The sequence below is a fragment of the Nylanderia fulva genome, unplaced genomic scaffold (genome assembly GCF_048542155.1).
Source record: "Nylanderia fulva isolate GAGA-0341 unplaced genomic scaffold, ASM4854215v1 Scaffold243, whole genome shotgun sequence".
Taxonomy (NCBI): domain Eukaryota; kingdom Metazoa; phylum Arthropoda; class Insecta; order Hymenoptera; family Formicidae; genus Nylanderia; species Nylanderia fulva.
The window spans coordinates 1-72,089 of record NW_028190308.1 but is presented as its reverse complement, the minus strand read 5'-3'; the positions used below and the strand labels follow the sequence as shown (position 1 = coordinate 72,089).

Genomic DNA, 72,089 nt, shown 5'->3' with positions numbered 1-72,089 from the left:
AGTCATACCCAGTATACCCAGATATTGTGTCGCATAGATTCAACATAGCATTATTTCTAGTAATGATTGCGCTATAAGTAAAAAAGATTGATTAAAAATTTTAAGGCTTGTTGCATATATACATACTCTTGCATTAAAAACTATAAATATACAACAAAAGTTATTCGTTTTTAATTATAATGCATCTTATTACATTTACATATTTAAGAATTTGTTACGTTACTAAATGATTTTTCCTCAGCGAAAATATCGAGAAAGGTCATCATTTTTTTATTGTTCCCAACTTTTGAAATCATGTATCTTTGTAACTAACAATAAGCTTTAAATTAAAATTCTATTAAAGTAAACTTTACCTAAAATTAACTAAAAAATGTAGTTTTGTTAATAATTTATTTTTTACATTTATTTTTTAATTTACAAAAAATCTTCTATTTTCAATCGTTTATAACACAAAAATTATTAGTGCCTGGGACATTTTCGCTGAGGAAAAATCGTTTCCAAATCGCCTCAGGAATCTCCTATTAACGTGTGATACGGTAGGTCTGGGACACCCTGTATATACACCCACATATATATAATATATTGTACAATATATATATATATTTGTCTAAAGGTAGTTTTGACGACATCTTGAAGTATAAGTTGGCAGTTTTGACGACTATTGGCAGTTTTCACGACTGTCGTCAAAGACATCGCGGTATATATAAAGGCATTCTTAATGATCATATGCACTTTTTTAAATATGCATGTAGCTGCATTTAATTTAAAAAATAGTAATATTTTTTTTTCTATTATAAATATATATAGAGAGGAGTAAAAATATTTATATTACCATTCAAAGCTTTAATATTTATTTCAATGCTTTTCCTTACAAAAGATTAATTTAAAGCTTAGTCTACAATAGAGTCGTAAATCATAATGGCTCCTGCATACCAGCGCGATGACGCGACACGCGATGCGCGATATCCAATGAGCGTGCAGCTTTTCCGCATGTCTAGTCTATATCGTCTATATACGATTTCCGCAAACTCGTTTAGAACATCAATAATATCATGTAGATGAGCAATACATATATTGCAATCGAGTTATTTTATATTAATAGATCGTATTTTTATGTAAGTGTATAATTGATTATGATTATGTAAGTGTATAGCCATTATCTTTTGATATTCGCATTCACACTCTTTTTGTGATATATCATTAGGTTAAAAATAAAATAATATGTTAACCTCATAACCTAACCATACGGATGGCTCGATGACGGAATAAATATTATATTCTCGATTTTGTTTCTGCGCATATTTGCATTTGTTGCAGTTGTTTATACACACACACAAAATGTTTATATTAATATTTGCTAAAGGACGTTATACTGTGTGTTCAAAAAAGAAAAAAGTAAAAAAATCTCACATTATCGCAGTTCATAGTGAGTATATGTATTAATATATAATATCTATAATAACCCTTTCCAGAATTATAAAAAAATTATTCAGAGAATATGATTTGATATTGTCTTGCATATCTTTTGCATTTTTTATATACATTTGTGTACATTTTTATAAACAGATTTTTTTTATTTTGCAATATTTATGTACAGTATTGTGGTATCTAAAATTTTATAAAATTATATTTATTTTTAAATATATTTATACACATGTATGTTATTCACTGTCATTCTACAGATATATTGTAATATTATTTATGCAAAAATAATATTGAAAAATATCTATGCAATAATATTGCATAGCAATATATGTGTATAATGTGTCCATTTTTTATTTTCTTTTTTATGTATAAATTTCAGCAAATAAATCTGTTTTACAAGAAATTGCAGACAATTTGAATAAAGCAATTCCAGCTATAGAATTATTAAATATTTCATCAGGTAATGTTAGAATATATGCATTATTTATATATATACATATATATTAATTTAAAAAATTTATTCAAAATTATACTTATTTAATATATGTATAATAAAATATTATTCAAATTTCATTTCTTAGATGTATCGCTAACTTCTGATACTAATAACACATCAAATGATATATCAAATATGCCAAATTCGAATAAGAGTGAAGATATTTGCGCATCATCGAATGATTCCAATAATATTGAACAATGCACTAAAAGTGACAAAATTGGTAACAGTTTACCGCTGTTTGATATAACACACAGCAATGATAAAAATCCTACATTTTCGTCTAAAAATGTTCCTACTCTCTCTAGTGATGGCAGTCCCAATAAAGTAGTTAATAATAAAATAGCTAATGATAACATGATAAATGGTAAGTCTTTGATATGTTTAATCTATTTGTATACATAATATGTATTGTGCAATTATGTAAATATTTTTTAAATTATAGTTATATTTATTTTTTATAAATTACAAAACTAAATTAAAAATTAATAAAAATAATCTAGTAAATTTTGTTTTTCTATAAATTATGTTTGCGATACAATATTTTATATACATATTTTTTAACTTATTTAATTATTTTTCAAATGCATTATTAACTGCAGATACAAATGCCACATTAAATATTAATACATCGGATATGAATACATTGGATATGAATACAAAAAATATTTGTACATTAGTTGATAAAAACTGTGATATATAATGCAACGTGTGTGATAAAAGTGAATAATACAATGCTTTGTGATGATGCAAGTGCGAATAATGAAATTAAAGATCGTGCATATTTGCATAACGATAATCCTATTACCAATAAAAATTCTAATGAATTAACTAATAATATCAATATAATGAATGGTAAGATTTCTGCATATATCTAATTGTATATGTAAGACATTTTAAATACATTCAATGTATAGTTATTAGACATTTTCTTTTTTATGATAATTGTACGCATTACTTTTTATAAAATATTTACAAAATGAGTATTATGTACGTACTTTTAATAAATTGTTATCAGAATAAATAATAAATTGTTATCAAAAACAGATAAAGGGGTTAAGGATATGGAATCTTAATTGTGAAAAGAATAGATATTTTTAAATGTTGGTGTATGATTTTGAAGAATTTATTTATTTATAACCAAAACGCCAAACGTTTTGATTCGATTCTGATTCTTTTCTTTATCAATAGCAGTACAAGAAACTAAAATACACAAATATCATAAAGCAGATTAAATGTACAAATATTAAAGTTGCAGTGGATACAGCATGTCAGAGATATAAAAAGGTGTCATAAAATCAAATCAGCAATGATTTATGCAATAGCAGATATAAAATGGCTGTAAAAATATATAATAACTAAAAAGGTTAATTATTTTAAAATTAATAAAGATGAACTATTTTAAAACTAATAAAGAGAGCAAACAAAGTCAACATGTGCAGGTATTCAAGCAAGAAAAATCAGCTCTTAGTCGTTTCATTTTACAAGTTATTAGTTTGATATTACAATCTTTTTTTAGCTTTCTAATTTGCATATTGCATAGACTTAATTATTACGTAACTGCTTTTAGTATTAATTCTCTATTGTGCTCTTTGTTATTAATAACTTAGTTATATGAGATATTGATTTTATGGATCTGTGTGTGAATTGCACAGAGTTGAAATATTTGGCATTTTATTTATAAATAAAAGTAAATTATATACAATTGATACCAATATCTGCATTAGTCTTTTTTTTTAATTATACATTTTTCTTTTCAGATTCATCATTCATTGATACTGATGCTATATTAGATATTAATACAATATTAAACATTGATACATTAAATGTAAATTCGAATATAGAAAATGTTTGCACGTTTTTTGATATGGAGCAATGCAGCATGGATGATAAAAATGATAATATAAGATCTTGCGATGCAAATAAAATTAAAGACCTTGCGCATTTACCTAAAGATATTTCTACTATTGACAAAAATTGCAATAAATTACTTAATACTAACAACATAATAAATGGTAAGATTTCAGCATATGTATACTGAATATGACTATATACTATTTAAAACAACATTTTAAATATATTTTGCATATTACTTATATTTACAATAAAAATATACATACTCTATAAATTTTTATCAAAAATGAATATAAAAAAAATTCAAAGATGTAGTATCTAAATAAAGTAAAAATATCAATTGGAATCAATAGTTATTGGTACATTAAGTTTTGAAAATCTTATTTTTATTTTTATTTCTAGATTCATCATTAATTAATGCTGCTGTATTACCCATTGATACTACATTAAATGTTAATGCATCAAATATAAATTCGAATATAGATGATATTTGTTCATTATATGACAAAACGATATTGAACAATGCAACATATGTGATAGAAATGATATTTTATATGACAAAAACGCCTGTGATATTGAGCAATGCAATATAACTGATAGAAATGATATTCTATATGACAAAAATGCCTGTGATATTAAGATATGCAACATAAGTGATAAAAATGATATTAATATAACGCTTTGTGATGCAAATATAAAGGCAATCGATAAGATTAAGACTATAAAAATTATATCCAATGTAGAATTTAATAATACTTATAAAATTATTGACGAAGGAAATATTTTAAATAAGCTAAGAGTTTTAACAAGGCTCTGTAATATAAATATAAATTTAAAGGTATAAGACAGGCAGTAAGAGCCAACTCGCGGATGACAGTGCGTTATCCTAACGAAACTAAATTTTTTCGTTAGGATTAAGTATCTGTGCACAAGGCACCAAATTTTACTTGGTCACGGCCAAGATTTAAAATATGAAATAATCTCATATTTGAGATTTAATTTCAATAACCCTTTCACCCCCCTACGGAAATAAGTAAATGCAAGAGAAAAATATAGATCCGAAAGTCGCTGAATCGGGAATCGAACCCGAGACCTTTCGCTTGCCGGGCGACTGCTCTTCAACTGAGCTATTCAGATCTTTTCGATTCTATACTTTTCTCTGCTATATGTAATAATGTTGATAAACAAACGCGTTTAAGCCCGCGTGTATAAACTAAGAGTTTTAACAAGGCTCTGTAATATAAATATAAATTTAAAGGTATAAGACAGGCAGTAAGAGCCAACTCGCGGATGACAGTGCGTTATCCTAACGAAACTAAATTTTTTCGTTAGGATTAAGTATCTGTGCACAAGGCACCAAATTTTACTTGGTCACGGCCAAGATTTAAAATATGAAATAATCTCATATTTGAGATTAATTTCAATAACCCTTTCACCCCCCTACGGAAATAAGTAAATGCCAAAAAAAAATTTAAAACCTCCCCCCCTCCTTCCCCGATTTTTCCCTTTGGTCCCTCTTTTTATTTTCCTTGGGGGGGAAAAGGTTATTGAATTTTTAACCTTAATTTTTTTTTTTTCCCCCTTTTTTCTTTTTTTTTTAAGAATAAATTTTTTTTTTTGAAACCCGCTTTTTCGGTTGGCCCACTCCCTTTCAACTTTTTTTTTTTTTAACCCCTTTTTAAAAAAACCTTTTTCACGGGAAACCTTTTTTTTTTTCCTTATTCCAGGGTTTTTTCGGTCTCTCTTAAAACCCTCCCCCAAACTCTTTTATTCCTTTTTCCTTCCAATTTTTTTTTGCAATTATTCCAGGGGGGGGGGGTTTTTTTTTTTCTCAAAAAATTTTAGATTATTTTTATTTTAAAACCCCTCCTTAAAATTTCCCTTTTCCGTCTTTTACCAAAAAAATTTATTTCTTTTTTTCCCTTCCCCTCTCATCCTCTTTCCAAATTTTTTTTTCCCCCTTTCTTTTCTTTTTTTTTTTCCCCTTTAAAACCAAAAAAAGAAAAAAACTCAAAATTTCAAATTTATTGGTCTATAAACTCTAACCTTTGGTCCCCTTTTTCCCACTTTTTCTTTTCTTTCAATTTAAAAATCTTACCCTTCTCTACCCCTTAAATGTAAAAAAAAAAAAAAACTTCTTTTTTTTTTTGTGCTTTTCTTCCTTTTTCCTTTTTTGTCCTCTTTAAAAAACCCTTTCCTTTAAAACCCCCTCAAAAAAGTTTTTTTTTTTTAAAATAAATTTTTAATTTTAATTTCCCCTTTTATTTATTTTTTTTAAAATTTTCCCCTTTTTCTTTTAGGAAAAAGGACCCCCTTTTTTTACCAAAATTTTTTAAAAACTTTCCCGTTTTTAGTTCTTTTTTTACTTTTTTCCCCCAACTTTTTTTTTTTACATTTAAAACCCCTTTGTTTCCTAAATTTTTTTCTTTTTTTTTTTTCCCCCCTTTTTGGTAACCCCCCTTTTTTTCCCTTTAACGAAAAATTTTTAAAAAAGTCCGGAAAAAGGGTTTTTTGGGGCCCCAAAAAAAAAAAAGCGGGCGATTTTTTTTTTCCCGGAAATTTTGGATCTTTTTTTTTTCTTGCCCCTTTTTATTAAACCAAAAAAAGGGTTTGGTGAAAAGTTTTTTGGGAAAGATTCCAAATTTTGGAATTTCATATTGAAATTTTTCCGTGAAAAAGTTTTAAAATTTTTTGTTTTTGAAGGTTTTTAATTCTTTGGGAAAAAAAATTTTTTAAAATTCGTTTTAAAAAAGGGTTAGGGGACTTAAAAACGCGATTTTTTGGGTCTATGGGTTTTATTTCCCTTTAAATTTTTTTAAATTTTATTACCAAAAAGGTTTTTTTTAAAACTCTTTTTTGACTTTAAAAAAGCCCGGGCTTTTAAACGTTGGTTTTTGGAAAATTTAAAACTTCTAAAAAGAAAAAAAGGGGAAAAGTTTTTTGGAAAAATTTTTTAAATTATTTGAAGAAGATTATCCTATCAGCGTAACAAAGTTGTACATGAATACTCAAGGCCGTCGAATGAGAGCAAAGAAACATAGTTTTAACCGTCTATAGATGATATTAAAATATTGAATTCTTATTTGAAAGATGAACGTACGAATGCTCTAAAATTATTACAAAACGATGGATTTTCAATTCAAACTGTGGCGAAGACTAGCTGAAACGACATTAGTGTCTACCATGATGTTCAATAGAAGACGTGCTGGCCAAATTAGAACGCATTTTAATAGAAGATTTAAAAAATCCTGCGGCAATTTCAAAGACGAAGCACCTGAGTTACAAAAATCCTTATCGAAATATGTGCGTGTAACAATACGTGGAAAATTAAGCAAGAACAGTTCCCGTTTTACTTCATGAGGATTATTGTCATGTATACAAATGATCGTCAGTATCGTAAACAAGCTAGTGTTCCCGTAGAAAATCCTTATGTGTTTGGTATAAACTCAACTGATAAAAGAAGACACAAATATTTAAGAGCATGTGTCCTAATGCGCAAATTTTCTGTAGCCTCTGGAGCAGAGATACCAACTTCTCTACGAGGTACAACATTACGAAAACACATTGCTACAATGTGCATTACAGTAGATGTATCTGATAATCAAGTTAGTGATTTGGGCAAAACTTCATGGGCCATCATGAAAAAATACATAGATCACATTATAGGCAATCTGTTATCACAAAAGATTTGGCTATATCACGATTGTTAAAATACGCTCAAGGAGAAAGAGACATCCGATGAAAGCAATGAAAGTCAGAAGATGATAACATAGAATCAGAATTAATGACTTAACACAAATATATGATTAAAAACTACTAATCGTTCCTATATCAAAAAATATAAAAAAATTTCAACAATTTAGAAATGGCGATCAAATGAATAATATATTAGAAAAAAAGAGAGGAAAAGGTATGTTTAAATATATATTTACATTTAATACAAATTCCAAATGTATGTATACATATATATAACCTTTGAAATATATTTATACTGCTTATTTAATACAAGTATATAATGAGATAAAATATAATATGGTATCTATAATTAACATAAAAAGCATTGGATAATATGCATATGTTATAATATTGATATTTATAGTGCATTCCTTCGATTCTACAAAGAAATTAAAAAAAATCAAAAAAGGAAAAAGTTTATGATAATAAAAATGTGATAGAAATCTAACGATGAATATGAAGATGACGATGAATATACAGATTTTAAGTAAAATAGTTCAAGTAATCAATCTACAAGAATATTAAAAAAACCGGAAAATGCTTAGCAGGAAAGATAGTATAAATAGTAGTACAGAAAAAAGAAAGAAGAGAAGTATGTTTAAATAATGTTTATATATAATACATTGGTATAATTTATTCTTGATATAATTGTATATAAAATTTGCTTATAAGTATATTAGTACTTATAAGCCAAATTTACTAACATAATCTTCATATTTCAGTATCTCCTTTTGGTCCTAAAGAAGACAAGCTAATAAAATCCGATGGACTGATAATGAACACGAAGCGGTCTTATCCTCATTTTCAGTTCAATATAAAAAATAATAAATTGCCATCTTTTAGTCAAATAAATGAAATAAAAAGTCAAGTACCTATATTGAAAAACCGCACAAACGCTCAAATAAAATCTTGGATTAGTAATCAAATAAAAACAAAAAGTTAATTATTTTAAAGGTATTATTATATATATTAAAAGTATAACTATTCTAAAAATTTATACGTTCAATACAAAAGACAAAACATTGAATGTTTTGTTTTTTTTTTATTTTCTTATTTGAAGAAGAAATTACTATATTTAGTTCTGATATATTTTTACTTAGATACAAATTTAATAAACACAGGGAAGGGAGCAGTTAGAATCTGTGTACGAGGACTGTGGCCTATCCTTCCCTTCCACTTCTTTTTCACCATTCTTCACTCTTCACTCTTCTCTCTAACCTCCCATATGTATTTAGTTAAAAAGAAAAAAATTATATAGAATTAAGATTTCAGTAATATATAAATATATTTGGATTGGATGTTTCGTTTTGTGTCTTTAATTTTTTTAATATTCAGGAAGAGAATTACTATATTTGAGTTTTGGTTTTGCTTAGATACATTTTATTTATATTCAAGAAGAAACTTACTATAATTTTGTTATATTTTGCTTTAGCTGGGATAGGAGAGATATTGAAAGAGATGGGGAGGGAATGGAAGGAGGAGATAATTCAGGAGATGAGAGAGATAAGAAGAGAAATTAGAGAAGAGATTAAGGAGGGAGTAAGAGGGCAGGAGGAATTAAGGGAGGAGGTAAGGGGGCTAAAAAAGGAAATGGAGGAGAGGGAGAAAAGGTGGGAGAGAGAAAGGGAGGAATTTATGGAAAGGATTAAGGAGATGGGGAAGAAAATGGAAGAATTAGAGATAGGAAAAAAGGGGGAGAGAGAGAAAGGGGAGAAGGGAAAGGAGATTGAGGAGATGGAAGATAGGATTAAGAGGATGGAATGGAAATGGGAGAGAAAGGAAAGAGAAGAAAAGAGAAAGAATGTGATAATAAAAGGAATTAAGGGAGGAGAAGGGGGGGTGAAAGGGGAGGTGGAGAAATTATTGAAAGAGATAGGGGTAGGGGGGCAGGTAGAGGAAGTGAGAAGAATAGGGAAAGGGAGAAGGGACGGGACAAGTATAGCATTAGTAAGGGTGGGAGAGATGGAGGTTAAAAGGGAGATAATGGAAAAGAAAAGGAGGTTGAGAGGAAGGGAGGAGAGGATTGAAGAGGATCTAACGTGGAAAGAAAGAAGGATGATGTGGAGATTAGGAGAGTTGGCGAGAGGGGAAGAAAGAGAGGGAAGGAGGGCATGGGTAAGGTATGAGAGAATTTGGATGAGAGGTAAATGGTGGAGATGGGACGAGGTGAAAGAGGAACTAAAGAAGGAAAGAGCAGGGATGAGAGGAGGGAAGAGAGGAGAGAGGAGGGAATAGAAGGAAAGGGGATGGAAATAATACAGAGGACGGGAAAGGAGGGGAGGGAAAGAGTGGGGAAGGAAGGGTGAAAAAGAGAAAGAGAGGAGGGAAGTGGGAGGTAAAGGGCAAGGGAGAGGAGGGGAAGAAGGAAAGGAGGAAGGAGAATGGGAGAAAGGATGGAAGGTGGCATTCTGGAATGTGGCGGGATTAAGAAATAAGGACGCGGACTTCTGGGAAGCGGTAGGAGAATGGGATGTAATGTTTTTTCTAGAGACATGGGTAGATGAAAAAGGGTGGGAAAGGATAAAAGGAAGGATGCCGGGAGGATATAAATGGGAGGTGCAATATGCGAGGAGGAAGAGTAAAAAAAGAAGGGCTATGGGTGGAATTATAGTGGGGGTGAGAAAAGGGGTAGGAATAGAAGAAAAGTGTAAGGCGGATAAAGAGGGAATGGTGGAGGTGGTGATAGGAAAAGGAGGGGAGAGATGGAGGTTGGTGGGAGTGTACATAAATGGGGAGATGGAGAAGAAGCTAGGGGAGATGAATGAGTGGATGGAGGAGGAGGGAGACAGAGTAAGAACGATAATAGGGGGGGATTTTAATGCAAGAACGGGAAATTTAGGAGGAAGAGTGGAGATAGGAGAGGAGGAAGGAGGGGAAGGGAAGGGAAGAAAATCAAGAGATACAAAAGTAAATGGGGAAGGGAGAAGGTTGGTAAAGAAGTTGGAGGAAAAGGGGTGGGCGATAATGAATGGAGGAATAGCAGGGGATGAGGAAGGGGGGTGGACGTATATGGGGCCGAATGGGAAATCGGTAATAGATTACATAATAGGTAATGAGGAGGTAAGAGAGGAAATCAGGAAGTTAGAGATAGGTGAAAGGGTGGACTCGGATCACATGCCGTTAATAGTGTGGTTCGAAGGGAAAGGAGGAGGAGGGGAAAGAAAAGGAAAAAAGAGGAGGAGATGGAACTGGACGGAAGAGGGGAAGAAGGAATTTAGGGAGAAGATAGGGGAAATTTGGAGGAAGCAGAGGAATGAACAAGAAGAGGAGGGTGTAGAGGGGGAGTGGGAGGAGAAGAAAAAGAAGATACAGGAAGTGTTAGATAAGGGGAATGAGAGAGAAGGAAAGGAGAAGAAAGAAAAAAGGAGAGGGTGGTTTGATAGGGAGTGTAGAAGAGAGAAGGGGGAGGTGGCAAAGGTGTTAAAAAGGTGGAGGAGGATAGGGGGGAAAGGAGAAGAATACAGGAAAAGAAAAAAGGAGTATGAGAGATTATGTAGAAAGAAGAAGGAGGAGGAGAATGAGGAGTGGACGAAGAAAGCAATGGAAGCGAGGACGGAGGGGCAGGTTTGGGAGGTGGTTAGGAGGGAAAGGGGAAAAGGAAAAAGAGGAATGGGTGAAGGGATTGAGATGGAAGAATGGAACAGATATTTTAGAGATCTATTAGGAGGGGTAGAGTCAAAAGTGATAATGGGAGGAAGTAGGATGGAGAAGGAGAGAGGAGAAAATCAGATAGAAAAGGGAGAAATTAGGAGAGCGATAGGTAGGATAAAGGAAAGAAAGGCGGTGGGGGTGGATGGGATTCCGGGAGAAGTGTGGAAATTTGGAGGAGAGGGAATAGAGAAGTGGGTATGGGAGTTATGCAATAGGATATGGAAGGGGGAGGGGTGGATAAGGGAGTGGAGTGAGGGGCTGGTGGTGCCAATCTTGAAGAGGGGTGAGGGAAAGGAGGTTTCGGAGTACAGGGGGGTAACTCTGACACCGTCGTTATACAAAGTATATGCGACGGTGTTGGCAGAGAGATTGAAGGGAGAAATAGAGGAAAAAGGGATGTTACCACCGAATCAAACGGGGTTCAGGAAAGGGATGGGAACGGTGGACAATATTTATGTACTAAATTATTTAATAAACAGACAAATAAGTAGGAAAGGAAAGCAAATGGTACTACTGTTTGTGGACCTGAGAGCAGCGTTTGATTCGGTGGACAGAGTGAAGTTGATGGCGGCGTTAAGAGGGAGGGGGGTGAAGGAAGAGACGGTGAGGAGGTGCGAGGAAGTGCTAGGAGAGATAGGGTTCAGGGTTAGAATAGGGGAGGAGGTGGGGGAGAAGTTTTGGACGGGGAGGGGGGTGAGACAGGGATGCCCACTGAGCCCACTTTTGTTTAACACGTTGATGGCGGACTTGGAGGAGGAAATGGAGAAAGGGAGATAGGGGGGTTGTGAGATTAGGAGAGGGCAAGGTCTATACGTTAGCGTACGCGGATGACGTGGTGCTGTTGGCAGAAGATGAGGGGGGGATGAGGTGTATGATGGAGAGGTTAGGGAGATATCTGGAGGGGAAGGAACTGGAATTGAATGAGAAGAAGTCAAAGGTGATGAGATGCAGGAAAGGGGGAGGGAGGTTAAAAAAGGCTAGTTGGTTTTGGAAGAGAAAAAAATTAGAGGAGGTAAAGGAGTACAAGTACTTAGGATATGTGATTCAAAGGAATGGGGGGCAAGAGGGACAGGTAAGGGACAGAATAAAGAGAGGGGCAGCAATTATGGGACAGGTATGGGGAATAGGTAAGAGGAGATTTGGGAATAACTGGGGGAGGAGGTTGTGGCTCTTCGATGCGTTAGTATGGACGGTTTTAGGATACGGAGTGGAGATATGGGGATGGGAAGAGAGAGAGGGATTGGAAAGGATACAAGAAAGGTATCTGAGATGGATGTTAGGAGTGGATTGGGGAACGCCTGGATATATGGTAAGGGAGGAATTGCAAAGGGAAAAGATAAGGACAAGGATGGGAAGAAGAGCATGGGGATATGAGAGAAGGCTAGAGGAGGGTAAGGGAGGATGGTTGGCGAGAATATGTTTGGGGGAGATTAAAGAAAGGGCAAAGAAAGGAGGGGAATTGTCAGGGTGGGAGAGAGAAAGGAGGGGAATTGTCAGGGTGGGAGAGAGAAAGGAGGGAATTTTTTTGAGGGTAAGGGGATGGTATTAAGGGAGATAGAGGAAAGAAGAGAAAAGGGGGAGTTCAGATGCGAAGAAGTTGAGGAATGGGAAGGAAAGGAACAGAGGGAGGAGAGGGTAGGAAAAATGATAAAATCGGAATATAATAAGTGGTACAAACAGATTAAAGGGGAGGGGATTCCGAGCTATTTGAAGAAAGGGTGGGCGGAAGGTAGATGGAGGAGGATGGCAAAGTATAGACTGAGGAATGAAATGAAGGGAAATAGGTATTGGGAAAAGGAAGAGGATAGGAAGTGCAGGATATGTGGGAGAGGGTTAGAGACGTGGGAGCATGTGTGGGAGGAATGTATGAATTGGGGAAGGGAAGAGAGCTGGCAGGAAATGGTAAAAGAGATATTAGGAGAGAATGGAGAAGGGGAAAAATGGTTAAAAAGGTTAGAGGAAGCAAGAGGAAAAGGGGAAGGGGAGAAGGAGAAGGAGGATAAAGGAGGACAGGGGGATGAGAGAGGGTAGGAGATGAGGGGAGAGAGAGAGGGGGGGAGTGAGTGTGAGAGAGAGAGAGAGGGAGGGAGAGGAAAGGAATGGAAGAATAACGGTAACCGGAAGCGGAGGTCCAACATAGGCTAAGTAGAATGTAAAATTGCGTAGGTTAAGTTAATTTAGGATAAGAAAGGTTAGGGAAAGGCGGACGTGTGTGTGTGTGTAGGTAGGGCAGAAATGCGAGAAAAGAGGAAAAAGGCGGCGAAGAGGAGAGGCGTGGCGAAAAATATGTAAATATGTAATTAGGTTAAGTTATAGGTATAAGTTTAGGTTAAGGAAAAGGAAGGAATAAAGGTTTGGGAACGCTCCTTTAAAAAAAAGTGCCTTGTAATCCCCAATTGGGGCGGCAATAAATATATCTATCTACTAATAATTCCGTACGGATCCCGGGAACTCCTTTGTCACGGCTCGATGCAGAGATGTGGCGTATTCTGAATCTCACACCTCAGGTCAGCGAGGACGAAAGATGGAAAATGTATAAGGAGGTAACTTCAGCGTTATCTTCAATTTATTCGTGCTGCGAGAAAACGTTTACGCAAAAACGTGCACGCCAGCGATGAACGCGATGGAGAACAGGACGAAGACACGAAAGAGCAAGAGGATGATAACTTCGATGATGACAATGAACTTATGGAAACGCAAACTTTAATTACCAGCGACGGTAACATTAGCGCCGCTAGTAGTAGTAGTTTCGAGAAAAAACGCGCTCAATCAGCGGAAATGATACAAAAAATACTTAATAGTGTTCCGAAAAGTTATCGTAGTAAAGCACGCTTGCTAATGAAGCAACTGCTCCTTACTCCGTCATTTAAGATTAACTGGAATAGACAAGGGCTCGTAACTATAGACGGCGACATTGTGGAGGGTTCGAATATCGCGGAACTTATAAACGATGCGGTACGCGAGAGAAAAACGGTAGAAGCAACCGGAAGAAATCAGTTTGCTCGATTACTACGTGACATAGGTACGTCACCGCGTCTCATAGGAAATCAAAAGTTATTAAAAGTAGGCGCGCGATCTCGCTATATTACTACCGCGTTACCTCGCGGATCCTCCACTCCGATCACACGTTCAAAATCGTACAGTCACAGGTTAGACGAAGCGAGTGAAACCGAAGGAGATACGCAATTTATATCCGCCGACAAGGAAGGTGACGACGACGGTGACGACGATAGAACATTACCACATAACGTAGTTTCTCCGTCAAAGAGAAGAAGAGGTTTACTCGATTGGATAAATCTCAATTGATGGAATTCGAAAAATTGTATTACGACCCCTCGCATTATGCAGGCTACTCTGCGGTGGACAATTTATCACGAGCCGTTAAACCGAATTTTACGCGTAACAAAGTCGTCGAGTGGCTTAAATCACAGGATGCATACACGCTGCATCGGCCGGTACGACAAAAATTTCCTCGTTTACATTATAACGTAACAAATATCGATGATTTATGGGAAGCCGATTTAATCGATCTTCGTAATCTCAAGAGCTATAATGACGGCTATTCTTATCTATTAACGGTTATCGATGTGCTTAGTAAATTTGTTTGGGTAGAACCTTTACGTGACAAAACAGCTACCTGCGTAATAAAGGCCTTTCAACAAATATTTTCGAGAAACGAGGGTCGACTACCTGTATACTTACAGACCGACAAAGGCAAAGAATTTATCGCCCGCCCTGTACAAAATTTCTTAAAAGAAAAAGACATCCGTTTTCGTGTAACGCGCAATCCTGATATTAAAGCGTCTATAGTGGAACGATTTAATAGAACACTCAAGGAGCGGATGTGGCGTTATTTTACGCATAAAAATACACGTCGTTACTTTGATGTTTTACAAGATATTGTTCACGCTTACAATCATACTCGTCATTCCACCATCAAAATGCAACCCGCTGTCGTTACGCGAGAAAATGCTCGTACCGCGTGTGAAAATATGAAACGACGATGGGATAACGATAAAGAAAAGAAAAAGAAGCGTGGGCGTAAACAAAAGGCTAAATACCGCGTGAACGATCTCGTACGCGTCAGTAGAGCAAAAGTAACCTTCGAGAAAGGATACGAGGCGAAGTGGAGCGAGGAGATATTTCGAATTCATCGAGTTCTCGAATGGAGAAAACCCCGCGTATATGAATTTGTAGCGACTTATAAATAAATTCACCAGATCTTTGAAAAAGTAATGTTTATTCATTGAAAGTATAAAGCGAAAGAACAAAAAGAATTAATATGTAACAAATAAATGAATGAATGTGTTGTTATGGAAATATATATTTTTCTTAAAAACATTATGTATATTAATGAATTGAAGTTATTACAAATGTATAAAGATGTAAAAAGTGTAAAAGTGCAGTGAAAAGTGTAAGGTGTAATAAAAGTGTAGAGTGTAAATGAAAGGTGTGGATGATGAATGCTACAGTACTCCCCCCCAAGTGACGATATTCGTTGCGAAATGGACTTTCTTCTTCTTTGGTGGGTAGGTGCGTAAAGCTTTTCCAACAGTAGAAGAAGAAGAAGGATTTGAAGTAGCAGAAACAGGAGCTGAAGTAGTAGGAACAGGAGCTGAAGTAGCAGGAACAGGAGTTGAAATAGCAGGAACAGGAGTTGAAATAGCAGGAACAGGAGCTGAAGATCTGGTAGAAAGTTCAGTAGAATCTGAAGTTCTAGGAATGAAGGCTGGCTTGAGACGTTCTGTCGAAATATTGACAACTCTTCCTGAAACATTAACTGCAAATAAATGATCAGAGATACGTTTCTCAATAGGAAAAGGGCCAGAATAAGGAGGTTGTAGTGACTTCCTAACAGTATCTTCTCTAATCCAAACATGAGTACAATCAAAAAGATTCTTGTGAACAAAAGGTGATCTTTTGCAATGATGACTTGTAGGAGATGATCTGATATTCCTCATATGAATCCTGTGTTTTTCAAGAAAGATTTCAGGATCTGCAGGAAAATCTTCTTCAATAAAAAATTCTCCAGGAATACGAAGAGTGGATCCATAAAGAAGTTCTGCAGGTTAAGCTTTTAAATCTTCTTTGAAACACGAACGTAATCCCAAAAGAACTGAAGGTAAAGATTCTACCCAGTTGGTTGTTTCGTGGCACATAATCGCTGCTTTCAAAGTTCTATGCCATCTTTCCAGAATTCCATTTGAAGCAGGATGATAAGCAGAAGTTCTAATCCTTTGGCATCCAATTAGGTTTGTTAAAGCTTTGAATAAAGCTGCTTCAAACTGAGGACCTTGATCTGTTGTAATGCTGATAGGAGAACCAAAACGTGCTACCCAATGTGAATAAAATGTTGTAGAAATAGTTTCAGCAGAAATCTCAGAAATAGGAACAGCTTCAGGCCATCTGGAAAAACGATCAATCATAGTAAGACAATAACGGTAATTTTGACAAATAGGAAGTGGTCCAACAATGTCTAAATGCACATGCTGAAAGCGTTGATCAGGAATTGCAATCTTAATTGGAGAATTCTTGGTGTGTCTTGAAATCTTCGCACGTTGACATGGAAGACAAGTTCGAGTCCATTCCTTCACATCTTTCTTCAAAGAAGGCCAAATGAATTTCAGTAGTAATTGTTTAGATGTCAATCTGCCGCTGGGGTGAGCGAGTCCATGAACAACATCAAAAATTTTCTTGCGTAAGAGTTTAGGAACATATGGACGAATTAATTCCGAAGAGCAATCACAATAAATAGGTATGGTTGATCCTGAAAGAATAAGTTTCTTCAACAGAAGTGAAGAATTTGAAGAAAGTAAAACTTGAAGTTCTTCATCTTCTTTCTGATAATTAGCAAGTTCTTCTAAAGAAACTATAATAGGCATTGAAATAGATTCAATTCTTGACAGAGCATCAGCAACTGAATTCATTTTTCCAGAAATATAGGTAATATTTGTAGAGAATTGAGCAATAAAATCCAATTGTCTGATCTGTCTTGGTGACGCTTTATCCAATTTCTGACGGAAAGCAAAAATCAAAGGTTTATGATCAGTTCTGATAATCAATTGTCTTCCTTCAACAAAATGCCTGAAATGTTTAATAGCCAAATAAATGCTAAGAAGTTCTCTATCATAAGTGCTATAATTTCTTTGAGCTTTGTCTAGTTTCTTTGAGAAAAATGCTATTGGTTTGATATCGTCGTCAATAGACTGTTCAAGTGATGCACCAACAGCAAAGTCAGAAGCATCACAAGTTAAAATAAGAGGAGCATGAGGAGCAGGATGAGAAAGGGTAGTAACTTGTAAAAGTTCTTCTTTACATGACTCGAAAGCTAATTCCGCTTCTTTAGTCCAAGAAATAATTCTTCTATCCCTCTTGCGACTGTCCTTTAAATATTCTGTTAACAGAGCTTGATGATTTGCAGCATCCTTGAGACAGCGACGATAATAATTGATAATTCCTAAGAATCTGCGTAATTCATGAAGTGTCTTAGGTTTAGGATAATCAATAATTGATTTCACTTTTTTGGATGTAGGTTTAACTCCTTGGTTAGAAACTAAGTAACCAAGAAAAGAAATCTCGCTTAGACCGAAAAGACATTTAGCGACATTGATTGTCATTCCAGCTTGTTGAAGACGATCAAAAATAATGCGTAAGTGAGCAATATGTTCTTTCTCATCTTTAGAAGCAATAAGAATGTCATCAAGATAACAAAAGGCAAAACTCAAATCATTAAGTAAAGAGTTCATGAGCCGTTGAAAAGTTTGGGCTGCGTTTCATAAACCGAAAGGCATTACGACAAATTCAAAAAGCCCAAATGGAGTAGTGACAGCTGTTTTGTGAATATCTTCTTTAGCGACGGGTACTTGATAGTACGCTTTAACTAAGTCGATTTTAGAAAAGATATTCTTACCAAAAAGTGAAGAAGAAAAATCTTGAATATGAGGTAAGGGATAACGATCCGGGATAGTCACTGAATTGAGTGCACGATAATCACCACACAGTCTCCAAGAATTTTGTTCCTTTTTAGGTACCATATGTAGAGGGGCTGCCCAGGAGCTGCTTGAAGGCCTGCAAATTCCTTGCTCCATCATAGACTTGAATTCTTCCTTGGCACATTTAAGTTTCTCAGGAGTAAGTCTTCTGGGAGTCGAAAATTTAGGAGAACCTTCCGTAACGATATGATGTTCAACACCATGTGTTTTTACCGAGGAAATTGGAGAAAAACGGGTGAGTCCTGGAAATTCGGTTAAAAATTTGTGGTACACAGAATCAGGAGATGTGGTAAAAATTGACAAATGTGCAACTTCTTGAATTTTTCCAGTATTCGTAAGACCGGTAACATTATCAATCAATTTCTTGTTTTTAATGTCAATTAGGAGATTAAAATGACAAAGGAAATCGGCGCCTAAAATAGGACGTTGAATATCCGCGACACAAAATTTCCATTTGAATTCTCTCCTTAAACCGAGGTTCAAAATTAAAGTTTTAGAACCGTAAGTATTAATTTGAGTACCATTTGCGGCAAAAAGTTTTAAATTAGTATGCCACGGCTTCAATAAAACCTTTTTAGGTAACAACGATATATCAGCGCCCGTATCGACAAGAAAATTCAAATTTGAATGTCTGTCGAAAATAATGAGGCGATTGTTAGAAACACCGTCGTAAGCAGCCTCAGTCTTAAGCGGCGTTTTTAGTTTTCCTGTGAAGCCAAGAATGTTTTGGACATAGAACAAGGTAAAGTACATCGTTTGGCCTTATCACCAAACTTCTTATGGTAAAAACAAATTGATGTATCTTTAATATCTTTATTTGATTTGTCTTTCTTACGCGATAACGATCTAAATCTTCTATTCTCTCTAGACCGGCTTTTGGAACGATCTCGACAACGAGAAACTTCAAGAGCTTCGATTCTTCGTAGCAAATCCGCGAAATCCGAAGATTTATTACTTGTATTATTGGAAACTTCCGCGACTTGCAAACCGCCGTCCCGATCAGCAATTTTATCGGCTAATTCCGCAAGTTTAACAAGAGGAACATCCTCTACTACGGCTAAAGTCGTTTGAATTCTATGTGGTAAGCGTTGAAGCCAAATCATTTGCAAAACACTATCTGCTAAAGATCCTCCAGATAAATGACGAATTTCTCGAAGTAATTCCGAAGGCTTTTTATCATTAAGTTCAATTCCAGCTAATATTTGTCTCAAACGTTTTTCCTTTGAATCCGTAAAGCGATTTATTAATATTTTCTTTAAATAATTATATTTATCTGTTTTAGGTTGATTTTCAATGACTTCAGATATGTTTACTAAGGCTTGTTCATCAAGATGACGAATGACAGAACTATATTTAATATCATCTGATCGAATTCGATAAACCGTAAACTCACTTTCAATAGAAGCAAACCAGAGTTTAGGTTGTTTATGCCAGAAAGTCGGTAGTTTTAATAAACGAAACTCATTTGAGTGATATTGTAACATAGGATCACTCACCTGATGTCCAGTTTGAGAAGGTAAAATATTAATATTTTCTGATCCAACCTGATTTGATCCGCTCGCCAAATCCATATCAATCTGTGTATCCGAACAGGATCTAACTGGTGATCTATCGATTGGCATTTTCCTCTTGTTCCAGGAATCCGATAAAATGATTTGAGAATTTCCGTGAAGGACTAATCCGCCTCTGATGTTTCAAAGATCCGGAGAATGAATCTCTTAAAATCAGAATATCCAGCAATTCTTCCAAGCGATGATAATATTTCGCAGACTTCAAATACGACGATCACTTGGCACTTATTCCGCATCAGCCTTTAAAATGCGTCGGCTTTAATATCACGTCGGCTTTAATATCACGTCGGCTTTAATATCACGTCGGCTTTAATATCACGTCGGCTTTAATATCACGTCGGGGTCACCAAAAATGTAGCGACTTATAAATAAATTCACCAGATCTTTGAAAAAGTAATGTTTATTCATTGAAAGTATAAAGCGAAAGAACAAAAAGAATTAATATGTAACAAATAAATGAATGAATGTGTTGTTATGGAAATATATATTTTTCTTAAAAACATTATGTATATTAATGAATTGAAGTTATTACAAATGTATAAAGATGTAAAAAGTGTAAAAGTGCAGTGAAAAGTGTAAGGTGTAATAAAAGTGTAGAGTGTAAATGAAAGGTGTGGATGATGAATGCTACAAATTAAGTGATTTATCGGGTGAAATTATAGACGGAATTTTTTACGAACAAGAATTAGCACCGGTTATTAAAGACTTACGTGACGAGGAATTTATCGTCGATCGTGTGATAAAAAGCAGAGGACGCGGTAACAATAAACAATTATTAGTTAGCTGGCAAGGGTATCCTTCTAATTTTAACTCCTGGATACCCGCTTCGAATTTAACTATTCTTCGAAATGAGGGTGGATCAATTTCTTCTGGTTCTTCCAAGCAATAGCAGTATACGCTATTCCCCCGACAATAAAACCTCATCGTTCATTACGGAATTACCTCAATCGCTGCACTTACACGGTGACTGGGAAGTCGCGTTGAGCGAAATCCAATTCTCTAATACCTTTTTTCATGTAAGGCGCGGAGAAAATGTACTCAGTTTCGTCGATATCGACCCTCAAGTTAAAGAGAAAAATAAAGAAGATGAGGTGTTAACTTTGAAGGAAGCCGTAATATCAAATGGCGTTTATAATAATATGGAAGAGCTCGTCTCCACGATTAATTCGTCGTGCAAAGAAGCCGGTTCCCATATTCGTTTGGAGCAAGAAAAATTTACAGGCGGTAGTATTTTTTTCTCCCTCGCGTGTCCCGCTGGTTGCAATCTGATTCATTATATGCATTTTCCGATAGACTTTTGCAAATGATCGGTTTAGCTGATTTTATTTATAACGCTCCTAAGGGGAGAAGTCACTATTGTTCTATGCTCACGACATCTAAGCTTAATTCCAAAAAAAATCTACTTCAATTTTTTTTAAACTCGGCTCTCTTGACGAAAATGGAGTACGTCGCGAAGGATTCTATAGTTACGAAGCGTGGGGTATTCCCGATAAACTGTTTGTTTATTGCGATATTTGCGAACCTTACATAACAGGCGATGTGCAAACTCCTCTTCTCCGAATAGTGCCTGTCACAGGGGTGGGGCGCGATTACGAATATGGAACGAATCAAGTGAAATATTTCTCACCTCCGCATTATATCCCGGTGCGCCTAACAAATTTCCGACGGATTGAAATCGATATAAAAGACGATACTGGAAAAAATATACCATTTGAATCCGGCACGTTAACGGTGACTTTACATTTTAAACGTATCGATTAGATTTTTAAAAATACTCTGTAAAGATTTTTTTGATAAGAAAGAAGGGTTTTGTTCATTAATATGGATTATTATTCGGAGTATTATAACGGATTACAAAACGGTGGAACTCGCGGCGGTGGAATTCCACGAGTTTTTGTCGGTTCACCCTATCAACGAGGTCATGGAATAGGTAGTTTTCTCGGAGGAATGTTCAGACGCGTATTGCCTTATTTAACTAAAGGACTAGGGGCAGTGGGTAAAGAAGCTTTGCGCGCCGGGGTTAATATAATCGAGGATGTTGAAAATAAAATGCCGTTAAAGGTAGCTGTCAAGCATCGTTTTGAACAATCGCGTGACAATCTTAAGAGAAAAGCTAGGGAAAAAATAAGTAGTCTAATGAAAGGTAGGGGATATAAATCGGATGAAAAAATTCATGTAGCGCAGTTTCCTTTCGGCAGGCTTAAGAGTCACGTCGCTAAATCCTCGGTAACCGCATCGCGTAAACGTCGTAAGACAAATAAGAAAAAAAGTTTATCAAAAATCAAGTCGCGTGGGAAAAAAAGAACAAATACAAAAAAAACTAAAAATAATACGAGGAAAAATCGCTCGACTGTAAAAAGACTCAAGTCGTCCGCGAAACGGCGTAAAGCTATTAGCGGTAAAAAGCGTACAGTATACGATATATTTTCATAATCGCCATTATTCTAAATACGCTTGTTCGTGACAATAACGTTGGTAGAGCAGGCGGTGAAAGAAAAAAATGTCATTTCTTCACACACACTCGAGCGAGTGTTTAAAGAGCGAGCTCGATCTCTTCTCTTTACCGCCCACGCAAACTAGCATCGAAAGTTCGCAATGGATTTATTACAAACCCGTGACCTCGCTTTCGGACGACTCCCCGCTAGAATTCGTCATCCCGGGTCACGGAGAAGAATATTTAGATCTCACACACACGTTACTAAGTCTTCGGGTACGTGTAGAAACCGAGCCGCTACTCGGTCTCGCCACCGGATCCGCCGTCAACGTGGGCCCCGTAAATCATTTTCTTCATTCCATCTTCAATCAAATCGACGTGTATTTCAATCAAAAGCTCGTGTCGCCTCCAAACAACGCTTATGCGTACCGCGCGTACATCGAAGCGTTGTTAAATTATTCATCACCCGCAAAAACTTCCCATCTAACCTCGTGCTTATGGGATGCGGATACACCCGGTCACATGGACGATACAGTAGGAGCGGAAGGCAATACCGCTATAGCGAGACGAGCTCGTTACATACGCGGAGGGCGCGCGCTAGATCTTATAGGTCACCTCCATTGCGACGTTTTCAATCAGGACAAATTCTTAATTAATGGCGTCGAGGTGCGGTTGAGACTCGTGCGCTCGAAAGATACGTTTTGTTTCATAGAAACTAATTGCACATCGAAAATTCGTATACTCGATGCAAGCCTAATGGTGAGAAGAGCGAAAATAAGTTCCGGAGTATTACTAGCGCATGCTAGAATGCTGAGCAAAGTTACCGCCAAGTATCCGCTTACGAGAGTTGAAATTAAAACATTCACGATTCACAGTGGGGTTGTGGGTGAATCGTTAGATAATGTAATACTGGGACAATTACCGAAACGAATAATAGTAGGTTTCGTCGATAATAAAGCGTTTAACGGTGACAGAAAATTGAATCCGTTTAATTTCCAAAATTACGGAATAAATTTCTTCTCGCTATACGTCGACGGTACACAAATACCCAGTAGACCGTTACAACCGGTTTTCTCGTCTCGCGAACCGCTTTACATCGAAGCTTATCATACGCTCTTCTCAGGGACGGGTATCCATTTTTTGAACAAGGGAAATTCTATAAGTAGAGATGATTATTCTCAGGGATATACGTTATTCGCTTTTGATCTTACACCTGATCTATCCGCTAATTGCGCCGGTCATTGGAATCTCGTGAGACACGGAAGTCTTCGGTTAGAAGTGAGATTCGAGAAGGCACTTACCGAAACAATTAATTGTATCGTTTACGCCAAATTCGATAATGTCGTAGAAATCGACGCATCGCGTCAAGTTATCGTCGATTTTTCCGGTTAGCTTTTAACGCTCGTTCACCAACATGTATTCATACACAGTAATGTAATACGCGATTAGAAAATTTTCCCCCTCCTCTTCCTTTGGAAATTTCAATGACGCTATTCACGAAGTGGAAACTATGTAACGCGCTAGAATGAATTCAGTTTTGTACGAGACACGAACAAACGCGCACGTTTCGCTAAGAGCTTGTACCTCACCAACGAAAATCTCACAATATGGACATAGTCGTCGACATACAAGGTTTCCGCGATGAAGCCAATAAATTTATCGCGAAAGAAGTCGCCGTTGTCGCAATCGATGCTCCGATTGTCGAGCATTGGATTATGATGCCACCATACGCGTTTGGAAAATTACCCGCAAAAGCAAGACGAGAAAACAATTGGCTCTCACGAAATTATCACGGTATCGAGTGGTTCGACGGCTCAGTTAATCCTAAATATTTTACCTCGCATCTCCGCGAAATCGCAAGACACGCGCGCTGCGTTTACGTCAGAGGTAACGAAAAAGCAAACTACTTAAGGAATTTACTTTCCAGAGATATAAATAATTTGGAGGGTACCTCACCAGCATTTAAAAATCTACCGGATGAGGAGGATATCGTACAATATTGCGGTCATCACGGGATTCGAAAATTTGGAACCTTTCATTGCGCGTTATACAATGCTTATAAATTAAAATGCTGGCTAAGTGTGCAAAATAATTGCGAGAACGTTTCAACCTCTACCGAAGCTACTTGTAGTTCTGACGAAAGTTGGGAAATTACCTTCGACGATAGCGACGATAAATACGACGCCGCCGTTTCTTGCGATGTAAATGAGAATATAACTAAAATACAAATAGAGGAGAAAAATCAGCAAAACAACAAACAGCAGATTGAAAAAGAAGAGAGATTTGTGATTTTTGAACCGTCATCGACGTAGACGGATAGAAACAAGAACGAAACAATTTCCATCTCGACGCAAACTGACATTGAAAACCTCTTAAAACAACTCAAGATAGAAGAAGACGCATTGTTGAAAGAGGTAAAAACTGGTATTGTTCAAATAATACCGTACACTCGTTCGTATTTGGGACAAAAAAATGAACTCTCGCGAAATTCTACAAGCATTGCGTCATCTAGATGCCAGACATGTTGGAGTCTATGCAGCCGACAGAGTTCCGAGGGTGTGGACGAGGTCGACGGCTATCGTCGCTAACACCGACAATCACGATCGACCTGGAGAACATTGGATCGCCTTTTACCTCGATGAACACGGCACAGCCACTTACTTCGACAGCTACGGATTACCTCCCTTGTATCCAGGATTTCTCATCCGACTTCGACGAAACTCCATCATCCATCGTTGGAATATTCAACAATTACAAGAAATTTTTTCTAAGACTTGCGGACAATACTGCTGTGTATTTTTATATTATATGTGTAGCGGCTATAATCTTAATCAGTTTCTCGCTCTTTTTTCCGAAGATTGTGAATATAACGATCGTTTAATCATACACTTATTTCGTAAAATTTTTACTTACAAAAACAAGCGAATCATAACAATATATAATATGAATTTTAGTATTAATAAATAAATTTTGTTCTGTAAAAATATTTTAAATATAAATCATATTTGTACTTTTAAAACCATTGTTCAATTTTCTTTCACTTCCTCTTTTCAGAAATTTCCTCAACATCCATGTTTCTGTTTACCTTCATTAAGCAGCGAGTTATTTTAAAATAAAATTTTATCTGACATCTTTTCAACAATAAGCATTCTTTCTAATCTACAATGATGCATTATTTTTTTATCGCGACACGAGTCGGAATGCTCGCCAGTACAAATATTTGCGTGTTCTTTTTTTATTACCCTACGGCATTGTCAGTTACTACCTGCCACCGATCCCCGGTCGACCGCATGACGCTTTTCTTGGTCAAAATGTTTTTACCCCACCCCGTCTAATATCGACCATTTGATTCGACGAGCTATCCTTGCCATACGTATACCCGAACTGTTTTTACCCCACCCCGTCCAATATCGACCATTTGATTCGACGAGCTATCCTTGCCACACGTATACCCGAACCCCCATACCGTACCTTACGCAACTTTAGCTTAAATACCTCATCTAATCCTTAGACTAGTAAGATCTCGTTTAGCTCAACATACTAGGACCCTGCTCGGAAACACGAAGGCCCCAGGTTCAAATCCAGAGGAAATCAGAAAAAATAAAAAAAAATAAAAAAATTCTCATCCCCACGTTTCGGGGCCAGTCGCCATTTTTTTTTCCCAACACCCTCTCCCCCTACACCCACACTCGGAAAAACCAGACGCCGGTGGTGGGGGAAAGATAAGATAAGACACGGCGCCAGACGGGTCGGTGGTGGGGGTTTGTTTTGACGGGCCATAGTGCCCACTATACTACTCACGTGTATGCTTGTTCATAAAAAGAGGTCTTGGACATGAAAAATGCAGTATATGAAATGATTCGAGATTAAGCACGCGGTTGCAACAAACGATATATTCGCACGTGATTAAATAGCCTTATAAACAAGTTTTAATAAACAGACAAAGATGCTAAGAGTGTCTGCATGTCGGCATACTTGTATATAGCTTTGCATGCTCTTATTTTATAAATAATACACAGACAAGGAGCTACTTATTTCGAGATGAAACAACTAACTTTCATTTTAAAATATCCATTTATTTTTATTATTTTTATACTTATATATATATTTTTCGCGCTATGAATATTATTAATAACGTAGCTGATTAATTTTTAATCTAAAAGTGAAAGAATCTTGGCGAATTGAGCGTTAAAGTCCGAATTTAAAATTTAAAGAATTTATATTACAAAAGTAATATGTAAAATTACAATATACATATAAATAATGAAACATTCTATATATTTTCATTATTTATCTTGTAACTTTACATTTATTATTTATGTAATTATACGTGTTTTTATATAATATATTGCATATCCTTTTACGAGAAACGATGATAATTTTGAGAAGCTTCGTGCATCTTAAATATCATCTCCCTCTCTTTTACATGGTTCCTTTTTTATTTTTATCATCAAAAATCAATTATCATTTATGTAATTTTACATAATTTTGTGTAACATATTACATATTTTTTACAGTATACGCACGCTCGATGTATTCAATTGTGTAATGTTTATGAATCTTGTGTTTTCCTTGCAAAACTACATTATTCGCTTGACCAACGAAAATACTCTAATTATTGCATGAATAATTTTTCGTAACAATTATTCAATATTTTAAACTCTCAAGAATTTTCTATCATTAATATTAGGAATTTTTCAATATATGTTATATGCGATTTCCAACATTTTATATAATAAATTTCGTGAATATTACTACAATTTAATGTCCATTACGACAAAAATATTGCAATTTACAATGAAAGCCTTATTCGGCACAAATTTTCTCCGCAAATGTAACAATTTATTATTTTACGATTGTGTGGACAAATAATACGTATTTATTGGTGTTTTCGATTGCGATATAATTTGTATCGAATTCTCAGATAAGAAAAGTCAGCAGCCTGAAAGATGTAAAAGTTGCATCCATAAGTGATTTGTTTTTAATAATAGCCACACTTTTTTTGATTTACAGAGAATTTCGACGGATCAGATCATCCATTGAACTAGAGGGGGCATTTTGGGTCTTTTTAATGATCGGCATTTAACTCGTCATGTAACTCATGGCTAATGATTTCACAAACATATATAATTATACTAAAAATGTTCTTTTTGCAAGTAAAAAATTAAAAAAAAATTACTTTTGAAATATATAAACAATAAAATTATATATTATTATAAGAGTTTTAACAAGGCTCTGTAATATAAATATAAATTTAACGTATAAGACGGGCAACAAGAGCCAAATCGCGGATGACAATGCGTTATCCTAACGAAACTAAATAATTTTTCGTTAGAATTAAATACCGGTGCACAAGGCACCAAATTTTTTACTTGGACACGGCCAAGATTTTAAATATGAAATATTCTCATATTTTGAGATTTAATTTCAATACCCCTTTTTTTTTTAAATTATTTAGTCAATAACGCATGTATCGGTCTTATACGTTAAATTTATATTTTGTTGGCGTTTAGACCAGGTACGACGCCTGGTGGGGAATGGGTGTTAATAAAATTAGAGAAATATTGAATTGTAAGTGTCTGAATAGCTCAGCTGGAAGAGCAGTCGCCCGGCAAGCGGAAGGTCTCGGGTTCGATTCCCGATTCAGCCCACTTTCGGACCATATTTTTCTCTGCTCTTTTTCTTACAGGGGATGTTAAGAAAGGAACAAGGGGAATTTCGAGATTCAACCATAGGATTAATTCTCATTTCAAAATTTCTAATATAAATTTGGTCGCTTAACATCGGTTTGGTCTTAGCGAGATGAAGATGGAGTTTGTTAAAACATGGTAGCGCGATGGCATATTCCTCTTATACTAAATTTATATTATTATATCGTTAACCCTTTAGAGGCTTGTTATAAAATTGAGGTATTTTTATGTCCTAAAACTTATAAGAGCAATCCGATACAATGTTTTAACGATACAAATTTTTCGTAGATTTGTACACAAGCACAAAAGTTTCTGGACCAACGCAAGGATTTTAATATCAATAAAATCTATATATAATTAATGTATCAACAACCGCGCTTCTTAAACTAGGCGGAATGAAAATGTGGAAGATAGAAAATTACAGGAAGAGCGATCGGGATGAACGAGAGAATCGTTGGGAAGAAATTAGGTGGTATTAAGATTAAGAGATGTAGTAATAATATATCAAATGTACTATAAGACGGTAAACAAAAAAAAGCATGAAAGGAACTAGAAAAGTTAAAAGGGTTGTAGACAAAGGCTCGAAGAAAAGATTTAAATATGATAAGTAAGAGAGCAGGGAAGACCCATTATATTAAGGCGGAAATGACATGATGCAAGAAAACAAATGATTTAAGGGAAAAGAGAAGGGGATGTGAAAGTGTAGAAGTGTCTAGATTTTATTGTATCATATTTTAATTGTCATTTAAATTCTGGCCGTGTCCAAGTAAAAAATTTGGTGCCTTGTGCACCGGTATTTAATTCTAACGAAAAATTATTTAGTTTCGTTAGGATAACGCATTGTCATCCGCGATTTGGCTCTTGTTGCCCGTCTTATACGTTAAATTTATATTTATATTACAGAGCCTTGTTAAAACTCTTATATTGATACACGCTGGCTTAAAAAATGCGTTTGTTTACCAACATTAATATATATAACAGAGAAAAGTATAGAATCGAAAGGATCTGAATAGCTCAGCTGGAAGAGCAGTCGCCCGGCAAGCGAAAGGTCTCGGGTTCGATTCCCGATTCAGCGATTTTCGGATCTATATTTTTCTCTTGCATTCATTTATTTATTTTCCGTGGGGGGGTTAAAAAGGGGTATTGAAATTAAATCTCAAAATATGAGATTATTTCATATTTAAAATCTTGGCCGTGTCCAAGTAAAAAATTTGGTGCCTTGTGCACCGGTATTTAATTCTAACGAAAAATTATTTAGTTTCGTTAGGATAACGCATTGTCATCCGCGATTTGGCTCTTGTTGCCCGTCTTATACGTTAAATTTATATTTATATATTATTCTTAACCCTTTTAGACTGCCAGCATTTTTTCATTAAAATTGAGGTTTTTTTTCCTCAAAATTTATTTATATAAGTAACATACACATTGTACACAATTTCGAAGATTTGTACCAAGCCACAAAAGTGACTTTGCCAACAGTTTAAGGGTTAATTAATACAATTAAGAATTAATAATACTATTAAATGTAATCAACAAGCGCGCGCAATATCATATAAGATAGGCGCGTAATTGAGCAAATGCTGGCAACGATAGAAAGATTAAACAGAGGAAGAGGCGAGGTACATGAAGGAGAACGAAGGAGGAAGTGTGAAGAAAAGGTGGTGAAGAAAGAAGAGGAGGAAGAGATGGATATGGGACGAAAGAGGAGCAAAGACTAGAAAAAAAAAAGAGAGAATAGGAATAGGAAAAGGGTAGGGAAGGAGGGTAGAGGCAAAGGGGGTCGAGGAGAAAAGGATGCAGTAGGAAAGGATAGGATAGGGGTACAGGGACAGGGGGGAAGAGACCCAGTTATATTGTAAGGTCGCAAAATGGCCAGGTGAGGAAGAAGAGGAGCAGAATTGTATTTAAGGGTAAGGTGAGAGGAGAAGGGGAGAAGGGAGGAGAGGAGTTATGATTTTCTGTTATTGTATCATATTGTATATATTGTACATTACAATGTAACAATATGTATGATAATGTTTGATATCAATGATATGTGATAATGTAAATAGGAAAAGAGAGAAGGAGGTTGTAAGGGGTTTGGCGGTCCTCTAAAAACGCCCTGGCAAGCCTTAATTAAGGGGAGTCCGGAATAAACCTGAACTATATGTAAATAATATATTTAATATATTTATAATATATTATAATATAATTAATATATTCTTGCATAATACATTTGTATATTATAATATAATTTATTTATTTAATATATATTTAATATATTATAAATGTTTTATATTTTTGTATCAAGTTTTACATATAAATAAATATTTTTTTAGAAATTAAGTCATCGATCTCTTATTTATTACGTTGCATATATTTAATACAAGACGACAAATAAGATAATTAAATTAGATTAATTTTTTCAAGTTTTTAAATATATTCATTATAATTTCTATTAGGTCAATGAGGGGAATTGCAAAATAAGAACACGCTTATATTGTAATATGCTAAGATATAGTGTGACAATAAAGACAATTAAATTCAAACAATTTTTCACGTTTTTTATATGAATTTAATTATATTTTCTATGAAGTCTCATCAATTGTGATACAAAAAATATTTTTGTGGTATAAAAAATAACATTGTTGGTATTTTCGATTGCGATATAACTTGTATCGAATTCTCAGATAAGAAAATAATCTCTATATTTATCCGTGACAAAGGCAATTCTGCAAAAGTGATCCTGACACAAAGAGTAAACTTTGTCAGCAGCATGAAAGATGTGAAAGTTGCATCCATAAGTGTATGATTTGTTTTTAACAATAGCCACACTTTTTTTGATTTACAGAGAATTTTGACGAACCAGATTCATCCATTTAACTAGAGGGGTGCATTTTGGGTCTATCTAATGATCGCGGCATTTAACTCATTGCTAATGATTCCACAAACATATATAATCATACTAAAAATGTTATTTTTACAAGTTAAAAAATTTAAAAAAAAATTGCTTTTGAAATATATAAACAATAAAATTATATATTATTCTTAACCCTTTTAGACTGTCAAGCATTTTTTTATTAAAATTGAGGTTTTTTTTTCTCAAAATTTATCTATATAAGTAACATACACATTGTACACAATTTCGAAGATTTGCATCGAGTTACAAAAGTGACTTTCCCAGCAGTCTAAGGGTTAATACAATTAAGAATTAATAATACTATTATATGTAATTAATATATTTAATATATTATAAGTATTTTATATTTTTGTATCAATTTTTACATATGTAACGGCGTGTCCGTTACTAACGCCTCGCGGGCCGATCACCCGCCCGCCACTTGAGGCTATGGCGCCTAAGGCGCCCCTAAGCACAAAAACATAAGCGATACACGGGTCACCCTATCCCAGGGGCGCCCCACTACAACCCCCAGAGGCGCCCCACTACGACGCCGGCGTTACCCCCACCACAACCTCGATGTAGAGTGGGGGAACCGCCGGCAGGGTATATAAGCCGGCTCGACGGATGAGCCGGCACCAGTCCTGTTCCGGACCTCCTAGCCAGGCAACGGGCTTCTCGTTGTTACGCCGGGTTTCTCGGTTTCTGGCCTCCTACCTTTAGTATCGGGCAACGGGTTTCTCGTTGTTACGCCGGGTTTCCCGGTTTCCGGTCTCTTCCTGCTATACACCGGGTGACGGGTTTCTCGTCATTACGCCGGGTTTCCCGGTTTCCGGTCTCTTCCTGCTACAAGCTATACGCCTCCGTACACCATATCTCTAAGTTATACCGGGTAATTTGTAAATCTTTTCCGGACACCGTTACAGGCTACACGCCTCCGCATTTTGTTTATACCGGGTAGTCAATAAGTTTCTCTATTTAAGGCTTTATGCCAACAAACATTTTGTTTATACCGAGTAGTCAATAAGTTTCTCTATTTAAGGCTTTATGCCAACAAACATTTTGTTTATACCGAGTAGTCAATAAGTTTCTCTATTTAGGCTTTATGCCAACAAACATTTTGTTTACTTGTTTCTTTTTGAATAAACCAAAGCATTGCTAATAAGGAATAAGCGAGTCTGAATCTCCCCCTTCCTCCCGAATCCTGGAACCGGCGAGCCGATCCGCGGCGTCGGGAAAGGTGAACCGTTACATGGCGCCCGAACAAGGACCTGCCCAGTGGAGATCCCGACTCGCTTAAGCCTATCCAGATGCCCGCGTGGGTAAATCAATTATCAAAATCCGAAGCTATTGCCTTGGCCAAAAGACACGGAATCGATAGCCAAGGAACTTTAGACGAGGTCCGCCGACGCCTCCGCCGATTTGTCGGGCAAAACCCCGCGCTATTTCGAACTCACCTACCTGTGCCCACTATCAACGTCGAAATGGCCACCGGAAGCCCAACCAAAGACGAAGAAGCTACCACCCCGACACCTGTTGAACCGGCCAGGATCATGGATCAGATCCGAAAATGGGGGTGCCACTTCGAGGGCAAGGACCCCCTGGCATTCCTCGAGCGTACGGAAGAGCTGTGCCTGGGTTACGGCTACACCGACGCCCAGATGCTGTTAGGGCTACCCGAACTCTTACGGGAGACGCCCTGCTGTGGTATCGCAACATCCGCGATACCATAGCCAGCTGGGCCGACTTTCGCCAAGCTGTCCGCCAGCAATACCTGCCAAGCGGGTATGAGAGACAGATGAAAAGGACGATCCAGGGACGTCAACAACGCCCTAAAGAGTCCTTCCAAAAGTACGCCACCGAGGTTCTGACCATGATGCGGCGCGCCGGGGGATATTCACCCCTAGACCAACTGGAAACAGCTCTACGAAAACATGGATCCGGAGTACCAATTGTACATCCGTCGGGCGGACGTGCTCAGCGTCGGGGATCTGAGCATCCGAGCCACCGAATACGAAGAGGCCGACCGCCGGAGACAGGAACGACGAAGGGACGTGCCGCAAAGCCACACCCCGGTCGTAGCTTCCGCGGTCTACAGTCGGGAGGAATGTTGCTGGAGGTGCAAGCAACGAGGACATACACGCCTGCACTGCCAGCGACCTCCGAAGAAATTCTGCTCGAGATGTGGCAAGGACGGGGTCCTCACCCGTGACTGCCACCCCCCGACGGGAAACGGGGTGCGGGCCGGAGACGTCGCGGCCGTCGTCCAGCCCGACTCGACCTAAAATACAACCCGAGACCGCACCTCCGGATCCAGATCGCCGGACAACATTTGTGGGGCCTCCTCGATTCCGGCTCAGAGATCTCATTCGTAAACGCTGAAACGGCCCGCCGAATCAACCGCACACCGTCTAGCCCAGATCTCAAGGCAGCCCAGATACGCCTGGCCGACGGGACCCAAGTCCCCATTGCCGAGACCATCGAAGCAACGGTCAGGTTACGAGGGAAATCGTACCGCCACCGCTTCTCCGTACTACCACAACTAGACAACGCCGTACTAATAGGCATAGACCTCTGGGCGAAATTAGGAGTCGAGCTGCGCCCGCCGCCCAGACCTGTCACCGAGACAACAACCAAAGATGGAATCGCGACAGCCAGTATCAGCCCAGGAACTACCAGCGAGGCGCTAAGGCTACAGGCCTTTCTAAATAACGAACTTCCAAAGTTCGAATCGGTCCGCGGCCCGACCGACAAAGCCACGCACCAAATTCGGCTAAAACCGGGGCCGCCCATTAAACAACGATATCGGCCCCGTAATCCGGCCATGCAGGCCGTGATCGACCAAGAGGTCCAAAAGATGGAAGCCGAAGGAGTCATCGAGCCCTCCACCAGCGCCTGGAGCTCTCCGATAGTGCTGGCAAAGAAGAAAGACGGGACCTACCGATTTTGTATAGACTTCCGCCGATTAAACGCGGCCTCCGAGAAAGATGCATACCCGCTGCCTCACATTGCCGCCACCTTGGATAAGCTACGAGGCGCACACTACTTGTCCACGTTGGACCTACGCAGCGGGTATTGGCAAGTGCCACTAACTCCGGAGAGCCGCCCCGCAACCGCCTTCACGGTGCCAGGGAGAGGGCTGATGCAGTTCCGCGTCATGCCATTCGGACTGCATTCAGCACCGGCCACCTTCCAACGGCTGCTCGACACCGTGCTAGGACCCGAATTAGAGCCACACGTCCTCGTCTACTTGGACGACATAGTTGTCGCATCCCGTACTTTCGAGGAGCACCTAGGCCACTTGGCCGAAGTCTTTCGCCGCCTCCGTGACGCCCGACTCCGTCTCAACCCAGAAAAGTGTCATTTCTGCCGGCCAAGTCTCCGGTACCTCGGACACGTTATCGATCGGCACGGAATCCGGACGGACCCAGAGAAAGTGCGAGCCATTACCGATTGGCCTGCCCCCACGACCCTCCGCAGGGTTCGGCAATTTCTAGGGGTAGCGTCATGGTACCGCCGATTTATCGCTGACTTCTCCACTATCGCCGCCCCTCTCACTCGACTCACTAAAAAGAGAGCGCGCTGGACCTGGGCAAAAGAAGAAGAAACCGCGTTCCGGAAACTAAAACAGGCCTTAACCACCGCACCTGTCCTCGCCTGTCCAGATTTTGCGCGAAGATTTCTACTACAAACCGACGCCAGCGCCCACGGGTTAGGGGCCGTATTAACCCAACACCTCGGCGAAGGAGAGCGGGTTATCGCGTACGCCAGCCGGACCCTCAACGCAGCCGAGAAGAATTATAGCGCTACCGAACTAGAGTGCTTGGCTGTCGTGTGGGGTATACGCCGGATGCGGGATTACCTCGAGGGCTACCGATTCACCGTCGTGACCGACCACCAAGCTTTAAAGTGGTTACAACACATCGAGGCCCCTACCGGACGACTAGCCCGCTGGATGTTCGAATTACAACAATATGATTTCGACATCCAGTACCGGCGCGGGACACTTAACCAGGTGGCAGATGCCCTCTCCCGCCTCCCGGAAGCTTTGGCGGTGACCCGGCCGAAATGCCGGTGGTATCACCGGAAACTAGCCGAAGTACGGAGACATCCGACCGATCACCCGGACTATAAAATCCAGGATCAACGATTATACAGGCATGTACTCCACGATCTGGACTTCCGGGAAACACCAGCCGAGGAGCAATGGAAGCAGTGCGTGCCTACAGACCAACGACCCGCCCTGCTTCAGCGAATGCACGACGACCCGGCCGCCGGGCACCTAGGCATTTCCAAAACATTGGCTCGGGTGGCCCAGCTATATTACTGGCCCGGCATGTTTCGGGAAATTGCCCGGTACGTCCGAGGGTGCGCTAATTGTGCGCGGCACAAGGCCAGTCAACAACGACCGGCTGGACGGATGATGGCCACCTCCGTCCGCGCACCATGGGAACAAGCCGCCGTAGACCTAATCGGTCCCCTGCCTCGATCCACTAGCGGCCATACCTGGCTATTAACCATTCAAGACCGGTTCAGTAAGTGGATCGAGATGGTCCCGCTCAGAAAATCCACCGTCGTAGCCGTAGCCCGAGCACTCACCGACCGCCTGATATACCGGCACGGGTGTCCGGTCGCCCTGGTGTCCGATAACGGGACTCAGTTCGTCGCGCAACGCATTAAGGCCTTGCTAGCCTCCTACGGGATACAACATCGGACATCCCCCGTGTACACTCCGCAATGCAATCCGATAGAGCGAGCGAACCGTACGGTTAAAACAATGATCAGCCAGTACGTAGGCCGGCGGCACAAAGACTGGGACGAGCGAATCCCCGCCTTACAGTTCGCCATCAACACCGCCCGACATGAGGCCACCGGATACACTCCGGCCTACATCCTGCACGGCCGAGAGCTCGCCCGCCCACATCCAGAGGATCGACCAGGAACCGCACCAGCACCAGGACCAAGCACCCGCCAGACCCAGTTGGAGGACGCCTACAAGGTGGTCCGAATCCACCTCGCCCGGGCCTTCCAGCGGCAAGAGAAGCCGTACAACCTACGGCGACGAGACTGGCGACCGCAGCTGGGCGAACGCGTCTGGAAACGCGACCAGCAGTCCAGCAAGGCCAACGCGTTCAACGCCAAGCTGGCCCCGAAGTACAGCGTACCAATGACTGTCCGGAGGATCGTATCCCCCGTAATTGTTGACCTCAAGGACGCCCGAGGACGATGGCACCGCCACATCCATGTGCAGGACCTCAAGGCGGCATCCGAGGAAGAGGACGGGGAAACCGTCGGGGCATAGGACAGGGCCAGCCGCCGTGATTCTTCCAGCGCCATACCTCCCACGCCATCTCGCGGCTCCCGGTATCAACCCCCCGACTCGGCCGATAAAATCACCAGGCGTAAGCACGGGCCCGCCGCTACGGGCCCCCCCAGCGCACCGCGCGCCATCTCGCGGCGCTCCCGCAACTAACCACCGACACGGTCGATAATGATACAGACGGGTTTCTCGTCATTACGCCGGGTTTCCCGGTTTCCGGTCTCTTCCTGCTACACGCCGGGCAACGGGTTTCTCGTTGTTACGCCGGGTTTCCCGGTTTCCGGTCTCTTCCTGCTATAAGCTATACGCCTCCGTACACCATATCTCTAAGTTATACCGGGTAATTTGTAAATCTTTTCCGGACACCGCTACAGGCTACACGCCTCCGCATTTTGTTTATACCGGGTAGTCAATAAGTTTCTCTATTTAAGGCTTTATGCCAACAAACATTTTGTTTATACCGAGTAGTCAATAAGTTTCTCTATTTAAGGCTTTATGCCAACAAACATTTTGTTTATACCGAGTAGTCAATAAGTTTCTCTATTTAGGCTTTATGCCAACAAACATTTTGTTTACTTGTTTCTTTTTGAATAAACCAAAGCATTGTTAATAAGGAATAAGCGAGTCTGAATCTCCCCCTTCCTCACGAATCCTGGAACCGGCGAGCCGATCCGCGGCGTCGGGAAAGGTGAACCGTAACACATATAAATAAATATTTTTTAGAAATGAAGTCATCGATCTCTTATTTATTACGTTGCATATACCTAATACAAGACGACAAATAAGAAAATTAAATTAGAATAATTTTTTCAAGTTTTTAAATATATTCATTATAATTTCTATTAGGTAACTAAAGGGAATTGCAAAATAAGAACGCGCTTATATTGTAATATGCTAAAATATAATAGTGACAATAAAGACAATTAAATTCAAACAATTTTTTCACGTTTATTATATGAATTTAATTATATTTTCTATGAAGTCCCATCAATTGTGATACAAAAAATATTTTATATTGTAAGCAGAATTTCGGCGACGCAGGATGCACGATCACCCGATACCTCTTTTTGAGTTTCTTATTTTATATTATTTTATATATAATTTATATCTCGTAATTTGATTTTACTCTGAAAAAAATGTATTGAATTCGAATAAGTATTTATTTCGCAATACTGCCAAATAAATCATTTATTTGAAACTAATAATATTGATTTGACGCGAAAAAATATTTATTGGTAATAAATTTATTAGGCAGTATTGAAATAAAAATATTTATTAGTTTAATAATTTTTTTTCAGTGTACAATATTTGAAGAGTTAGAAAATCTCGTAATTACATCTATATGTCAAACATGTTTTGTCAAATTCAGAAGAGCAATATAAAAATCAGATTTCAAAGCACACAAGAATAAAGACACATCTTTGACGGTGAAACTTTTTTCCCATCTATGATTTTTCCCTCGGCAGGGAAGCAAATTGCTTGAATATATATTAGTTTCCCTCTGCGTGAATTCTTTGGCATGTTTGCCGACACACTTCGTGGTCCTGTAAAAACGACTTAATTAAGAAAAGGATAGATCACAATATGCGAAAACCGATCCATCTTGTCCACACTGATTTACCTCTTTTTTCGTTTTCTTTTTAGGGATTAAAAAACAGTTGTGACGTGACGCTTTTGAAGCGCCGTCACAAGGGCGAAAAAGCCCGATCGGGTAGGCCGCGGAGACCTGGAGCGCCCCTCACTTCGGGGAGGGTGCGATCCGTCGTTTTTCGTATTTCGTATTACCGTATTTTTTTGCGAGAATCGTCGTTGCACGCAGCATCGGCCTGTCGATGCGCGTGCGACGCAATTCGTAGGTAGAGCGACAAGGACGGCTCGAGAGAGCGGCCGGAGAGAGACATGTTAAGCAATAGAGAGAGGGAGGATGCCGGAGTGCCGCAGCAAGAGAGAGAAGGAGGATGCCGGAATACCGCAGCGCGAAAGGAGGATGGAGCGAGCATAGGAGAGAGAGAGAGCGCGGGACCTCGCGCAAGTTAAGTATCAAGTATTCGTAATTTAATTTGATATATCTCGCGCAGAATCTAGGCGTTTGGAATATTATAGATACCAAGAGGACTCCGGGAGCCAAGTAAACCACAGGGCCAATCCTGAAGGGGGACTACGGAGGGCCCGGCCAGCCTCCCGTTTGTTCCCGAAGGAGAGAGGCCGCGGGAAGAAACCCGGAGGAAAATCCTGTCAACCAGCGATACATTACCGGCGTAAGAATTACCTCAGCTAAAGGGGGAGGCGGGGGGAGACCTTAGGGCCCCCGCCATCGACCCTACCATCGAGGGATGCGCAAAAGATCGGCGCGAAAAAAAAGGTACCGAGACGCGCGAGGCCCGGCTCTCCACTGTTCGGTGTGCCGTAGACTAGAGAGGGTGCCTCCAGAACTCCACAAGTGCGACTCAAGGACTCGAATTCACCGCCAGAAACTGTAAGCCGCCTCTCGAGTAGTCGTAGTTACGTGTTGGTTGGTACCGTAGAGATTGATCGTATACCGTAATTACCGTGAGTACCGTACTCTCTCAATTTTCGTATCGTTTTGTGTCGTTTTTCGGGATATCGTATCGCGGGGCCAGCCGACTTTGCGTTTCGCGAAGAGAGCCCTCTCCGAAAAGTGCCGCCGACAGTCTATCGTCTCGAAAATAATTATCGTAAATTCGGGTTACCGAAATATTCAGAGTCACGTTTTTATTAGCTCGATTATTAGATTTTCGGGATTTGCGTGTAGCCGTCTCCGCGAGTTTGTTAACTATTTCATTGTTCTTGACTCGGCGAGAAAGTCGTGCGAGAGAATCACGAAATCTCCGTCATCTAGTTGTTATCTTGTTTTTTCGCATACCGTGCCGTGTCTCGGAATATCGTATTGTGACCTCTGTCTATTCCGCGTGCCCGCGAAAATAAGTTAGACCATCATAACGTTTACCGATTTTGTATTTGTTATTCCGTTTGTATATTATCGTCGCGAAATTATATAAAATGTTTCACCTTGTATAAGTAATACTAATTTTGTAAGTAAATTCCGAAAATACCGTTACTCGCAGATCTTATTATATTATATTTTTGATTTACTATCGCTAGTTTATATCTTACTGTTTGTTACATAATTTTATGATCCAATTGTATGTATCCGATGTCAAATTGTAAATCCTAAGTGTCAAATATATATATCTGTCAAACTCTAACACCACGTGTATGTCTCTCTATACCTCTCTCTCAACCATAGACCCATCACTCCTATAGACCCGCGACTCTGTATGACTTTTGGAGAAGTGACGTTAAGTACCCGTTCACAGTATTATCGTGGCGCGTTCACACGCGCCTGGCGCCCAACTTTACCGTGAGTTAATGAACGCCCCTAAGGGCGTAGAATTAACTCTTCTGATACCGATTTTTACCGTTTTATTAGTTAAACTTGGAGAATCTTTAAATTGAACGCTCCCCTGTCCGAACTTGGCGTTTCGGCACAGGAAAAGACGTTGCACAGTATTGTATTATGTTGAACAAAATAAAATTAGAAATATTTTCTATTCAATATTTTTCTCTTAAGAAGATGTTAACAGTGCGTATTTTCTGTCTAAAATCGATCTTTTTTTCTCTAATTTATTCTTTTCTCGAATTTGTTTTTTTCTTCTTTTTGCAATCTTTTTACAATATACGGTACATATATACAGGGTCGATCTACAGTTTTGTGGCCCTTAAGCTATATGATCTTAAAGAGGCCCCATGTTTTTTACAAGCATCTCCCTTCTTCCTCTTTGCAGTTGTAAAAAAAAACAGGACGCGCGTTGCGAATAATAATATGCAAATGTATTTTTTTATATATTATTATCAGGAGACGCGGTAGTGTCTCCGGCCATGTTCAAACCCTAAAAGACCTTAAAAGACACTACAAGTCTCCTTATCCTGCACCATCAAAGTCCATTCTTTGGGGGTGTAGAACTACTAAAATATAAAAAATTTTGAATTGCACGTAACATAACCTGAAAGGCGGCATCGCCACGAGTAATTTGAGCCAAGAAAAAATAAAATCGGTCAAGCCGTTCCGGAGATACAAGCGGTCAAAAAGTGACGTTTTTCATGAAAAATTAAGAAACGTCGTCCTCTTCTTCTTCTTCTTCTTCTCTGTCCGCGTCCGCTGACGTCATCAGGATTATATATATATATAAATCTCTTCTCACCTTTCACTCACACCTCCCTCAACTTCCACCCACCCCTTTCCCTCCCACATCCCGCCCCCACCCCCACCCCCACTCCCACCCCTCTTTCGCCCTAACTCACCCTCTTTCGTCCTATTTTTTCAGTCTTTTTGTTCTCTCTCACCCTCTGTTGTCCTCTTTCACCCTCTTTCACCCTCTTTCGTCCTCTTTCACCATCTTTCGCCTCTTTCACCCTCTTTCGTCCTCTTTCGTCCTCTTTCGTCCTTTTTCACCATCTGTCGCCTCTTTCACCCTCTTTCGTCCTCTCTCACCCTCTTTCATTCTCTCTCACTCTTTCATCCTCTTTCACTCTCTTTCGTCCTCTTTCACCCTCTTTCGCCCTCTTTCACCCTCTTTCGTCCTCTTTCACCCTCTTTCGTCCTCTCTCACCCTCTTTCGTCCTCTTTCACCCTCTTTCGTCCTTTTTCACCATCTTTCGCCTCTTTCACCCTCTTTCGTCCTCTCTCACCCTCTTTCATTCTCTCTCACTCTTTCATCCTCTTTCACTCTCTTTCGTCCTCTTTCATCCCTCTTTCGCCCTCTTTCACCCTCTTTCGTCCTCTTTCGTCCTCTCACCCTCTTTCACCCTCTTTCGTCCTCTCTCACCCTCTTTCGTCCTCTTTCACCCTATTTCGCCCTCTTTCACCCTCTTTCGTCCTCTTTCGTCCTCTTTCACCCTCTTTCGTCCTCTCTCACCCTTTTTCGACCTCTTTCACCCTCTTTCGTCCTCTTTCACTCTCCTTTGTCTTCTCTCACTCTCTTTCATTTTTTTTCACCCTATTTCATTCTCTTTCACCCTCTTTCGTCCTCTTTCACTCTCCTTCGTCCTCTCTCACCCTCTTTCATTCTGTCTCACCCTCTTTCATTCTGTCTCACCCTCTTTCATTCCCTCTCACCCTCTTTCGCCCTCTTTCACCCTCTTTCGTCCTCTTTCACCCTCTTTCGTCCTCTCTCACCCTTTTTCGACCTCTTTCACCCTCTTTCGTCCTCTTTCACTCTCCTTTGTCTTCTCTCACTCTCTTTCATTTTTTTTCACCCTATTTCATTCTCTTTCACCCTCTTTCGTCCTCTTTCACTCTCCTTCGTCCTCTCACCCTCTTTTATTCTCTTTCACCCTCTTTCGTCCTCTCTCACTCTCTCTCACCTCTTTCACCCTCGTACGTCCTTTCTCACCCTCTTTCGTCCTCTTTCACCCTTTTTCGTCCTCTTTCACCCTCTTTCGCCCTCTTTCGTCCTTTTTCACCCTCTTTCGTCCTCTCTCACCCTTTTTCATTCCCTCTCACCCTCTTTCACCCTGTTTCGTCGTCTTTCACCCTCTTTCATTCCCTCTCACCCTCTTTCGTCCTCTTTCACTTTCTTTCGTCCTCTCTAACCCTCTTTCATTCTTTCTCCCCCCTTTTAATTGCAATGAGTTTAAAAGTAACAATTTAATTTTAATATCATTAGAATATTATTTAGCAGCGCGCCCAGTTTTTTTAACTAAAATTTTATTCAGAAATAAATATTTTTATCGGCTCTCAATATAAATAATATAAGTATGCTGTCTTCTAAGCTGGGCAATAGAGCCAAGGAAACGAAACGAAAAATTAATTAAACGGAACTGTATCTCAATTTGAGATCCCAAAGTTCCACATATAAATATTTATTTCTGAGTTTATTCACGCCTTGGGCTAATCACGGCGGTATTTACTAACATCTACTAAAAAGGCAAATGAAAAATATAGGATCGAAAGGGTCTGAATAGCTTAGTTGGTAAGAGCAGTCGCCCGGAAAGTGAAAGACGCGGGTTCGATTCCCGCTTCAGCGACTTTTCGGACCTATATTTTTCTCGCTTATTTCTCCATATGTAAGTTTCGAAATTAATTTATATGTGGAACTTTGGGATCTCAAATTGAGATACAGTTCCGTTTAATTAATTTTTCGTTTCGTTTCCTTGGCTCTATTGCCCAGCTTAGAAGACAGCATACTTATATTAAAATTTTATTATTTCTTTTTATTTTATATTAATTTTAAATTTGCATAAGTTTTTAAATTTTAATTTTTGACTTGGCATCTTGCATTTTAGAGCAGATAAATTTTCCAATTTTTGCTGTATCAAATAATTTTACTTTTTTTTTTAACTTTATCGGTGTGTACACACAAAACATTTCTTTGAGTAACATAATTTTATATTATTTAATTTTCTTTCTAAAATATTTATAGCTGATTTCATAAAAATTTTAGATCAGCTTTGACATAGCTTATACATCTTTTTCCGGACAATGATTTATAAATCGCTTTTTTTATTTACTCTTATTAAAAGTACATTTATTTTACTAGTAATAAGAAACTACAAATTAAGTAGAATATAAAAGTGGCCTCCTCTGATATTATTAATGAAGAGTAATCATGTTTCTCTTGTTACATAACATGTCAAAATATCAAAATTGATAATTTATATATGCCTCCTTAAATGTGTAATAGAGCATATTATAACTTCTACATACATTTCTAAATATAAGAATTAATATTTCAATGAGAAAAACTGCTGGTCAAAAATAAACTCTTCAAGTTTTTTTGCTTTACTCTAAATATAAGAATTAATATTTCAATGAGAAAAACTGCTGGTCAAAAATAAACTCTTCAAGTTTTTTTGCATTACTTACAATAAATTGATATACATCTCGTTCAAAGTCAACATTTGGTAAATCTGACATCATGTGAACTATCATCACTTTGAAGACTTTAAATATTCTGCTGTATTCGTATATTATGTGATATATTTTTTTATATTATATATAATTACATATATGCAGTATTGCATATCACATGTTTAGTATATCATAAACATATTCTTTTATAAATATATATTTATATAATGATATTTGCAACTTTTTGATATTTATTAAATACTTTTATTATGTTACGTTATCATTTTATTTATACTATTTTTTCATAATAATTTTCTGCAACGCTATCCACATGTGGATAGTCCGCGACACGGGGACTAAGTTAAAACATTTAATGAAATTAAAGCTCTCGATGAAATTTCTACGAATATTTACTGTTCGTCACTCATCGATGATTACTATAGATATCCAAATAGACCTCAGGAATTAGAATCATTAAATTTGTACGATTTTGCCAAATTCTGGGAAATTACGAAACAGATGTCAAATAATGACAAAGTCAAGTGTTACAAACTGGCATCGGGTTTATTTTAAAAAAAAACGAAAAAAGGGTTATTTAATTAACCATTATCGATTTAATATAAAAACTGAGCCCGAAAAATACTTTTACTCGCTGCTTCTTCTGTTCAAACCATGGAGAGATTTGAGTGAACTCAAAGGTACATTCGAGACTTACACGGATGCCTTTAAGAATTCAGAGTCTGTTTTAACGAAGGCAATGAAATATCACGAAAGGCTCGAAGAAATACAGAAAGCTTTTGAGAACGTTGCTGAATTAATCGAGAAGCGCGAAAATGATCTGAAAACAGCAAACAGAGACAAATCCGATGACGATGAACTGGATTGTAATCCGATAGAAGCTGACGACGCGATAAAAGATCTGGAAGATTTTGGTAAGATTGACGACCCGATTGATTTATCGCAAATGATGTCGCAATTGAACAAAGACCAGAAAAGAGTCTTTGATGGAGTATGCCAAGTTTTACAAGATAAGAATCAAATTCTGCGACTGTACGTAAGTGGCGAGGGTGGTACAGGGAAAAGTTTTCTAATTGAAACGATTAAACATTGGATCAGAATAAATTTGGAAAAAACAACTGCCATATCTGCTCCCACGGGTATCGCAGCTTTCAATATCGATGGCTTGACAATCCATAGAATGTTTCAACTACCCGTTAGTCATGAATCTACACCAAAATATACGCAATTGTCAGACATGGTCTTGAAAACTTTGAGAGACAAGTTAAAGAATGTCGAATTATTTATAATCGATGAAGTATCCATGATTTCAAATGTGACACTTATGTTTATCAATCTACGATTATGTGAAATCTTTGATACGACAGACACAGATGATGGTTTCTTTGGCAGAAAACACATTCTCCTGTTTGGGGACTTGTTGCAGCTTCCTCCTGTAAAAGGACAATTTTCGTTTGTTAAAATGTCTCGATCAGAGATTTAGAAGTATTTAGGTACCATGGGTGGATGTGATTTGTGGAGATTGTTCGAGTACGACGAACTTTTGATTAATATGCGACAAAGATGCGATAATACATATCGTGATATACTTTCTAGAATACGAATAGGTTTAGTAACGGATTCTGACATCAATGTTCTTCAGTCTAGAAGAATCAATTTTAAAGAAAGTAGTTGCGACGAAAGATTGAATGAACTTTGCACTTATATGAATCAATTACCGATTGATACAATTTGTTTATTGCCCACGTGTTATTTGTGCAAGGTTTTGAACACAGCAATGCTCGATAAAATCGACAGCGATGAAATTCTACTGATAGCAGAAGATGATGTCGACTGTGCTCCAGCAATGAAAAAAAAGGTGCATAAAATTTTAGAAGACAAAGATGATAAAGTGTCTGAAACAGCTGGCATTGAAAGAGTAATAGCGATTAAGATTGGCGCTAAAGTGATGATTCGACGAAACATTGACGTAACTTTGGGACTTGTCAATGGAACGATAGGCAATGTAGTTGCAGTTAATCGCTCTGCTGACGGCAATCGTATTGATTCCATCAAAATAGTTATTTCGGGTAACAAAGAAATCGCAATAACAAAAGTAGATATTAAATTTGAAGTATTCCACAAATTAGTGGTACATCGGAAACAATTTACATTGTCTCTCAGTTATGGAATAACTATACACAAAAGTCAAGGAATTACATGTAACAATGCAATGATGGATTTAGGAACGACTGTATTCAGTGATGGTCAAGCCTATGTAGGTTTGTCACGAGTAAGTAAATTGGAAGGCCTACATTTGATAAATTTCAATCCAGCATCAGTTAAAGCAAACTCGAGAGCCATTGTGGAATATAATCGACTGAGATCTATATTCAAATCTGAACTGCCACAAATCAATCGGTCCGAGAAAAAGGTTGTGAAAATGTACGATCGTCGATGGGCTATCCCTAATATCATTGATGATGTGCAGAATTATGATTGTGAGGAACCAGAAAGTATAGTTACGTGGAAAATATATGGCCTTTGCAATAACGATGCTGTTTCGTGTTACGCTAATGTAATATTACAATGTGCGTTTCATTGCGTACGTATTAGGCAACAAATACTGAAAAATAAAGCATCGAATGCATTGACTGATGCTATCTGCGCGTATGGTGAACGTAAATATTGCAACATTCAAGCGGTTAGAAGATCTGTCGGAAAACGCTTCGAAGAACGAACACAACAAGATGTTTTGGAATTTTTTACGGCTCTAATGTCGACGTATTCCGACATCAATGATGTATCAGAACTCAAATTAAAGCACGTAACATGTTGCTCGAATGTCAAATGTAATTACAATGTAACTAAGCTGGAAAGCAGTAGTTTGCTAATATTACCTATACATTCGACATTAAAAAGGAAAAAAGGTGTCACTCTACAAAGTTTGATTAATGTAGAATTTTCTAAATGGGAAACGATAAACGGCAATTGTAACAAATGTAAGGGTACCGTGTTGAAAAGGAAAACCGTAATCGAATCAACTTTATCCGTCGTAGTAATACAGCTCAATTTATATACTTTGTAAACGGTGCTTCTAAAAAAATTATCAACAATCGGATTAACGCCGTGCCGACGAGTAATATCACGATTAATGAAAAAAAGTACAAGGTAATAAGCGCTATATTTCACGAAGGTGAAGAAATGAATCGTGGTCACTACACGTGTATGTTGAGAGCTGACACAAAATCGGAATGGTATTATTCTAATGATATGGAAGTGTTCAAGAAAAAATGGTCCAAAAGAGCACAAGGGGCATACATATTGTTCTTAGAACAGATTAAATAATGGCGCTGTATAAAGGCTGCCGTAAGCGCCGAAATGAAACATCGGCTGCTCTGGCGCTGTATAAAGGCTGCCGTAAGCGCCGAAATGAAACATCGGCTGCTCTTGCGCTGTATAAAGGCTGCTGTAAACGCTGCGTTAAAACGAGTACAATAAGTTTCTAATTTGACCTAGGCTTCATGACATTTCAAAAAGTATCATCAAGAAAAAAATTATCAGACATAAATATGTATGTCGTGTTAAAATCGGAGAGACGAAGAAAAATATATGGTTGCGTTCTCACGAGAATGGGCGATGGAGGGGCCCATTCTTTATTTTCAATATTCATACAAGAATATAAATTCATTCTGTTGCAATTGAAATAAATGTGCAATGTATCGTTAAAAGTTATTACAATTATACAAACATTTACATATATGATTAAATAAAATATATATGTATACTATAATATAATTATATATTTTATATATGTACATATATACCATATATTTCAATTATTTTGAACTGTATTGCATAAATTGTTACTTATACAAAGTTATGTGATAAGAATCGAAAATACATATATTTGTGATACTTGAATTACTATTAATTTATACATGAATTACTATTATAGAAAGCTGCTCTATATATCTGTACTTTAAAAAGTAAGTGATATCCTAAAAAAATCATAAAAATGAAAAGGTCAGGCCATGTTCAAAAGAAGGCACTCAAAAATTTAAACGATCTAATAATAAATTATCACGAAAAGTAACTGATATGTTATTCAAGGTGCCAGTTCAAAGTGAACATACGTAAAGTGTATATTATCTAAATTTAGTAATAATATATTACCATAAAAAATAACTGTGATATTTTATTCAAGGTGCAAGTTCACATTGAACATACATACATATAAGTAAAACTGATTACAATTTGATTCTAGAAAATAAGTGCGATATGTTATTCTTAGTGCACAAAATATAATAGTCGTTTATAGAGATTTGATTTGAAATTCATACTAGCCCGTACAATGAAAAATAATTGCTCGTAATTCCAGAGTACCAATTTGTTAATTACTCAGAAAAATAACATGGCGGCCTGCTCTCAAAAAACTATGATGTTTCTCGATGTCCATTTAGAAATAATGTCGAAGCTCTTACAGAATAATTACTACAACATTTGAAGTACGAAAAGTATTACATTAGAAGAAGATTAGATTAGAATAAGGATTCAACGTATTTTTAAAAGCTCTACACACAACGAAGTGAATATACAAAATTATATACAAATACCTTTTTCTTCTGTGTTTCTGAAGAAAATCTTTTAAATAAAAAATAGTGTCTTGCGATCATGAAGAATAGGTTTTAAATAGCAAGGTTTCATTTGACTTATAATTTTCGATATTATTCACTTAATTAATATGTAATTTTTTATTGTATATTACGACAAATAATCAGTAAACTTTTTAAGCGTATAGCTTTATTGTACTTGACCTGAGAACTGTACATTTATAAATTTTACTTAATATACACCCGTTTCGAGCAACAAGGCAAAGTTTTCTGATCAATAACTTACTCCCTGAAAATACGGTATAACACAAATCGGAAGTTGATACGAAAATTCGAAATTTTACTAAAGAAAGATTGGAGGTTTTTAATTTATACAATTTTCACAACTCTTATTTCAATTATTTATTCTACCCATCGAAAGTTTTTTGAGAGCAGGCCGCCATGTTATTTTTCTGAGTAATTAACAAATTGGTACTCTGGAATTACGAGCAATTATTTTTCATTGTACGGGCTAGTATGAATTTCAAATCAAATCTCTATAAACGACTATTATATTTTGTGCACTAAGAATAACATATCGCACTTATTTTCTAGAATCAAATTGTAATCAGTTTTACTTATATGTATGTATGTTCAATGTGAACTTGCACCTTGAATAAAATATCACAGTTATTTTTCATGGTAATATATTATTACTAAATTTAGATAATATACACTTTACGTATGTTCACTTTGAACTGGCACCTTGAATAACATATCAGTTACTTTTCGTGATAATTTATTATTAGATCGTTTAAATTTTTGAGTGCCTTCTTTTGAACATGGCCTGACCTTTTCATTTTTATGATTTTTTTAGGATATCTATTTATACAACTATTCTTGCGAAGGAATTAATCATCTCCATAGTTACAAAATAAACAACTTTCGATATTTTAATTAAAATAGGAAAACTATAATTTCTTTTCGGCTGACCGCGAAACTATTGTAATAAATTTTTTTATGATATATGAATAAAAACCATAATTGATAAAAAATAGAAAAATATTCCATGACAAAATACATTCTGATTACAATAAAAGGATTACAAATGAAATTTCTTGTATAGCTAACACGTAAAACTAGCGTTTATTTTAGATTGTAAAATTCATTTCAATTCTATTTAGTTATTTAATTAACTGCATTATTTGATGTATTGAAAAATTTAGGAATCTTGGAAGAAGACAGAATTTATTTTATCGAAATTTTGCAAATGGAAAGCTAAAAAGGTTGCTTTTTGTTTTAAATTAAAAAATTTTATATCTCATTGAATTATCAATATTTTATGAAGATTTTGGCTTTCGAAAAGCTGCACTGAAAAAATAAGTTATTGAGTTTGAATAAGTATTTATTTTGATATTGCCGAATAAATCATTTATTTGAAACTAATAATATTGATTTGAATTGAAAAATATTTATTTTATGTAACAAAATTCTTTTCTCAAAACAAATAAATATTTGTCTCATATAAAAAATTTATTTTACGACAGTAAAACAAATATTTATTAATGTAATAATTTTTTTCAGTGCAGATAATTAATTAAACAATAAGATATATAATTATTAATTTTGTTAAGAAAGAATAATTCTTATTAGTCGAACAATTATTCTAATATATCTAAAGAGAATATTCTCTAAAGAATTTTATTTATGTTTCGAAGAAGACTTACTTTCTAAAGAATAACAATATATATATATATATATATATATATATATGTATATATGGTAGATTGTATATTTCTTTTGAAAAATACATGAAAATATGCATATATCATCAAAATATATAAAAGAGCAATATTAAAATTGTGTTCAACTATGTCATAAAGAGACACATTTATATATGTGTTTTATTGTCATTGACACGCTTAGATGCGTGTGCGAGATGATTTGACAGTAAAAATATATTATGTTGTCTGATTTCAATATGTTGAACACACTAAAATGGCTTTTTGACATATATATATTACTGTCGATAATAGCGGAATTAAAAGTGTCGGTAATTATCGACAATTTTAGTTCCTCTCAAATGAGGGCGCTAACCCGTCGGAGTTCGGCCAACGCTCCGGCATCCCCTTAACTGATAAAAATATTCCTCCCAATGTAACCAATCTATTACAATTGGGAGGTGAATTTAGTCTCCCAGTTAACATAAATAAAAAAGTAGCCATACACGAATTTATCAAAGATATAGAGAGCAATTCTAACGGGATCAGAAATCGTACTTCGATTTGTAATGCTGCCATTCCACAATTTTCATTATTTTTAAACAAGAATGACAAAAAAACGGACATACAAGAGAAATTACTTCACATGCATAAAGACACAATTAAATTCTGCAATCAAAACCCTAATATTTTATTTACTAGAGTAGACAAAGGCAGTATTACAGTCGCATTAGAAAAAGAATTTTATATAAAAAAAGTTGAGAGTCTTCTAAAAGACGATTCTACGTATACCATAGTTAAAAACAATCCATCAACAAAAATAGAAAAAGACCTCAATAATTTAAAAAAAAAATGGTTGAAAAAAGATTTCATCAACAAAAAAGAATAATATTACTTATTTTCAAGCGACTCCCTTCTTCCTAAAGCCTATGGGCTCCTCAAGATCCACAAGGAAAATATTCCTTTTAGATTAATAGTTTCCTCAATAAATACTTCTCTATATAATATTGCTTCCTTCTTTTATAAAATTTTAAAAGATAGCCTTCCTAGAGCTGACAGTTCTGTGAATAACAGTTTCGATATATGCAACATTCTGTTGTGCCTCCGGGAAGGCACGGAAAATTTTGGGGTCTCAGTCGACTGAAGGATGAAGATCCTAGGATCGGCGGGCGTCTCCACTTTGACTAACTTCGCTTGTTTATCTTTTATTTCCCTTATTTCTTGAGTTGGTTTAATTCTGTATAATCCCACCTGGATGGTTAGTTAAGTATGCTCGCTCTCGATAGTCAGATTACAGGTGATAGTTTATATTCTGCGGCTTGTCTTCGACTCCTAGTTAGGTTCTAATTAGCGACTCGACCTTTTGGATTTTCGTTAGCGACTGCCTTCATCGCCTCGCTCTCCGTTCGCGGTGGTCTCCTGCCCTTTTCTACATCTTTCGGGGGAAGATGTAGAGAAGCTCTTTCATTGGCTAATTTTTATTCACACGCTTTTATCTAGGTGCAAGCGAAGCAGGTTGATTCTTCGCTTGCGATCCGCGGTTTTCGGTGTAACGCTTATATTTCATCGCGTTTGCGTCTTTTCGCGATAAGCGCTTCGCGAGAGCGTGAGAACGTTTCTCAAATGATTGTATAATAGCCGACTTACTAATTTTATATTAAAACTATATTAATATAATATAATATAATATAGTTATAGTCATTCGGACTATAACATTCCTCCCCCGTTGAAAAAGAAAAACGGAGGTACGAAGTTTTTCGTTCTTAATTTCTTAACTTACGTATAATAGTGGTTTCCCGTTACAGTATAGTATTACAATCGTTTCTTAAATTCTAGTACTTTGACTTCTTCTTAGGATTGATCTCGGTATTTCAAAGTCAATATTTGTTGTAGTTTGCGGTTGTTTTTTGTTTTTATTTTTTCTTTTTATTATTATTATCCATGTTAAAATGAATATTGCAGCTACTGTCATTACTGTTCCGGTAAATGTCATTGGGTAGATAAATTGTTTCCGTGCATAAAAATTTTGTTTGTTGTTTTGTAAGTCGTTGTCTATAGTTTCTATTTTGTCTCTGAGTTTTGTCAATTCCAAACAATGTTGTGAGATGTTTTCTAATGTGTCCTGATCATGTCCTATTTTTTCGTCTCGTGGAATTGTTATATTTATATTTGGTAGGAAAGTTATTTCCGTACAATTTTCCTGCCGTTTGTAATGTTGTGTCTGTTGTTGTCAGTTTACAGTTTTCGTTTAATGTAATCTCGCCTGTGTTTTTGATTACTTTACTTTCTGATCGTCCGTCGCATCGTATAGTTATTGTCTGTTCAGCGGAGGTCGAGTATAGCCAAGTGTCTTCTTGGTGTAAGGTTATCCATATCGTGCGGGACGAGGTATATTGTCTAACATTACATTTATCCTGATAACGTCGCAGTGTATACATTTGAATTTCGCACGGTGTGTCTACATCTATGCGATATATGGGTGTATTTTGTTTGCATACATATTGTGTATTTATTTTACTACATTGCTCTAACTTCTTTTCTGTTATTATGGCGTACGTTAATTTTTCCTTATCTACTACAATAATTGGGTTGTTTATTTTAATATAATTGTATACATTCTTTATGTATGGCGTAGGAAATTTTATCGCTTTTATAATGTCGTATGTCGGCTGTACAATTAAAGGAAAACGCAAAATTGTATATACTGTATCTGATTCGTGGTACGTTGTTATCGCAATGTTTTCTTCTATCGATAACCAGTCGTCTGTACGAATTTTAAAGGGGAAATACAATCCTTCGGGAAGTTGTGCTGCTGCATCTTTTAAATTATTTATAATCTCGTCTATTGGTATTAATCTGGGATGCATTTTGCCCTTTCGTATATATGTTAAGTATTCTAATACGTTATCTGTATCTTTTATTAGTTCGTTTACAATTGCTTCTATCGCCCTGAAATGTTTGTTTATTTTTTCTAAGGTAAGAGTTTCGGCCATAGTTTGTTTTAGCAGTTTCTCATTATGGTCGATTATGTTTTCTAATCTATCTAAATGTGCTACTGTAGCGTTTATTACTTTTAGTTGGTTTCGAATCGCGTGTTCGGATACCCGTTGCTTATTTGCTATTAATTCTAGCTGTTCGTTTATTTGTTTTTCATCGTCTGCGTCCATGATTCCGAATAATGTTTTTGTTATCGATCCTATTCGCTTTGTGCATGAATGTGGAGGGGATTCGCGAAACGATTTAAGCGTTCATAGTGGCTATTTTGGAAAGTTAGCCTGAATAAGCTGTCAAAACACACTAATCTTTTAATAAATTAGAAAAATGGAAAATAAACAATGAAAAAAAAGCAAAATTATATTGTTGTGTATTAAATTGCAAAAATAATTCTTGTGATACTCCAGATAAATCATTTTATTGTTTTCCAACATCTAATGTACATTATCCACATAAAGTACAAAGACGTGAAATATGGTTAAGAGCTATAAAAAAATTAAGGTAAATATAATTAATTAGTGACTAAAAATTCAAAAATATGCACAAATAAAGCTTATTTATTTATTTTAATAATTTCATTTCCTAGACCCAATGGATCAGATTGGAAGCCACATAATAGGTCGCGCATATGCAGTGACCATTTTATTGGAAATAAAAAGTCAGAAGACCCTCGTAGTCCCAGCTACAATCCCACTATTTTCCCAAGTATTTATAAAAAAAAATATACTTCAGACAATGTTGCTCTTGGGCGATATCAACGTTTTTTAAAAAGATCATCTAAAGAGTTTGATAAAGAAGATTTGATTAAAAAGAAGAAAAATATTGAATTTAAAAAGGAAGAAGATTGTAATCTTTTAATTCAGCAAGATTCTTTAGAAGAAAATGAAAATAATATTCTTGGATCTCGGACACTTGATCAAGAATGTCAAGTACAAATTATGTGTGAAAAATTAGACTCTGAAAGATCAAGCATGCATGTATTTATATGCAATCGATATATTTATAATGATAGTACAAAGTGTTCTGTAGAAACACAAACATGTTGCCCAGAAGAGCCAAAAATAATATACAATAGAAAAAAAATGGCTGAAAAAAGTTGTGGAAATCAAGTTTCATATGTAGATAAATGTGTTGGAACATCTGGTTTATTAAAATGTGAAAATGGTTTTCATAGTCTAAAAAGTATAAAAACTGATAGAGAAATGCTTGATTTGGCTGGAGTGACGTTAGCAAATTTTTCATTATTGTTAAAAATTATTATTGCAAATGAACAATATAATTATAAAAAAATTAATGAAGAAAATAGATTGCTTATATTTTTGTTTAAAATGAAATGTGGATTAAGTTTTTCAGCCTTAAGTGTGCTATTTAATATAAATAGAACAACAGTAACAAGAATATTTTATTCTGTGCTTCAGCATTTGAGCAGTGCTTGTCAAAATTTTATTACATGGCCTAGTCGACACATCGTAGATGAAACTATGCCCAAATGTTTCAAAGAAAATTATTCTAAATGTAGAGTTATTATTGACTGCACAGAGTTTTTGGTTGAGACACCTTCTTCTATTGAACATCGAGTGTTCTTTTACTCTCAATATAAAAAAGGATACAGATTAAAAATTTTAGTTGGTTGTACTCCATCAGGATTTATTTCTTTTAGATCAAAATGTTTTTGGTGGACGTGCAACAGATTCACAAATAACAATAGAATCCGGAATATTAAATTTACTTGAAGAAAATGATCAGATTCTTGCTGACAAAGGATTTCCTCAAGTTAAAAACAAATTGGATGACGAAGGAAAAAATGTTTTACTAGTTATGCCTCCTTTTTTGAAGAATGGAACTTTCTCAGAAGAGGAAGTAGAAGAAACTTATAGAGTAGCTAGTATACGTATTCACATAGAGCGTATAATGCAACGTCTTCGAACCTATCATATTTTAAATAAATTCACCCTAAATATGCTACCATATTGTGACGACATCATTACCATGTGTTGTGTGTTGGTGAATCTGCAACCGCCAATCATAGCAGATCAGGATAACAATTAAATCTCATTAATAAATAATAATAGTAAATTCTTATTAAATTTCATTATATATATTTTGTTTTATGTGTTAGATTATAATTTATGCATTATATAAATATTAAAATATGAACAAAATTATAACTTAATAATAATTTTTCTCTTACAATTTTAAAAAATTTAATATATAAAATTATTTAGTATTAATATTTTTACTTTAGATTAAAAAATGTAACAATATCAACGCTATTTAAAATTTATAACTTTTAAAAAACAATATTGCTTTAAATAATTTAAACAACAAAAACTTATTATAAATTATTAGTTATGTAAGAATTATATAATGCATTTAAATAATATTGAAAATAAAAATTTTGTATTTTAGGAACCACTTGTTGCAAGAATATTTCATCTCTTAAAACTGTTGCTAAACAGCTATCCTTTCTAGACCATACATATAAATGACACATATGCAGTCCTGTTACATACATTTAAATCTGACATTGAGTATAATACGAATGAGAAGCTTTCAGTTTTATCTCATTATTTTCATTAAAGTATAAATAAGATACATTAAATGTATTTTTTGTTGCATCAAAAATTGGTTTATAACTACAAGATGAAGGACATTTTATTTCTAAAATTTTTAAATCATTCGTATCAATTACAATGCCATCAACACTCGCACAAAGCCATGGTTGAAGTGGATTTACAAATAAACCTAATATTTGAATATAAAAACATATATAAGACAGGCAATAAGAGCCAAATCGCGGATGACAGTGCGTTATCCTAAACGAAACTAAATTTTTTCGTTAGAATTAAATACCTGTGCACAAGGCACCAAATTTTACTTGGACACGGCCAAGATATAAAATTGGAATAATCTCTACAAGAGATTTTTAATTCCATGTATCCCCTATTCCCCCTAAAGAAATAAATGCGAGAGAAAAATATAGATCCGAAAGTCGCAGAATCGGGAATCGAACCCGAGACCTTTCGCTTGCCGGGCGACTGCTCTTCCAACTGAGCTATTCAGATCCTTTCGATTCTATATTTTTCTCTGTTATATATATTAATGTTGGTAAACAAACGCCTTTAAGCCAGCGTGTATAAATTAAGAGTTTAACTAAGCTCTGTAATATAAATATAAATTTAACATATATAAGACAGGCAATAAGAGCCAAATCGCGGATGACAGTGCGTTATCCTAAACGAAACTAAATTTTTTCGTTAGAATTAAATACCTGTGCACAGTTGCAAGAGCAGTCGCCCGGCAAGCGAAAGGTCTCGGGTTCGATTCCCGATTCTGCGACTTTCGGATTTATATTTTTCTCTCGCATTTATTTCTTTAGGGGGAATAGGGGATACATGGAATTAAAAATCTCTTGTAGAGATTATTCCAATTTTATATCTTGGCCGTGTCCAAGTAAAATTTGGTGCCTTGTGCACAGGTATATAATTCTAACGAAAAAATTTAGTTTCGTTTAGGATAACGCACTGTCATCCGCGATTTGGCTCTTATTGCCTGTCTTATATATGTTAAATTTATACTAATATTTGAACATTTTTATTGTATTTATTAATATAATCACATATAGCTTTTTTTCATTTTTCTTTCCATATTCTAAAGACGCTATTTTCAAATTTTTAGGTTTCAAAAGCTCAATTGCTAGTTCATTTTTATCTTTTTTTTTATTACATTTTATACTATGTGCTTTAGTCGCACTTATTCTTGCACATCTTGCATCAAACCATTCTTTGCATTCACTTTGATCTTTGGTTCTTATGTACAAATGTAATAATTGATCATTTGTAAGTCTCACATTTATATTATAAAAGTCGTCTAACTTAACATCCATCACAATGTTTGTTGTACCATAAATTATATTATGTTTAGTTAAATATATTAATTTTAAAATTGTTTCTTTCATTTGATTAACATTAAAACTTTTTATAACATTGTCTAAAATAACTATTATAATTTGTTTTACAATACTTTCAGTTTCTGTTATATTACTTGCCTGTAAAATTCTTAATAACGCACAATCGCTTTTCACATCTGATATCTGAAGATTAAAAGGAATTATTACTTTATTCTTGTAATATAGCTTTTTCTTGAATTCTCTGGAAACTATTAGTGGCTTGGAGTACATTTCTTTACCAAGTTGATAATCTGAAGGCTTTCCCCATTCTTGATGTATAGATGTTTTTGTTGCACTCCTATCAGAGTTTACATACCATATTAAAGCATAAATATGTTTGCATTTCTTTCCTGCATTTGACACACAATTACAAGAAACAAGAAACACATGACGATTGTTATCCAACTAAAAAACATTTAATCAGTTATAAAAAATATAAATTAAATTATTAATTATCAATCATGTCAATATTTACCTCTAAACTAACTTTGTAGGGGTGTAAAGTGACAGAAGTTTGACGTATGACACTACCTGTTATCAAAATACCAGTGTCATTTGTATATTTACGATAGTTTGAGGATGAAAATCAATTGATTGAGTAATTCCTTTAAATCCTGTTCTCAAAATTATATTCATTTTGAACAATTTATCAGTCTAAGAAGAAAAATAAAAAAATTGTTATTGGTTAAGATAATATTTTTCTCAGTTTACAAAGGTTAATATTTAATATATTTTATGAAATAAAAATCATATAGTATTAATAATCAGATTATTATAGTAGTTAAAAGAATTAAAGTAATTAGTAAAATTATATAGTACTTACAATATTTGGATTGTATATGTAATTATTATAGTATATTGAAAACTTTTATTTTAATTCTCCTTATATATTTCATAAATTGTTTCAGTCTAAGTATTATATTTTACCGTTAGTCGGCGCCACATGTAATCATGCACAAAGCGAATACCGTCTATTAGTCCTCGACGTTTGTTTGTCGGTCCTTTGTATAGGGTATCAATTTGATTTTTTATGTTGTTTAGGTATTTTAATTTTTGTTTTATAATACGAACCGAATTTACGCATGAACTTTCTGTTTCGTCGCACATCATTTCTGTCTGTTTTATGTAATTGGCAATTTGTTCATGTCTAAATTTTAAAGGTGCAAGGTTTAATTTTATCACTAGTTTCCATGTTTTCTTGGAAAAGTGTAGTTGTCCGATTTGCTCGAAATATATCCCTGGACTGTGCTTGAACTCTGTTATCTTATACAGTTGACCCTTCTCACTTTCCTTTCCGAGTACTGCAGCGTTGCAGGCTAAGAGTGAGAGTGCCCTGTAATGATATACATACAATTCTTCTTACTACTTTGTCCTTGATCGTGAATATGCTTTCGTTTGCAATTTTTTATCAAGCAAGAGGGGCGGCCTCTTCCTTATGGACGTGTATGTCGCGAGGACGAAGCAGACGATTAGGTAAGTCCTAATTTTCAATAAATAATTTTAATCTGTTTGTGTGTATGCGTATTGCTCTTCTTCCTTTCTTTACTGTGTAATTGACGCTTGAATTTTTTTCTATTATTGTATACGGTCCTGCCCATAATGCGTCTAATTTCTTGGATCGTCCGCGTCGGAGTGTCTCGTCGTATACGAGTACTTTGTCGCCTATTTTAAATTCGGTTTCTTTCGCGGATTTATCAAGTATTCTTTCGATTTTATTTTTTCCTCTTTAATATTTTCTTTCATAAGTTAATTTGAGGCACGTATTCTTTCCCTTAGTTCCTGTAGATAGTTATTGTAATTATACGTCAGTTTAGGCGGTTTTGTTAGTGCCGTCGGTAGTTCGACTTGTCGTCCGTATATTAATTCAAAGGGGGTATATCCCGTAGCTGAATGAGGAGTGGTATTGTATGTAAACATTGCGTATGGCACCCATTCATCCCAGTCGGTTTGGTCAGCATTTATATATTGTCGCAAATATTCGGCTAATGTGCGGTGCGATCTTTCTAATGCTCCATTACTCTCGGGGTGATACGCGGTTGTTTGTATCTTTTTTATTCTTAATAATTTGCATATATTTTTAAATACTTCGCTCATAAAATTTGTGCCTTGGTCTGTTAAAATTTTTTCGGGAATGCCGTGTTCGAAAATTATTTTCGTAACGAACTCTTTCGCGACGGTATTTGCTTCCTGATTTGCGATCGGTATCGCTTTACTGAGTTTCATCAGGCTATCCTGAAATGTTAGTAAGTATTTGCTTCCGTTAGTGGTAACTGTTAGCGGTCCGAGGATATCTAACGCACATTTTTCAAATGGTTTATTCGGAGTATCTGTGATCACGAGGGGTGCTTTTATTCGGCGCGATAATTTATTTTTTTTGGCAGGATTTGCATTTGGCGATATATTGTTCGACATCTTTTGTCAATCCTGGCCAGTTATAGTTTAATCGAATTCTTTTGATTGTTCGTTCGATTCCTTGTTGCCCTCCTGTGGGTGCATCGTGATATTCATAGAGTATTTGTTTTTTTTCCTCTTCAGAATATTTTCTAGTATTATCCGCGAATTCATCCTCTTTTTTTTCTTCTTCGTCTTCTTCTAACGTGAAGATTCTATTTTTTAATAGTAGATATCTTGTATCGCCAGTGATGAATAAAATTAAAAATAAATGTGAGACGACCCAACTGGCTTAAATTAATTCTTATTATTATTTGTTTGATGCCATGTACAAGAAAAGACAACGTTTCGACCTTAGGTTTAGGTCCTTATCAAGTCTAAAATTAACATTAAAAAATACAATAGATGTACATACAAGAATTTTGATTTTTAAGAAAGTAAAGCGCAAACCAAGATTATAAAACCAATTTAAAACGTACCTTATAAATTCTTAAGTGCAATATATAATTAATTTTGTTCCATTTTACATATTTCAATATAAATATTGTGTCACGTTCGGTATGGATGGTAAAGACGAACTAAGTTAAACAGCTTTGATTATTCTATCATAGATCGGATTCAAATTCTCTGTGTCTTTCTGTAGGTTGATCGTGTTATTAAATTTTTTTATAAAAAAACATTTCAGCAATCTCTCTTTTCCTAGTGTTTGTTTCTCGATGTAAAATATTTAAGTTTGTCCATTTAAAGTCATGCGAAAATTCATTTCTATGTTTGCTTATAACATTTTGATTGCTGACATGCATTTTTATATTATTCATATGTTCTTTAATCCGAGTATTAAGGTGTCTTTTAGTTTGTCCGATGTATGTGGCGTCACAGTCATTGCAGTCGACTTTATAAACAATCTCGGTCATATCGGCTTTAGGTAATTTGTCTTTTCGGGGTTTAATAAACGTATCAAGTTTTTTTGGAATCGTATAAATAACACTTAAGCCTGTTTTCTTAATAGATCTCTCAATAGTCTCACTTAGGTTCTTAACATACGGCATTAAAATACAAGACGAAATATCAAATACATTATTTTTGTCAACTACGTTATGAGAATTTTCTAAAAAACATGTTCTTTTATACATATATCGCTCGATGACCGTCCTAGGGAAACAATTATTCAACAAGATTTTTTTAACCATCTGTAAGTTCTCATTATGAAATCGTTTATCCGATAACAAAATAGCGTGGTCGACTAAGTTATTAATCGTGTTAACTTTGTATTTAAACGGATGGTTAGAATGGTAGTTTAAATATCTACCAGAGAAGGTGGGTTTCTGGTACCAACTAGTCAATAGTTTGCCATTGTTTCTAAAAACCAATGTATCCAGAAAGTTAATCTTGTTATTTATCTCTGTTTCATGTGTAAATTGCAAACGGTGATGGTATTTATTAAAAGTAGTCAAAATGTTATCCATTTTATTGCGTGGTACTATTGCAAAAATATCATCAACGTACCTATAATAAAAGCCAGTTGGGTCGTCTCACATTTATTTTTAATTTTATTCATCACTGGCGATACAAGATATCTACTATTAATTTTACTGCACATTGACCGAATGATGGTGCTTACACGGAGAGGTGGTTTTTTTCAAACAATCTCTGATCATTATGGTTTTAACCACACATTGTTGCTGAAATCATGGATTGATATCAAGAAGAAGTTATTTACATCGAAACATCAACTAATATTCTTGCTTCGATGCAGAAGATTGGATTTACTTCCACCACACATCAAGAAATTGAAATTGAACATCTTTTTCTACAGTAATAGCGTAAACCAAAAATTTGATTATTTTTCTAGACGAACTCGAATTAGATTGTTGAACTTAGAAATTAAAGATTTAAATTATAACATAAAGTTCTTACATTCCAAACTTTATAACATCGAAAAAAGGATGTTTGACTTACTTCCACGTACTTTAATTAACAGATTTTTTGAACTTAATCAACATAAATTATTTATTTTTAATAAAACGAAAAAGGATAACGCGATTAAAAAGTTCAATAATTTATTACGTAATAATGATGTTTCACTTAACCCCTTTAGTAAAATTGACAGATCGAAATGGATAGTAAATTTGAGCAATAAAATTATTCCAGAGAACATTCTAGATTTTTTAAGCTTAGGTGATAAATTCGGGTTGCCTGTCTCACAGAATTATAAGAATGACCGCACTAACATTGTTATCGATATAGCTAAGAACCTAGAAATTAATTGCACTAAGATTCCTAATGCTCTTGTTGAATCGACAAGAAACGAGGTAACTAAAGCGGCATATGGATTTCTTAGAAAAAAGAAACACACTAGCTACATAGATAGATACATTATAAACAACTCTAAACAATGTCACAGTTATCTACGTGATAACGATGACATTTTAGTTACGACAGCCGATAAGGGTCAAACTACAGTTATTATGGACAAAAAAGATTATATTGACAAAATGAATGTTTTACTAAGTGATCAAGGTACATATACTAAACTGAAAAAAGATCCGCTCAAGAAAGTTTCGGGTAGAATCAATTCTTTAATCAAATCATGGCGAGATAATAAATTGATTGATGAAATGACATATAAACGACTTAATACCACAAATGGGAACCTTCCTCGATGTTACGGTCTACCGAAGATTCACAAAGTTAACGCGCCTTTACGTATAATTGTTTCGTCACTTGGGAGCCCGGTGTACAGTATAGCGCGTTTTTTACATGATATATTGGAACGATCAATTACGAAACCTATCTCACATATTAAAGACGGTTGGACGTTCGCGAATAAAATCAAGAATTTGAGTATTGAAGATAATGAAATGTTAATTTCTCTTGATGTCACTTCTTTATTCACAAACATTCCTAAGGAATTAGTTTTAAAAGCTATTAAAAAACGTTGGAAGGATATTTCATGTAACACAAATTTTAGTTTGACACAATTTTTATATGGAATCGACGCTGTATTAGAATCTACTAGTTTTCGTTTCAACGATCAATTTTATGAACAGATACATGGTACGCCAATGGGATCCCCCCTTTCACCTATTTTAGCAGACTTAGTTATGGATGATCTTGAGACAGAATGTTTAAGCTCTTTACAATTTGACATTTCAGTTTATTATAGGTACGTTGATGATATTTTTGCAATAGTACCACGCAATAAAATGGATAACATTTTGACTACTTTTAATAAATACCATCACCGTTTGCAATTTACACATGAAACAGAGATAAATAACAAGATTAACTTTCTGGATACATTGGTTTTTAGAAACAATGGCAAACTATTGACTAGTTGGTACCAGAAACCCACCTTCTCTGGTAGATATTTAAACTACCATTCTAACCATCCGTTTAAATACAAAGTTAACACGATTAATAACTTAGTCGACCACGCTATTTTGTTATCGGATAAACGATTTCATAATGAGAACTTACAGATGGTTAAAAAAATCTTGTTGAATAATTGTTTCCCTAGGACGGTCATCGAGCGATATATGTATAAAAGAACATGTTTTTTAGAAAATTCTCATAACGTAGTTGACAAAAATAATGTATTTGATATTTCGTCTTGTATTTTAATGCCGTATGTTAAGAACCTAAGTGAGACTATTGAGAGATCTATTAAGAAAACAGGCTTAAGTGTTATTTATACGATTCCAAAAAAACTTGATACGTTTATTAAACCCCGAAAAGACAAATTACCTAAAGCCGATATGACCGAGATTGTTTATAAAGTCGACTGCAATGACTGTGACGCCACATACATCGGACAAACTAAAAGACACCTTAATACTCGGAATAAAGAACATATGAATAATATAAAAATGCATGTCAGCAATCAAAATGTTATAAGCAAACATAGAAATGAATTTTCGCATGACTTTAAATGGACAAACTTAAATATTTTACATCGAGAAACAAACACTAGGAAAAGAGAGATTGCTGAAATGTTTTTTATAAAAAAATTTAATAACACGATCAACCTACAGAAAGACACAGAGAATTTGAATCCGATCTATGATAGAATAATCAAAGCTGTTTAACTTAGTTCGTCTTTACCATCCATACCGAACGTTTACGTGACACAATATTTATATTGAAATATGTAAAATGGAACAAAATTAATTATATATTGCACTTAAGAATTTATAAGGTACGTTTTAAATTGGTTTTATAATCTTGGTTTGCGCTTTACTTTCTTAAAAATCAAAATTCTTGTATGTACATCTATTGTATTTTTTAATGTTAATTTTAGACTTGATAAGGACCTAAACCTAAGGTCGAAACGTTGTCTTTTCTTGTACATGGCATCAAACAAATAATAATAAGAATTAATTTAAGCCAGTTGGGTCGTCTCACATTTATTTTTAATTCTATTTTTTGTCTCCTCGTTGATATCTCGGGTTACTTGTCGGCTTAGAGCGTCGGCATTCGCGTTTGCTCGTCCGGCCTTGTGTATCATTTCATAATCATATTCCTCGAGTTTCAGTCTCCAACGGATTAATCTAGACCCGGGGTCAGTTACATTGAACAACCATATCAAAGGTTTATGATCGGTAATTATTTTAAACTTTGTGCCATAAATGTATGGTCGAAAATGTTTAACAACCCATACAATTGCTAATAGTTCCTTCTCCGTAGTATTATAATTTTGTTCCGCGCGAGATAATACTCGGCTGGCGTATGCGATAGGTCTATCCTTGCCTACCGTTCCTTGTGATAGTACGGCTCCGATTGCATAGTCCGAGGCGGTAGTCACGTTGAATTCTTCATTGAAATCCGGATACTTTAGCACTGGCGCTGTCGTTAATCTTTTAATTTTTCAAACGCGATTTGTTGTTCGTTTTTCCATTCGAACGTTTCCGTTTTCTTCGTTAATTTTGTTAACGGTTTTGCGATTCGCGAAAAATTTTCTATAAATTTCCGGTAATAACCCGCTAGTCCGATAAACGATTGTACGTCTTTTACTTTCCGTGGTGTCGGAAAATTTTTTACCGCCTCTAATTTCGACGGATCTGGCAGTATACCGTTTTCGGAAATAATATGTCCAAGGTATATTACCTCTTTTCGTAAAAATTCGCATTTGTCAGGCTGTAGTTTGAGACTATGTTACCGTAGGCGTTGTAATACTTCCGCGAGTCTTCTGTTGTGATCCTCTAAATTGGATCCGTATATAACGATGTCGTCGAGATAAACGAGACATCGAAGCCCTTGTATCCCGGTTAGCACTGAGTTCATGAGTCGTTGGAAAGTCGCAAGCGCGTTTTTAAGTCCAAACGGCATTCTATTAAACTCGTAGTGTCCGTAGGGAGTCGAGAAGGCTGTTTTATTTTTGTCGCGCTTGGCCATCGGTATCTGGTGATATCCAGATGCAAGGTCGAGTGTCGTAAAATACTTCGCGTTTCCCAGCTGATCCAAAATATCGGTAATATTCGGCAGTGGGAATGAATCGCCTATAGCCAATTCATTTAACTTCCGGAAATCGACTACTACTCTTAATCGCGGTTTGCCTGTTGCGTCAGCCTTTTTTGGCACTACTAATAACGGTGCATTCCACTGGCTAATGCTTGTACTAATAATTCCGTCTTTTAGCATTTCCTGTACTTGTTTGTTCACTTCCGATTTGTGTTTCTCGGGAAGGCGATACGGTCTCACATTGACGGGTGAGGTATTGGCGCGCGTGCTTATCTCGTGGTTTAGTGTTGCTGTGCATGACAGTGGTTCTCCGCTTAAATAAAACACGTCGCTATATTCTTCGCATATTTTCTGTATTGCTTTCCTTTCTTCCTCGTTTAAATGCTTTGTGTGTAACAATTGTCAAATTCGTTCGTCACGCGTTAATTGATTCGGAATCTCGTCTATATGTATCGTGTACAGCTCGTGCGCGTTATCTTCGCAAACGTCTTCTACGGTTACGAGGGGTGTGTGTATCTCGACCGGCTTATCAGTTGTATTAATTACACTGATGGGACATTGGTAATTCTTCGGTTCTACCAAACATCGTCCGATATAGATTCCTGAGACGGTTTCTTTGACTCGAATGATCCCTGTCTTATTGTCATTTGTTATTGCGTGTATAATTGTTTCACTACGCGGCTTTAAGATAATTTTGTTATACGGTTGCAATTTTAGGACGGCGTTTCCGATTTGTAATTCGCGTTTTTTGTAATCGCACGTGACTTGCTGCTTCTGGAGGAAATTGATTCCTATTATCCCGTCGTATTCCATTGGGAAATCATCTTTCACGACGTAAATCGCGTGTTTTATCTTGTTTCCGTTTAGCTCAATTGTCGCGTACATTTTTCCGATCGTCTTTGCTTTATGACCGGTTATTCCAACGAGGGTTATTTTATTATTGTAAATTTCGGTCTCGCCCTTCAAGTGTTTCACTTTTATCAATGAAATCGTAGCTCCCGAATCGTAAAGCATATTTACCTTTCCGCGTTTTGCCTCTCGCATGGGCAGAGTAATTATATTTAAACTCGCTCTCTCTCTCGGCGTTCGGCGCACGTGTGTCACCTGATATTCGAGCGCGCGAGTCTTCTTAATCTTATCTCCGCGCTCTCCGTCTTCATCGCTGCTACGTTCGGACTCGGAATTTCTCTCCTGCCGGATTCTTTGATTATCTATTTTATTAATACTTCGCGGGTTTTTTCGATTCTCTGGCTTGTTACGTGGGGGCGTCTTATTTTTCGGTCGCCCGTTTAATTCCCAACATTCTTCGCGGTTATGTCCACGCTTTTTGCAATGATTGCAAAATTTGTCGATGGCGGATACGCGCAAGGATTTTTCCGGTTTCGGCAGAACGTTGACTTTGCTACGACAGTCTCGTCCGTAATGTCCGGGTTTTCCACATCTAAAACATTGTCCCGTCGTTCGCTGTCCTGACCGCGTTGATTCAGGTTTATTTAGCGAGGAATTAGTTGCCCGTGACGTGTTAGGTCCGATAAATCTCTCTTCCGCGCTCGCGCCGGCTATCGCTTCTTGAAGCGTCGTATATCGTTGTGAGCGTACGAGTACCTTTAAGTCGCTTCGTAGCCCTAATTGAAAATTTAATAATGCTTGGGTTTGGATCGTTTGTAAGATAGTGCGTTTCTCTGAGCTCGTCTGGTTTCCTCCCTCTATCATTGAATCGTATAAATTCATAGCGAGCTGGTCGACGCGTTGCCCGAAATTTTGTGCTGTTTCATTATATTTCTGCTTTAGCGAATTAAATTCTAATTGCAAGTGGGCAGTACTTTGCTTGCATTGGTATGCGGTCTCTAGTTGTTGCTTTAATTCTTCAAATGTTTGTATGTCTCGCGTTTCGAAAACTTGCATGGCTTTACCCTTTAATTTAGTAAATAGTATGCCTTGTATCAGAGACTCTTCGTCTCCGGGATGTATGTTTTGCATTGTATATGTGCATGCGTTTAGAAATTCCTGAAGGCGGTGTCGCGATGTACCGTCGAATTCGGGTATCATTATTCGCGCTTCTTTTAGAGACATATATTGTCGTGCAGTACTCCGTCGATTTCGTACGTCGCGCTCAGTCCGTCCGTAAGTCATACGAGGCTCGTAATCGGACTCCCGCTGTTCGTCTGTATGTGTGTATGCCTGTGCGGCTTCTATCCTATTCATACGTGTGTTTAGTGTATGTAGCTCTGCATGTATAGCTTGTATTATATTAAGCATTTGTGAAGTTTCTCCGGGCGCTACGACGGAGGGTTGTTGTGACGTGACGTCTAAATTCTGTCCCATTTGTGCAAGGGTTTGTCGGAGTATGCTTATTTCGGCATCTATCGCGGTTGGCGGAATAATTGCGTTCACGTTTGTATTTTCTGCCATATTTATTTCGCTATAAATTTCTTCGGGATCGAATATTTCGCTGTCGTATGACGTTAATGAAAATTCTCTCCGCGAAGATACTCTGCTCGGAGTTCGGCTGATATACGGTCGCAATCGACGCGGTTCGTTTTGAGTTACTTGAACGGAGTTGCTTGGATTATTTGCGAATATACTCGCGTCAAAACTAGAAAACGGAAATTCTCGTTTGTTTATTACGTTCAGAGGTAACTCGGTACTATTTTCGTTTGTCAAGTCGCTGTCTAAATTTCTACGAACGCTTTCGAGATTTTGCGCAGTTAAAGGCAATACTCGCGTCGTTAACCGTACAGGTGTACTATGCAACCACGATTGGTTTTTAATCGCTTGTCGGGGTGTTTCGTCACCTTCCGACATTCACGCAATCAAATAAATTCGAACTTACAGTATTACGGCTCGCATCGTTACGCTCTATACGGGTCGGCTGCTGCTGCTGCAACTCGATCGCTTGTGGGCTGATAACGGCGGCTCCGTGTTGGTGATAGATACGGCGGGTGCGTGTGGTCCTCCCCTGGGAATTTCGCTGCCGTTAGGTTTTTCGTAAAAGGGGGAGGCTTTGGTCCTTGGAACCCTTTTTGTCCGGCATCCCTTTTCCGGGGTTCACCGGCTTTCTTATTTAACCTTTGTTGCTACCTGTTTATGTTTTTTTTTTCCCCTCTCTTCGTTCCCCCTCCTACGTGGCTTCTGCTTTTTCCGTCAGAGGTTACTGACTTTCCCTCTAAAACTTGTTAAATTTATGTGTTTTTTAAAAGGTTTCGGGCCCCTATAAGATTTTTGGAGACGACGTCCGGCCCTGCCCCTGAGATTTACCCCACCGGGTGGCCACCAAATTGTTTGTGCCCCGGGAAGGCAACGGAAATTTTGGGGCCCCCCTTTGGGGAATGAAAAGGATTTTGGCCGGGATCGGGGGCGGGGGTCCCCTTTGGGGTAACCCCTTTGGGGTTTTTTTATTTTTTAAAAAAACTTTTTAAAATTTTTTTTTCTTGATTTTGGGTTTAAAATTTTTGGGAAAATCCCACCTGGGGGGTTTAAATTTTAAAAAAATTTTCCCTGATAGTCAGTTACCAATTTTTTTGTTTTTTTCTGGGTTCTTTTTTTTTGCTCCCAGTTTTGGTTTTTTAAATTACGACTCGAATTTTTGGGGGTTTTTTTTGCGGGCTTTCCTTCCCTCCCCCGGGGGTTCGGTTTTCCGTTTTTTGCCGGGGGGTGGTCCCCTGCCCTTTTCCCACATTTTTTTTTTCGGGGGGGAAAAATGTAGAATTCCTTCTTTCATTTGGCTTTTAAATTTTTTTTACCAAAACCTTTTATTTTTGGGTTTTTTAAACGAAAACCCGGGTTTTGGGAAATTTTTTTTCGCTTGCGATTTCCTTTTTTTTGGGGTGGGAAAGCTTTATTTTTTTCGCGTTTTTTTTGGGGGGTTTTTTGTTTCCGGGGGTTTAAACGGGTTTGGGGGGGGCGGAGCGTTTCTTATTTTTTAATTGGTTACTAATTTTTTTTTTTTTTTAATTAAAATTGGGGTTTTTCTTCGGACTTTTACAATTTTTGGGGGGAAAAATTCAAAGTTCCGGGGAAATAAATTTATAAAATTGGGAGGGGGTTTTTTTATTTTTTTGTTTTGTAAGGTTTTTTGGGGGATTAAAAAGGTTTAAAACACTTTAAAAGGGGGCCATTTGGGATAGAGTTTTTAAAGGGTGGGGTTTGGGCAGGGGTTTTTTCCCCAAAGGGGGCCCGGGGACCCCCCGGAACACCCCAAAAAAAAGGGGTTTTAAAAGGGGGCACCCAAGGGGGGGGGGAAGAAACCCCCCCAGGGGGGGGAAAACAAAAACCCCAAAAAGGGGGGAAACCAACCGGGAGGGGGGGGAAAAAAAAAAAAAAAAAATAAACAAAAAAAAGGGTAAAAAACCCAAAAAAAAAAAACCAAAAAACAAAAAAACAACCCCAAATTTTTTTGGGGGGGGGAAAAAAGCCCCTTAAAATTAAAAAAACCCCCAAATTCCCCAAAAAAATACAAAATAAAATTAATAAAAAAAATTTAAACCCCAAAGTCCCAAATTTTTTAAAGGGTTTTTTAAAAACTCAAATAAAATGGTGTTCTTTTTTTTTTGGGGTTTTTGTTTTTTTTTTTGGGGGTTTTGGGGTTTTTTTTTTGGGTTGGGGGTTTTTTTTTTCCCTTTTTTTAAATTTTAAAATTTTTTTTTGGGGGATAATTTTTTTTTTGGGGGGGGGGGGGGGGGGTTTTTTTTTTTTTTAAATTTTTTTTTGGGGAAAAAATTTTGGGTTTTGAAAATAAATTCGTTTTTGGCCCTTTTTTTTTTTTTTTCCCTTTTTTTCTTTTTTTTTTTTTTTGGCGGGAAAAAATTGGGGAAAAAAGGAAACCTTTTTTTGGTAAATTTTTTTTTTTGGGTTTTTTTGGGCGAAACCCATTTTTTTTAAAACAAACCATTTTTTTAAATTTTTTTTTTTTTTTTTTTTTTTTTTTTTTTTTTCCGGGTTTTTGGAAAAAAAACGGTAAAAATTTTTTACTTATTTAAAAAAAAAAAACATTCCCTCTTTTTGGGGAAACCCCCTAAAAAAAATTTATCAATAAAGTTCAAAGGAGCAGGGGGGAAAACCTGGCAAGGGGGCCCCAAAAAAAAAAATAAAAGCAAAAAAAAGGAAAAAAAGCAAAAAAAAAAAAAAACATAATTCACCACAAAGGGGGCCCCCGAACCGGGGGAAAATTTTCCCCCAAATCCTGAGCAGGGGAAAATTTTTAAAAAATTTTTTTCTTTTTAAAATGGACCGAAAAACACAAAAAAAAAAATTTTTTCAATTCTTAAACGATTTCCCCTTTTTTTTTTTTTCAAAGGTTTAAAAACCAAAAAAAAATTTTTTTTTGGCCCCCGATTTGATAGGGAAAAAAAGAACCGTTTTTCCAAAAAAATTTTAAATTTGGGGGAAAAAACTTTTTCCCCCCCAATTTTTTAATTTAAAATTTTTTGCCACTTTCATCAAATTTTTAAAAAGGGGGGTTTTTTTTTTTTCCGGTCTTCCAAAAAAAAAAAATTTTTTGGGGGAAATTTTTCCATTTTTTAAACTAAAACATTATGTCCCAAAAATTTTTTTTATATTCGTTTTCCATAAAAGTTAAAAAAAATTTTTTTTTAATCTAAAAACCCTTTTCTACAAAAAAAAATTTTTTGGGTTCCCCAAAAAAAAAAAATGTTTAAAAAAAATGTATCTTTTTAAAAAACAAAAGTTAAGCTTTCCCCCCAAATGCAGTATGTAAAAAACCAAAATTTCCCTTCTAATTTTTTCGAACTTCCCCCAAAAAAAATGTTTCCCCAAAAAAAATCACTTCCCCCCCCGGGGCCCCCCTTTAATTTTTTTAAAATTTTTAAAAAGATTTTTATTTTCTAAAAAATAAAAATTTTTAAAATTTTTTTAAAATATCAAATTAACAAAATTTTTAGCAATTTTTTAAAAATTTAAAAACCCCCCCCACTTTCATATAAAATTTTTTTTTATAATAAAAACCCCCCTTGGGGAAAAATGCTTAAAAAATTAAAATTTAAAAAAATTTTAAAAAAAATATTTAAAAAATAAATATTCCCCTTTTAAAAAATCATCGTTTAAAAAAATTTTAACTTACTTCCGGCAAAATTTTTTAAAAATTTTTTTTTTACTGAAAAGGGGGAAAAAAAAAAAAATTTTTAAAAAAACCCCAAAATTTCGAGAAGTCTAAAAAGCATTTTGTAAAAAACCACCTTTTTTCCAAAAATTTTAAAAAAATTTTTTTTTTTTGGGGGTTCAAAAAAAATTTTTTTAAATTTGCCCAAAAAACACATCTTTTTCCCTGCCCGAAATAAAGTGGGCAACCCCTAATTAAAAATTTTTTTTCCCAAGAATTCGGGGGAATTTTTTTTCCCCTTTTTTTGCTATAATCGCCCCCGATTGGGAAAAAAAATTTTTAAAAATTTTTTAAAATTGGGGGGGGCTTTTACTTTAAAAAAGAACATAAAGAAAATTTCCAAACTAAAGGATTCATTTTCGCACAAAGGGGGCCCAAGCCCAAAAATTTTTTAAATTTGGGAATTTTTTTTTTTTCTTTTAAAAAAATTTTTTAAATATTTTTAAAATTTTAAATCGCGGAACAATCCGTTTGCATCTAAAACAAAAATTCTAAATTAAAACGTGACTTTTTTAGTTTGGCAAAAAATATTTTTCGAGTAAACCCCTTACTTTTGTATTGATATATCCTACTTTCATCGACCAAAAAAAATTTAAAATTTTCATCCCACCCAAAAAAAATGGACGTAAATTTCAACTAAATTTGGGATTCCAAAACCGGGACCAGGGCTCCTGGACGTCCCCGGGGGTCCCTGTGGATGTATTAAAAAAATGTCCTATGTTCCGCCTAAAAACATCCAAGGGCTAAAAAATTGGGCCCCCACGGATTCCTTTTTTGGGTTCTACGGGCAAACCAAAATTTTAAATTTTGTGGATTTTTGACGGGATTTAAAAAAAAGAGCACATGGCCCGTATTTTATAGTCAGATCTTTATTTTAAATCGTTTTTAAAATTCCCCTCCAACCAAACAAATGGGCTTTAAAAAAGGGTATTTGATTGGTTAAACGAGATCTTTAAAAGATCTTAAATTTAAGATCTTACTAGAAAACCGGCCAATGAAGTGCTTTTTAAAATTTTTCAAAGTGATTATTTTCTTTTTTTTAGACCCAAACAAAGAACTAAAGAAAAATCACTTAAAGAACAACAGTCCCGCATGAGCTCTTTTCTGCTAAAAGCAAAAAATTTTTTTAATGCTCATTGAAAACTTTTTAAGACATATTATTTTTTGATATTAATTTTTTAAATCAAAAAAATCCATGTATTAATTTTTGAAATATTTTTTAAGTATACATTTTTCAGCATTTAAACCAGTACTCATAAAAATATCAATAGGTTTTTTAAAAATTTTGTTAGTGTACAAAAAAAAAAATTTTTCGGACGTGCTTTTTTTATATGTTCAAGCAAGCTTAGTAAAAAAAAAAATTAAAATAAAAACTCCAATTTAAAAGGGTTTAATTTAAAGTAACTTATGTGTAATTTTTTTTAACTTTCATGTTTTTGTCATTTAAATTTCCCTTTTTCATTTCTAAGTAGTAAAAAATTAAAAAAAACCCTCATACGTTTTCAATTCTAAGTACTTTATAGTTCAAAATTTTTTCATTTGAAAATTTTATCATGAAAGTTTTTATCAAAACAAACTGTAAAAAGGGTTTGATTGTTGTCATTCGATATTTTTTGGGGTGCTCCTGACTTACACAGAATCCGGTATTATTGATATTTTTCACTAAAACTTTTTTTATTTTCTCTGCAATATATCTCTTTTTTTTAAAAAACACGAGTATAGAGATGAGCCCCACACGAGAACACGAGCACGAAAAATTTGTGAACTTAAAACCCGGCCCCAGGGCATGCCAGGCCCCTTTCGCCCTAGCCCTAAAATTATCAGGGTTTAAATCCCCTCTAAAAAAATTGTAAAAAATAAAAAAAATTTTTGTAAAAAATTATAATTAATAAAAAAAAAGAATTAGAATCTTAGCTCAAAGTCCTCACGAAATAACGGAGGGGTTTTACG

General features: G+C 36.1%; 2 protein-coding genes and 2 long non-coding RNA genes across 10 annotated transcripts; all 4 read left to right on the top strand.

The window, feature by feature from the left end:
- The first annotated feature begins 973 nt into the window (after window positions 1–973).
- Window positions 974–3,875, top strand: LOC114942325 (uncharacterized). 6 transcript variants are annotated; one of them, XM_085483330.1, is made up of 6 exons: window positions 974–1,426; window positions 1,805–1,885; window positions 2,007–2,288; window positions 2,524–2,776; window positions 3,180–3,363; window positions 3,682–3,875. In XM_085483330.1, the coding sequence occupies exons 1-4, from the start codon at window positions 1,339–1,341 to the stop codon at window positions 2,622–2,624; spliced, it is 552 nt and encodes a 183-aa protein (XP_085339456.1). In that variant the 5' UTR covers window positions 974–1,338; the 3' UTR covers window positions 2,625–2,776; window positions 3,180–3,363; window positions 3,682–3,875. The 6 variants fall into 6 exon arrangements, with proteins under 6 accessions (XP_085339456.1, XP_085339455.1, XP_085339453.1 ...); XM_085483329.1 differs by having other exon boundaries at window positions 3,174–3,363; XM_085483327.1 differs by having other exon boundaries at window positions 3,113–3,287.
- Window positions 3,876–17,750: 13,875 nt separating this feature from the next.
- Window positions 17,751–18,894, top strand: LOC146723024 (uncharacterized). Of its 2 annotated transcripts, XR_014924808.1 has the most exons (4): window positions 17,751–18,104; window positions 18,189–18,388; window positions 18,483–18,654; window positions 18,732–18,894. It is a non-coding gene; the product is annotated as an uncharacterized LOC146723024 (long non-coding RNA). The 2 variants fall into 2 exon arrangements; XR_014924807.1 differs by having other exon boundaries at window positions 17,751–18,388.
- A 3,330-nt stretch (window positions 18,895–22,224) lies between these two features.
- LOC146723023 (uncharacterized protein F54H12.2-like) lies at window positions 22,225–23,550 on the top strand. Its single transcript, XM_085483332.1, has one exon. The coding sequence runs from the start codon at window positions 22,225–22,227 to the stop codon at window positions 23,548–23,550; it is 1,326 nt and encodes a 441-aa protein (XP_085339458.1).
- A 38,864-nt stretch (window positions 23,551–62,414) lies between these two features.
- LOC146723022 (uncharacterized) lies at window positions 62,415–62,946 on the top strand. Its single transcript, XR_014924809.1, has 2 exons — window positions 62,415–62,759; window positions 62,862–62,946. It is a non-coding gene; the product is annotated as an uncharacterized LOC146723022 (long non-coding RNA).
- The last annotated feature ends 9,143 nt before the right edge of the window (window positions 62,947–72,089 follow it).

Bases quoted from the DNA above. Each gene is read 5' to 3' on its own strand.
- LOC114942325 (XM_085483331.1), top strand. From the start codon at position 1,339: ATGTTTATATTAATATTTGCTAAAGGACGTTATACTGTGTGTTCAAAA. The intron at 1,886-2,006 runs GTAATGTTAGAA...TTCATTTCTTAG, and splicing joins ATTATTAAATATTTCATCAG to ATGTATCGCTAACTTCTGAT. The intron at 2,289-2,523 runs GTAAGTCTTTGA...TATTAACTGCAG, and splicing joins TAATGATAACATGATAAATG to ATACAAATGCCACATTAAAT.
- LOC146723023 (XM_085483332.1), top strand. From the start codon at position 22,225: ATGTCATTTCTTCACACACACTCGAGCGAGTGTTTAAAGAGCGAGCTC.